Here is a 72,089-nt window from a genome sequence, read left to right as displayed (position 1 = left end):
TCGGAAAACGACGTCGGTAGTCCTTCTATAAACTGAATGTATGGAAATTTCACAAGCAACTCGTCGTATAGAGGTTGCCAGCAGCTGTAACACCAGACTATGTTTTCGGGTTTACGAGTCATAACGGTATCACCGCTCTCCAAGAGCTGTTTTATAAAATAACTTTTACCGCAATTCGAGGGTCCGGACAAAATACATGAAAAAGGGTGTTTTAACCTGACATCCATCGTGTTAATATCCGTAGGGCAACGATGTCAAATTTTCTTGCAGCACCCGCTTGTCGTACACCACCTTCTGGGTTTTCTTTAAGGTCCGGGTCTCAATGCGCCAATCCTTTTTAACACGCACGATCATCGGCTGTTGAATAGAAATGTGTTTAAATTCCCGGCACTCTGCATAAGGGTTAACGCCATAGTCAAAAACCAAGTCCCGCAGACTCTCAAAGTTAACTTTTTCACAATTGTTCACATTGAGCGTAATGCCTTTTACCTTGAAACAGGCTTTCCCTCCAGACAGTTTGTACCCGTACGACTTGGGTCCTGTTGATACAAACTCGGTGAAGTGTTGACCAGCAGCGATTTCGCTGGTCAGCTCACCCAAGTAGTCACCCAGTTCCGGATTCCACTCACCCTCCCGGCTCACAAAGATAATGGAATCTGTGTTGTGGTACAGACAGCGGCCTTGCAAAGCACTTAGCAGATTGTATAACTCCAAGCGGGCATAGGCGGTTGTAAAGCTAGCGATGAAAATGTTAGTGTTTGAATGGCCCGTATAGTGGTGTTTAGTGTGTTTCCACGTAACACAGGCTGTGTTTTCATCGATAAACTCGCAGGCTGACACCTCATGATATGGCGTAAATAAGTACCTGAACAATTCATCGGGGTTTCTCACAATGGTGGTCTGTGATAAATTGTCTCTTTGTCCATACTTGCCCCACAAACTGTTCAAGGCAATTTTTGAAAGCTGTCTTTTGACCGGATTCTTTTTAATGTTGCCGGGGTCCAGCCGGACACCCTCTTTTTCATAATATTCGCTGATATATCTTTGTTGTTTCGCGACTTCTGTACACCACTCTGGAAACCCCGAAGCTTCCTGTTTCCCTTTCAGATGCAGTTTGATGTAGCCGGTAAAAAGATCGTGTGAGGCCTTTTCGAAATGCCAAATTTCATAAATTTTACACACTCTATACCCCAGATCTAAGGCCATCTGTAATTCAGGGGTGCACCAGACACCAGTCAAGGCGCGATCTTCATCACCGTGCTCACAGGGGGTGGTCTGTTTTGTTTCAGCACACGTACGACACAGTGTGAAAAACAGTTTTTTGTCAATTTTGGCTGGAAGAACTGGAAAGTACAAACGTCTGGGTGGGTAAACTTTCACCTTCGCTAAACTGAAATACCGTTTTAAATCTCCAAAGTTGTTATATATGATTCGGGGGTGCCCCAGTGGGTATTTTTTAGTTTTGTTCACAAACGGATACAGACTGGTGAAATCATAGTAATGAATTTTTTCACCGGGCTGCGCTGTGTAATGCAAACAAATCGCATTTGTTCTCCCCCCAAAAAGCGACTCGCGCGGTTGCAGAGGCTCTGGAAACTGCGCGGCTGTTAGAAATTTACCCAAGCCCCCATTTTCAACAAGGATGTCTCTGAACTCGTGCTCCCACAAAACACGCACGTTAAAACCTCTCATTTTGAGAAAATTAATTTTAACCATCGTCTTTCTGTACAACCAGCCAAAAGTAGTGTTTGTCAGCGGATTAAAATCGTTTTCACAATAACAAACGCTACAACCGTGAAAAAAGCAACCGTTGAACTCAAAGGCTGTTGGCACTCCGTCAATTACAGCATAACCATCCAGAAAATATGGGCCAACCTTGAACTCACCGGCCGTGGTTAACGCATGTTGGATTTTAACGCGCTCTGTGTGTTCGATGTACATAAGCCATTGAATGCTGGGTGTAGAAAATCGTTTTTGCTGGCGGTGGTAATTGTCATGGGGTAGCAACGCAATCGTCTCTTCCTGTAAAAACATAAGTCTGAACATGGCCATGCAGACACTAGCGATGGTCACAAACTGAAAGGGGTCGATGCACACAACGCAGGCGGCCCCTGACTCAGTCACGCGTGTCTGTCTGGTCATATTCATGACCTCGTCCCGAAACCTGATACAGCCTTCTCTTAGAATTGCCACATCCAACTGGCAGTAACGTTTCAACTCTCTCTGTAAGTTAAACACACTTCCCCTGCATTCTTCATACCAAACCAAAAACTCGGCTTTCTCACTCGGCAGCATGTAGTTAACGCCGTAAAGTTCTGGCGGAGGCATCGGTCCGACATAATTTTGGTTTTCTGAAGTGTTCATCAAGTGTGGAAAATGACCCTTACACCCGGGGAACCCCATGGCGGCCGGCAGTTTGCTTAATTTCATAGGCAGAAAGTTTAAAGAATCGATAAATCTGATGTTCAGAGCTTTTACGGTCATGCACATTATCTTACCACCCTGATTAATTAGTTCAACGTCCATCTTTTCAGCTAACAACTGTCTGATCACTAGGTAATTGTCATATCCCTTGCCATTGTGCGATATGAACGTATGGTTTTTGAAACGTCTATCGATAAATTTACACACAAAATCCTTTAGACAAGTTTCACCATAAAATTCCCAGCTTCGTTTATTGTCAATATGAAGGGCGTGGACGTAATTTGGTATGTGTGTCCCCGTTTCTTGCATGCATTCAAAGTCGAAAAAAATGTACTTGTTTGAAATTTTGGGGTTGTCCAAAGGCGGTATGTAGCACAAATGTGTGTCAGGGGTGTCGATCACGTTGTTACAACGCGAGCACAGTTTCTCTTTACATTTGTGACTTGCGAGGTTATAAACCCCACATTTCTCACAAAAGACCCTGCGCTCACACTTACTAACACCCGTCGCCGCATTCCGCAAGTGTCTCGCCAAACACTGAGAGCTACGACAAAAGACCTTACAGGCCGGGCAATTCTGAATTTCAGCATCAATTTCGCAACACTGGGGATCTAAACAGGTTTTACAAGCTTTAACACAGGCGTGTGCATTCTTGTGGCTATACACCGCATGGCAGTTAGTGCAAAAATACGCCGCCCCCACAAAAGCTTTAATATTTAAAACCCCATAAAAATGCTCTTCATGCAGTAGAACAAAAAGTATTTTAGAATTTGGTGGTGTGGGCCCCGTTGTAAAATATTTCCAATCACCCTGGTCGTGGTACAAAATTTTAATGACCACCTTTAAATGTTTTTCAAAAGCGATAATGTCTGACAAACTAATTTTCCGATTCTCTGGAAAACCCAACTCTTTGTGCATTCGTTTAGCGCCCTGTAACATTTCCCCATCGGTACAACCTTCATTCAACAAACCGTACACACTCCCGGCGAAACACAGATTACCCCCCGTGTAATGTAAGTCGATAAGGTGCGCTTTTTTCTGAGCAATTACCCGGCTGTACAGAACGGATTAAATCTTCGGCGGGCACCCCCCTGCATATTCCTAACTATCGTCACCACTAATCGGAGGCTGTCATCGGTGAGAACCTCTGTGTGGCTCTGTAAGAGGTCTGAGATGTGGCTTAAAAATCGGCAGCATTTAATTCTCGGGGGTGTCTCCTGCGTGAGAACAAGGGTTTGTTAAAACCACCCGCAGTCAAACGCAGCTGTACAAAATCATTCGCCCCAATGTTTGGAGAAAGTTCATCCAATATTCTCTGGACTGCACCATGCACAGCGTCTATAGCCTGTACATACGAGGTTATTCTGTCGAGATTAACAAAACGAAATTCTCTGTGGTGCTCTGTTGCTCTAAAATTATTATAAGACCTGTTATAACTACGTATACGCTCCAGGAAAACTAAGGGGTCTCTATTCGCCCCTGCACCGCCACCAACCTGATTCAGATCGTTCAGTACAACCGGTTCTCGGTTACCGCCATCCTGTTCTGCTACAACACCCTCGGGCCTTAAGTTATTTTCTACCACTGCATTCTCATTGCGTGGTTCGGGCGACCCTTGGGAAATCTGATGCCTCTCTCTGAATCTTTGACGACGCAACAAACATGCTTTTGCCAGTTTAATTCCATTTATGTACAAACGCTTGATGGTGGCAAGCGGTCGGTCTTTTAAGCACTTTTTAGACCGCATGTTTAGTCATTTATCCCGGTGGGTCTTCACCAATGCTCCCTGAAATAGCATTACGAGGTAGTGAAATCCAGAGGTTAGATCGACATCCTCTTTAGAAAAAACGTCTAAGAGGCTAGCAGCGTAAACCTGGATCGTTTTTGGAAACACTGCATGTGCACTTGCTAAAGCGGCTCTTAGATTCTCTAAATACCGCTTTTTATCCACCTCATTAGTGCCCACCTTTGATACTAAGTCTGCAATATGCCACACTGAGTATCCCAAATCACCAAGCACCAAGTCTTTAGGCGCGTTATTATTTCGCTCCGAAGGCTTGACACGTCTGGCTTTGGTCAGCGTCTTAACAGCCGTCTTCGATGCAGTCACCACCTTAGGGTCCGACGTTTCCGCCACATTTGTTTCGCCGCGCGTCGATACAGCTGCTGTGTGAAAAAATAAGACTTTTTATTACCACGCCAATGCTCCACATCTCAAAATCTGAAAACTAGACTGTGATAAAAATAAAAGACTTTTCAACACAACAATCAATGAAATCTAAACTGTCAAAGTCAGAAAACTACGATAACTATGATAAAAACGCCACACATGTGGCGCATCCTCACACAAAGGGCTGCGGGTGAATGGAACAAGTTACCCGGACATGTTGTTACACCGTTTTCCTTGACGGCTGTGGTGGCGCTACTGGGTCAAGCGGCGTGGTTAACGGCCTGTAGACCCTCGCACAGACCAGTCGCTTTAAACTTTAAAAGCTAAGCAGTTTTAAAATAAGGTTTTTTAACACTCCCAAACAGAAAACTACGCGAAGTAGGATCTTTCAGCGAATTAACATCCTAACAAAAGAAGTAACGTTTACCGTAAGTGGATCATAGCACATCTTGACCACACTTAAATTATATTAACCTTTGCTTGTTGATTTCAGACGTTTTGAGCTCGTTGCCCCAGTTAACTTGTTGGCTCGTCGCAGTTTATTTTTTAAGGTCCGGGGTCTGCACGGAGTGGGAAAATACCATTAGTGAAAAAATAGAAAAACGGTGGGGATTTTTATTATAGACACGTTTAAATGGCCATGCTAAAAGAATGTTTTATATAATACCGACCTCTTCTCTCAGGCGATCTGATAATATCCCCCGCACCGTCTGGTATGACGTGAACATCTGCATGTGTCTCCACAAGGTTTTGGGTTGGTAATGCAAACCCCAAACAAGGTTTTTTAAATGTGTAGCGACTTGTCCCTTCGCCCGCGTCTGCGGAATAGACACATACGAGTTTTGGTGTGGAGTATATACCCCTGTGTCTTTAAGACTCACATGGTCGTAAAGCGTTATTCAAAACATTGTCGTAATTACTCACCAGTGTTGTGCTGCGCCGTAACTGGTCTTTTTACAGCTGTGGTTTTCGGGGCTAATGGAAATGAATGGATACACACAGTCACGACCACATTACGGCACAACTCCCCGGTAATTCCATTATAATCATTCAATATTGCCTAGTATACAAATATTATACAACGTTTTGTAACTATAGCTAACACGAGACATGCACCGTGACGTTGTAATTGTCTCACAATAAGCCAGATATACATACCGCTGAAATTCGTGGAATCCTCGTCTTCGTCTATCAAGTCGAACAGTGTTAAGTCTGTAAATAGACTATCTTCAGACTGCTGTAATTGATCGGCGTGATCCATTCTGACGAGTTAGGCGATAACGTGAGACTGTAGGAATTGGAATCCAGCCAAAACTTCGCCTGTTAAACTGCTGGTACTTATACTCAATCCGATAAACATTCTCTTCTAAGAAACACACATGGCCCCCCCATAAAACCATTAATCTTAGGTATCGTTGGGGGTGCACGTACTGGTCTGTAGAAATTATTTTAAGAAACATTTTAGAAAACGTTTTAGACTGTTATAATGTTAAAATCTATATTATTTTAAGGCATACAACGGTGTCTAAATTTCATAGCTGTTAAAACGTGGCGAAAATGTGCCACGGTGTCTTTGTTTGATTCACCAACAGACCGCTAAGAATATTATCAAGCAAAATGTTTTTTATTAACGCTATAAGAAAATGTATCTGTTCTTTATAGGGACGTGTTCACAAACCAAGCTTGACGTTTTGAGGTTTTATTTTTTCGCGCTGCGCTGTTAAGAACATTTTTGCGTGAAATACATGTGGTGCTTGTAAATTAGAAAACTTTACATGAATTTAAAATGTTTGTAAACTTTCCCTGGGTCAATTTTAGCCCCCCTCCCCCACTGTGCATTCCAGAGCCTTTAACTAATCCCCCACACACACCGCCCGTCTCCAATAACATCACAAATTATCTCTACTGGGAAACAATTTTAAAACTTTAGGACCAATCCGTTAAAGTATGAAGAACAACACCCCATCATTTGTTGCCTGTTAATACCTTAAAGACTTTTATGCTTGCGCTGTGTGGAAATTTATCTCAAACTTTCGAAAAAGCTGTCGCGAATGTGTTATTAAAAATAAACTGTGTCTTATTACGTTATTTTAAAAACTTTAAGACCAACCCCACGTGTTTAAAATTTATTTTATGGGCAAACACATCATTTGTGTTTGCGTTGTGTGTTAATACTTTAAAACTTATAAACTGATATGTGAATACTTTTCACTCTCGATAAATCAGGGGGTCATCACAACCAATTGAAAAATGTCTTGTGTTATGTAGGCATGTTACACCATTCTTAAATGCTCCGGCCTGACAGGGTCGCAGTGCGTGCTTGGAGCTGTCAGACACCGTGGAGCTGCTGAGATGGCTTCTTTGTGTGGAGAAACAACGGGGTCCGCTACTCTACAAAGTGAAGAGGTAGGCGGCTAAAATATTTTTTTCTGATCGTGGAATTGTTGTATCGGTGCTTAGCGTATGTCATTTTAATACTTGGTCTTCTTTTTAGCAAAACCCGACCCAACCCTCTGCGCCCTGTGACAGCGGCGGGGGTGTGAGTTCAGCTGGGGTACCAGATGTTGAAGAACAGCCGGGTGCTAGCGATGATACCACGCTACAAATGGTAAATATTAACGAAAAACCTTAGCTCAAAAGTGCGTTAAATGCTCGATATTTTAGGTACAAAGCATGTCTATTTTGTTAAGCCTTCCTTTTCTTTTTCCTTTAATAGAATAAAGAGGATGTGGACGGGTCAATCTTCAGCCTACCGGCACAAGTGAATGTCTCGTGTCTATGCTTGTGTGTTCGCCCAAATGTTAATAAAGCTGATGCCCATGTCCCTAATGAGCCCGATGTTATGCCCCAGATTGTGAAAGCAGTAGTTTATTGCATCTTCAAACACTGTTTAAAGGGGGTCCTGGTTGATGACTGCCCGGCCTGTTTGATTGACCATCCCGGGCAGCGGGGTCACACATGCCTGTCTGGCGGCTACGCAGATGGGTGTGAAGACGTGACATTTGCTGCTTTAGAAATTTATAAGTCTCTCAGTTGAGACCGAATTTTATCAGCTGTTCTGTACACCGCCCGGTGTCTGGGTTCGTACACCATTACAAATGACACTGAGCGGTGCATAAAACAGTTGCTAAAAAATATAATTGAGGACCGCTCCCCATTCGAGCATGTACACGCCACCCTTGAACAGCTGGATGAAAAATTAGTAGACGTGACTTTTGATTAGTTGCAAAAGAAACACTATTCTTATTTTTACAGACGCAAAAAAAAAGATCTATGTAAAATGTGAATACAGATTTCACTCTGTTTTACAGACCCGGGTGTGCCATCGTCCGAAGAATGAAGAATTTCGAATGTATACGTCTGAATTCTTACTAAGAGTGCTTTACACGCTTCTCTCTACAAAGCTTGATATGCAAAACAAAGAGTCGAATGCTAATGTCCTTAAATTTGTTAAAGAGATAGATGTGTATGTCGAGAACTTGAGTGAAATTATTGCAGATCTGATGTTTTCATATCAGAAAAGGAAGCCTGGGGGGTTCTACAGTGTGTATTCCAAAATACAGCATGTTTTGCACAGAACCTGTGGTAACACCATCCCGCTGATTACGCAGGCAAATTGTTTTGCCCTGCTAGATCGGATCGCCCAGTGTGGTTCGCATGGCTTTAGACACGGGGAGCGGAAGGGGGTTATGAATGCTTTTTCAGATGCCGCAAAGTTTCTCAGCAATGTGGGGGTGGTGGTTACGCGTACCGAACTAATTTTCCGCACCAACATTTAATTGTTGAATGCAAACAGGAGCCGGTAACGCATGTGTGCTGCGTTGTTTCAGTGTTTGAAAACCCCTGTTGAAATAAAGCGGTTCACATTTCACATACTTGCAAACTGGAGTCTGTAACTTTTGTGAAAAGTGCTGCTGCGCTGTTTCTGTGTTTGAAAACCCACTGTTGAAATAAAGCGGTTCACATTTCACTTGGTGTTTGTCCTGCGAATTCTTTCCGCGAGACTTTACGCAGTCAGTGTGTGTGTGTGTGTGCTTACACCCCTGCTGCTTTTGAGACACGGCTTGTGCAGCGTATAAGCAGCCTGGCCGGACAACCACTCGACCACCCGGCCGCAGCTGGCGCCGCTCACACCCCGGGACCTCGCGGCCCGCACCAGGCTCCCCGCGCCGCCGTAACTACCTGATTTCCGAGGGTTATAATAGAGTGCACTCAACCCCGCAGCAGACATGGTCCCCTTCCAAACCAATACACACTTTCACACACCTAAAGCGAGGGATGCGCCGCCTTGGGGCTTTGGGAGGGAGTTCCGACCCACACCATTGGCTCCTGAGGGGGCGGGACATGCACAAATAACAACACGACATTGGCTGGCAAGGGGGCGGGACAGCCAACCACCGCGGACGACCATTGGCTGCAAAAAGGGGGCGTGGTACCTGTCAAAAGTTTGATGAAAGGTGTCGCTTTATACTACTAGCGGTGTATCACCTCAAACTGTGCCCTGTCGAACCAACTTGGCTGACTGAAGTGCTGAGTTAGAGGGTGAGCTCATCTGTAAAGATTTACTTCTGCCGAGGTCTAGCTTGCAGCAGGACCTCAGGGCTACTAAGCTACCACCGTGCTCCTGATTGATCACCAGAGTAATATGGTTGGACTTTCATCGACACACCCAAATTTAGCATTACTCAGCAGTAACTGCTATGCTGGGAACAAACCGAGTTTTTCCTCTTTATGTGTGACTCGCCATGACTGAGCAGTCACCAGTCTGTGCACAAAGTTTGTCTCATTTCAGCTTAATGTTATCTGGACAAACCATTTGAGAGAATCAATTGTCAGCACACGGCTACAGCAACATCTCTCACTCTCCCCGAAATCTCATGCTGCCTAAGGACTGGAGTAGCACCAAGCCTGCAAAGCTCAGATTAAACAGCGCTGTGATGGACCTAGTCAGCTGCTTCCACATCCTTGTGCATGGGAGGTACGAGTCCATAGTTGTGGATGAGTATCAATCAATATATTTACCCTGTCAAGAATAAAGTTGTTATATTGACATGTTAATATCAATTTAATTATTTTAAACAGCATTAGTTACTTATGAGATCACTTTATTAGCCATATACAATTCTTGCATTAGGAATTTGTCTTTTCACATACCCCAGCTTGCTCTCCATGAGACACGCCAGCACACAGACCGTTAGAGAGAAGCTTTGGGGTCAGAGCGCAGGGTCAGCCATTTATATGGCACCCTTGGAGTAGCTGGGGTTAAGGGCCTTGCTCAGGGGCCCAATAGAGTAGGATTCCTCTGCCGGCCGCAGGATATGAACCAATAACCTTCAAGCCACAGGCACAGATCCTTAGCCACAGAGCCACCACAGCGCCCAGCTTGACTGATTGACCCACTGCATCCCATTAGATTGTCCAAATGGAAAGGGGCTTCCTGTACAGGTTGAGACTCAACATTCATAGGATCAATAGGAACCGAGACAATTATCATCTTCATCAGCATTATTATAAAGCGGCAGTGCAAACAGACCCTCAGAATGCCTCAATGCTCTAACTGCAGCTACTATCAAACTCCAATCTCTCCAGTCACAAGCATCATCCCAGTCATTACACAACAATGCATCCTGTGGTTTCTTAACTCCAACAGCACTAGCAATTTTGTCCTTGGCTTCCTTCACTAGCCTAATTGCTTCACTTATTTTCTGTTCATATCCCTTTTCATCTAATAAAAATCCTTCCATTTTAAATAATCACCAGCAACACAACACTGTAGCATATTTTCCCTTACTATGTTCCTTTTGTCCTGCCCACCATTCTATCTGCGCTTTAATGGTAGTTTCAGGAAGCCATCCCTTTGTTCTAATTTTTTCTCCTCCTTTTCCATCTCCTTCATCACTGCCCGTGTAATTTCTACTGATCCTAGTAATTGATTTTCCATGGCGACAACTGTTCCTGTTCAAATGCCTCTCAGACCAGACCCCAACCACAGACAATTTAAAATCAACAATAAAAACTCCTTTTAAACTTTTCTTCTTGTTCTCCTGACTTTTTTACCTTTTTTTACCAAATTTAATAATTTGTTCTCCTGGTAGGGCAAAGTACCTCTTAACTTTCTTCAATGTACACAATTGAACATCTCGTTTGCAGTCCCATTAACAGAAATCCCTGTCTCGTCCCTTGTACCCGAGCCTGAACAGTGAACTCTCACACTGTCCCCGGTAACTATACTGACCACCTTCAGTTTCAACTACCGAAGAGCCACCACTCCCGAGGGCCGGTCCAGTCCCCCCTCCCCCGAAACCAAAAAACCTGGCCTCTGCCAGAAACCGCAGCTTCCTTATACTGCCTGGGGCACTTTTTTTAGCTTAAAAAGATTTCTCCTGCAACAGGATGAAACAAAGACAAACAACAAATCCAAAATACTTACCCTAATTTAGTATCCTGTTCATGAACTCTTTCCCCATTTCCCCTTAAAAGACAGTCAGGAGTCCATCTCAAAGGTTAAAAAAAGGTTCGCAGCATGCATTCCTATATAACAGTATAGAATTACATAGTAGCCCTTGTGTCCAGCATTTTTCCAATCCAGTTCAAACCAGTTCTGAATGTCCACCTTATAAAATATTGCATCTTCCGCAGGAAAAGTGTGTACAACGTTCATAGAGACCCTCTCAACATGAGCATCCTGTAGATTATTTCATTAGTAAACCTATTTACTATTTGACATACTGTGATATATCAAAATATCAGAAATGTGAAAAACATTTGTATATCCGGCTGACCAAAAAAAAACAACAATTTGGTTTATCTGGGAATCAAACATTGGACCTTCTGATTAGCAGGCATGCAGTTAACCACTGTACCAAAGTGCCAATTAGGTTGAAACTTTCAATGTCCTTTGAATTACCTGGTTATTAAAAATAATTCAATGAGAAACAGATTAGAACCATCTTTGTTTTTTTTTTTAAAAGACACAGCTATGAAATACTATGACAGTTGCTAGTTACAGCTATTTCAAAAAATGAAATTGTTTGCTAATGTTGCCTTTTTAAGGTTGAAATGCCAACTCTTGTTGTTTTTTAAGAACATTTTATTTTACTGTAGGCACAAATGCACAGAAAACTTACTAAAGTTATCCAGTTAGATAATCTCACTTTGTCCCCTGGTCCTCATTGAATCTTTACACCCTCGGTGAAAACAAAATACCCGCTGGGCACACCGTGATCTTACATGCAAGTGTGGAATACAGTATGGTTAATAACTTGTTTTAGATAAATAAAAGCCCGCCTAGAAAGAAGGTTTTGAGTCTAGATTTGAAATACCGGGGAAGGTAGGGATACCTATTTCTCAAACAGGTCCAGGATGGAACGGTGGCTCTTTGGCTAAGGATCTGCACCTGTGGCTGGAAAGTTGCTGGTTCAAATCCTGCACGTGGCAGAAGTATCCTACTCTGTTGGGCTCTTGAGTAATGTCCCTAACCCCAACTAGTCCAGGGGGCAGTGTACAATGGCTGACCCTGTGGTCTGACCCCAGGCTTCTCTCTCCTTATCTGTGTGTCTCATGGAGAGCAAGCTGGGGTATGCGAAAACACAAATTTCTAATGTAAGAAATTGTATATGGCCAATAAAGTGATCTTATCCAAAGTTGGGCACGGAGTAAAATTCTCTTCTCTGAATGCCATGACAGGCACACCACCAATTACCCCTATACAGCACCTGTAATACGAAGAGCCACTAAAAACTAAAACAAACCCAAGTGCACACACACCAAGAAAAATAAATTCTAGCTCCACAAAACTGATCAAAGAGCCCAGACCAGCCTCCAGACATGTTACGACCCCACTATAGTTACGTCTAGGGGACATGCAAAGTGTATTAGCAAGCATAGTAATTAGAAAAGTTAAAAACATCCTTCCAAGATAAAGATCACAGTAATACACTGTTATATTAAAACTAACACTCTATGGGCACTATACGGGGGGTACTGCATAATAACTCTCTTTCCTGAAAAACAATGTGGTACAATGCAGGGAGTGTCTGGTGTGGGGTGCGGAGCCCTGGATTAAGGAAGACGCGTTGCCATGGAAACCACACCTGACTTTATTAAGTGAATGAATGGCAGGTGTAGAAGTGGTTTAAAGGGGGAAAGATCAAGCTGGACCTCGATCTTGCTGTGGCTGCAGTGGTGAGAGAACAAATGCGGAGGCTCTGCTGTAAGAGAGCCAGGCTGAAACATGACAGTAGCGGGTGTGAGACGGTACTAGTCAGGGCAATGTTAGAAGGGAGTGCCGCCATGTATAGTGTGAGTGAACAAAGACTTAGCAAAGATTAGCCGCTGTAGTAACCCCACGAGGGGGTGGAGAAGAACAACAATTCCGGAGGGGATTGTGAGAGGAGTAGCCTGCGAAGAAAAGAGTGAAAACATCAGTCTGCAAGGAGACTGACAAGAAACGGAGCTTTATGAGACTGTCTAAAGATTTAAAGGGACAGTATCCTACTGGGGTGTGAGAGCAGGACTGTCGTATCCGCTGTATGAGTGAGTTGTGAGTTAGTGTGTGTGGACCAGAGTGGGTTGTGTGGTAGAGGGACTCTCCCCCTGGCAATACATTGGTATCGGGGAACCGAGTGGAGTCTATCTAGCTGCACCCTCTGGGAAAGAGTGCAGTGGTGGCTGGGCACAGTGAGGTGCACTGGCAGCTGTGAGTTCACAACCTAAGGGTGTGAGAGTGAGGTGCCAGAGAGGTTGTGAGTGTGTGTTAGAGAGGGACAGTGTGTTGGGTCTTGGCATGGTGTGTAGTGCCGAACAGACTCAGTGATGTAGGTAGTGTGTGTTTGTGTAACCCAACTTGGTGGCGTCAGGAGAGGACGTCGGGGCTGGAGGCGGACTTGGGAGTCTGAGGCACTGGTAGAGTATGAAACAGTGACCTAGTAGAGTAGGAGCAGGAGGCTCCATGTTGGGGTCTGGGAGCAGGAGGTTCCTAGCAGTGAGGACAACAGGATGAAATTGGTGAACTTGAGACACCGAAGTTTAAGGGCCCAGAGTAACAGAATGTGGAGCCATGTGTGCTGTTACCCCGATGAGGGGGTCAGTGTGATCACCACACTTGGAGGAGAGTGCATGTAAGCAAGTAAAGGAACCCAAAAGAGTTTATAAAGGGGCATGACAGGGGAGACTGTGAGCCTGTTCATGCCCAATGTGGTGTCAACTACCCCCATGGCACCACAACAACAACAATGGTGATGCCAAATCAAAAGTCTTCCCTGCAACTAAATGACTACACTGAAAAAAAATCTCATTTGTATCCTTTGTTGTAATATGCCATCAGTTACACTATGTTCTTGAACCTGAATAAATCTGACAATCATTCATTGATATAGTCTGTATTTAAATCCACTATGCATAAATGTGACATTTTTCATGAGTATGTGAATGGTGAAAGCCAGCTGATAAATATAGATCTTTAAGTGGGACATATATATATCTCACTTATCCAGCATCAAAGTATCACCACTTAAGCACATTGTGAGAGGTGTTGATGGGGTCTGTTAAGTTAGCCTCAAACAAAATTTACATTAAGATGCCATAAAGCTGACTTGCTTTAGCAGCCCCAGTGGCTTAACACTACATAATAAAAGACAGGAACGACACCCACAAACAGGACAAAGCAGACCAATGTCTGCTGCATATCAAAGGACAGAACCTAGAGCAAGACAGAGTAGGACAAGAAGTAATTACATATCAAAGAACAGTACAAGCACTCAGATTGTGAAACAAACTTTCTCTTGACTGTATATAAGACCTGGGAAACCCTTGCAGTTTGTCTGTTCTGTGGGGCAGACCCAGGGCGCGCTGTCAGACTTATTGAGCTCAATAGAACAGAATCTGCACAAGACTGTGTCCTGCTCCTCTGATGAAGAATTTCCCACAACAGTTGGCGTAGTCAGCAAGGATTCTCCAGGTCTCCGGTGTAGCGGCAATGCTTGTTAATAAGACAGAATTAAGCGTTGGTATGCTGTCCTAAAGGAGGCCCCATCTCACCCTCCATCTCTGTGGTGCAGCCACAGAGAAAGTATTCATGCAGGCTGATTTAAGATGTTTTCTTTTGATAAGGAACAAGCTCCCAGACGGGGATGCACTTAGCTAAGCCTGGCTATCATGATCAATGGTCATCCATTGGCGCCTATCAGTCTAGGGAGTGCCGAATGGACATCTTACTGCATTCCTAAGTGTCAAGAGTAAGTGACTTATATCTCATCTTGACCAACCAATCAGGGACTGGCAGGGCGTGGTAATACCACGTGGGTCTCCAATGCCCGCCAAACTCTCAACCAATCAGCACACATCTGGGTCTTGGTCAAAAAGGGAGCGCAAGCTCAGATCGGGGCTCTCCTTGGCCATTTTTGCGCATCCTCAGAGACAATCACGTGACAACTGCTGTTGTCTGCAAAAGGACTTGGACTTTGTTCTAAGCGCGAGGCCGAGGATCCCGTACGTACTCAGAATTCTACCAACGTGAATGCTCCGCTTGATCAACGGCAGCCTACAGTTGGACCCTCGTCGACAACCTGAATAGCTTATTCAGAAGCAGCGCTGGACCGGGAACGAACCAGCTTCTTCCCAGGCAAAAGAGTGACTTGTGAGGACTCGCGGTCACACTCTGTGCATAGAGACTTTCTACTAGCCAGCCGGACTGCTGGTAGATCCCCTCGGAGCAACGACTGCCCTGCGCGCCGCAGTCAGATTCCTCCGCCCGTCCTACTCCGAGCTGCACCTTGACTGGTTGGCCGGTAGCCAGAGGACGCCGACACAACGCCCATTGGACAACCGCTGCAACAGAGGCTGCAACAGAGCCTGTCAGCTGGTTTGGTGTTCGTGCCGGGAGATTCCAAATCCATACACAGTGGATAAGTAAACCCCATGTTCTACATTGCGTCTCGAGAATTCAATTGTACCTCAACACAAGTTGTTATCAATTTAATTCATGAGTAATGTATTTACTTCCGAGTTTAGAGTAACAGTGGGTAATAACACTGATTAGCGATTTGGTAACCGAACGATATATATTGACATATATTCTCTGTTGTGTATCTCTTTGTGTTTGCATCTCTTCGAGATTATATGCCTTGTATATTGATAACCCTCACAGTAAGGTCTGCCGCTCGTATCCAGGCAGACTAGTATATCTTTGGTGCACAATTTATATTAATAAATGTATCTCGTGTATTGAACCCGTGTGTGTGCGTTGTTAGTTGTTCTGACGATTGATTTTCTAAAAGCTATAACGAACAGCCTCGTGATTACTGTTACAATTAATAATTGTCTCAGTAAACCCATCAAACCACTACATTAAATGGCGTCCCTGGGTGGGCTAGTTTAGAATGAAATGAGAATCAATCGCACAGAATAACTGATGTTGCTGTGAGTTCAAGTTCAGCACAGCACCGCGGCTTCTATACGCGAATACCGGGTGTGCTGATAACTGCGTAAAGAAATCCCCCTGTTTTCTAGCGGTTAGTGTAACATGTGCTGATTGGAAATCCATCTGCTCGGGTGTTTAGATTCCATACTGTATTTTGGTAAAAAGAAAAAAAAAGTAATACTCTTAAAGTTTCTCTGACGTAATGACAATGGCTGCTAAAATGTCTGAAGTGGAGTCGCTTATAAGTACTATTTCTAGCGACGACAATCCTGGTTACTGGAGCGGTATCGAAAAGTTGAACTTTGATGATATTGAGAAGCTGCAAGTAGATTTAGTAGCTAAGGTAGCGAACCAGCTTAACACAGGAGGGTCTGTGAACACAGTTCAGGTCCTATCTAGTTTCGCCTTAAATCTAGCTAAACAGCTGGAACTGTCTTTGTCCGAGCTGACAAAGTTTAAAAAGCTTCAGGGAAAGCTAGAAAGATATAAGGCGGAGCGAGTTGAGTTGTTGGATATAATCAGAGAAAAGAGAGTGAAAAATGAGGAAAGTGAAGACAGACTCAGGGAAGTTTTAGGTAAATTAGATGACCTGTCTGCTAGAGAAACTGCGGCTGAGGTAGCTAGGAGAAACCTGGAAGCGAGCTTGAAAGAAAAAGAAAAAGAAATTGAGCGTTTAAATGAGCTCAGCCAGGAAAGGCAAAAGGAGTTAGATGCTGCCGTACTGGAAGCAAAACAGGCTAGATCCCACTTGCATGCCAGCCCACCTAGCAGCCCGGAGCGCTCACCCAGCGCGCCGGGAGGAGGTTTCTCCCGGCCAGGGTCTGTGGTCGGATCGGCATGGGGGAGATCGCCAAGTCCTGCGCGAGACGCAAGGGCGATTCAATTCAGGCATAGACCCCCTGCTCCTGATCACGGCCGTCCTCCTGCCCGCGGAGAAACCGTAAAAATTAACCTCCACTCCCTGAGGCAGTTAGCCAAAGATGTAGAAAGGTTTGACCCGTCAGTGTCAGGGAATAATGTGGAAACCTACATCGATGAGCTGAGATATACTTTGCAGTTTATGCCCGAAGCGTCCGAACAGGAAAAGGCTATGTTAGTAAGGAAAACTACCAGCCGAGCGGTCCACGAGTGGATGTCTAGACAAGGACCGGAGGTCTGTAATAGCTTTGAGGAGCTGTGTCAGGCAATGATCGGAGAATTTTCGGCTTTTATCGATCCCTGCCGTGGCCGCTGCGCACCATATTAAGCACGAAAAAGCTGAAGCCCCTCGCGACTACTATGAGAGGCTTAGGCGCACTTATTTTGCAGGGCGGAATGAAGAGGGTTGCGAAGAGAACGTGAATTTCAAAGGTTTATTCATTGCTAATCTGCATCCCTCAGTCAGGAAAATGATTGTGATGCACACTGATGCAAAAGCGATGAAAATGGCTGATATTAGAAGGTTGGCTCAAAAAGCCTGGGGAGCTGAAGTCTCTGCTTCCTCAGAGCGAAAACCTGCTAAAACGGCCATGTTCGCCACTAAAGCCAGCAGGGTTGACGACTCGCCTCAGCTCGAGGGAGCTGAGGTTCCTGAGCCCGCTAAGCCCCGGCGCAAAATAGGCAGGCAGGACCGCACTAAGGGTCAGAGCCGCTGTGAGCGCTACGGGGAAGGCAAGGGCTCAGGCAGAGCCTATCATAAGGCTGGACAAAGGGAGTCGACTGCAGCCCGCCTGGCCAGGCTTGAACAAGCCCTGCTAGAGAGATCAGGACAGGGTAAACCTTCCGCACCGAATGCCGGAAGCATGAATGAGCTGAGGGGGACCACGCCCCTTCCCACTGGAGGAGGCGAGGATCCGTCCCAAGCCCCTCCCTCAGTCTATCTGATTGGGTGGGAGGGTTCCTGCCTGGAAGAAGGCTGTGACTCTGAGTTGGGAGCTGACCCCGCCCCTGAAGTCAAAGAAAAGGCAGGCTTCCAACAATTCTTAGGGAATCTCAGCCAGAAAGGAAAAGCAAGGCGTATTTATATCAAGGTTTCTCTTGAAAACGTCTTAGATAGAGAAGCACTGATTGACACTGGGGCTGAAATTAGTTTGATGTCAGCCGATCTACTCAGCGAACTCAAACGAGTAGCGAAAGGAAAAGGCATCAGACTTAAGGTAGAACCGTGTAAGATAGATATCTCCAGCTATACCCAGGATCATGCCAGGATCACACACCGAGTGTGGGTGGCACTTAGGTTCGGGCCAATGAACGTGGTGCATCCTGTTTATATCTCTAGGTTTAAAACAGAGCCACTACTCATTGGCCAAGACCTGCTTGACAGGCTGGAGCCTCTGGTGGACTGCCAGCGTGGAAAATTGTGGGCTCAGGTCAAAATCCCAAAGCCTGTCGCACAGCAAAAAGGGGGGTTCAGTGGTTATGCTGTGATCACACAGTGCCCACTGAACACTATAGCTGAGTTGGAGGTTCCTCCTGGTTCCTCTGGACGAGAAATAAATGTCTCCTCTTTCTTTCCAAAACTACAGGGAAGCCGTGCCCTGGCCAAGGTCCAAACAGCCTCCATGCCACAGGAGTGGTGCTCCGAGCAGCCTCCTGATCCACAAGGTAAAGCACACACCTTTCACATCCCTAAAGAGGAGCGGATCTCCCCACTTGGTGATGAAAAGGAGCTTTCCCTGTGCACCCTGGCACCCAAGAGGGGTCAGGACCACCACCCCGCAGGGGTGGAAGGGATCCAGATGGCAAGAGAGCAGGTTGGTGATGTAGCCCTCACCCTTAGCCCTGAGAGGTCCTCTATTAGTGAGGATCTGCTTGAGCAGCTGTCACAGGGCCACCGCCAGGTGCCCCTGGTGCAACATTCACAGGTTAGACAGGAGGTCCAGCTGGACACTGGGACTACTGCGCTGTGGACACACCTGATCCCAGATGCCGATTCCCTCTGCTGTGACCCAGGGAACCTGCAGTCAGGTAACATTATTTCTCACAACTACCAGGTAGTGAGAGAGACTGATCTGATTGTTCCTGCCTCAACGGCAGGGTTTCCAACACACCCAGTCCCCAAGAAGGGACAGGGAATGAAAGCTGAGCCGGTTTTCTTACAGCCACCAGCTCAGTCTGTCAGTCTGAGTCTGACCAACAGTGGTTCAGCCATACTGGAGCTGGATGGTCAAGCCACCCGCCTGCCAGTGCAGGACATCGCAAAGAGGGGTGTCAGAATCCCCGCCTGCACTGACATGGGCCTGGTGGGTGATAGCGAGTTCAAAGACAGTGAACTAGCTACCCCAGTGCTGGGGCAGCTCCCTGAACCCCTAGCGAGGGAAGGGGGGAGCGAGCAGGTGTCCTACACCCACACCCAGCGAACGATTGTAAACATGCCGATAGAGGGATTCCTCAATCAGGAGGGGTGCAGGGTGGACCTGAACAGTGAGAATGGGGTAACAATCCCAGATCACTCAGGTGCTCCAGATGACCACTCAGCCGAGGGTCAGGCATGCTCCACCGCTGCACCGCCCCCTGCAGGGTTCCTAGAGCACAGGCATGAACAAATCAAAAAAGCAGATGCCCTGGAAATGGAGGAGCAGCATCAGCAGCTGCGTCAGATCTCCCCAGATTTCCAGGACGTTGGTGCCCAGGATGCCACATGGCATACTGAGAAAGACACCATGTACACGCTGCGCCAGCTTAGAAAGGCGACAGTCACTCAGAAGGAGATGACTGGGTAAGCCACCCTAAAAAACTTTTGGGAGGACTGATTGCTGCCACCACTGTTGTGCATTTGCTCTTTTTGGTAGGTTTGTTTGTTACCGGCACTCTCACCCTGACTGCCCCAAGAAGGCAGGTGTCAGAAATGCCAGAGGGTAGTGACAGACTGTATCAACAGCAGCAGCGGCTGGAAAGCCTAGGGAAAACCTTACAGGGCACAATATTAGCAGTAAACCTTCATGCAGCAGTGTTAAATAACACCCTCCACACCGTGGGCAGGATTGTCGACGTGTTACAGTGGGATTATGCTTATGTGCAACAGGTCAGAATGCTGATGCAGGATCTGCTTAGGGAGCTTAGTGCCACGGTAACTAGCCTAGCCATGGGACAGATTCCAACCTACTTGGTTCCACTGTCCTTAGTAGAAGAAGTACTGAGGACCACCACTTCCGAGATGGTGCAGCCATTGCAAGTACATCTTGCATACAGTCTAGGCAGTGCCATTCCCATACATGTCAACCCCGAAGCCAAGGAAATAGGTTTCCTGTTGAACCTTCCCATCGTGAGTAGCAAGGATATCTATAGACTCAAGTCTATATCGAACGTTGGCTTCTGGAGGGGGGACATGCATGTGAAGTTGACCACCCCACAGCTCGTAGCTTACCAGGAGGATGATCCAAATTTGTACCTTGTTCCAAACCTGGAACTGTGTATGTCAACCAAGGATATCCACTGGGTATGCCCAAGTAAGCCATTCCTTAGGGACACAACTCAGAGGTTGTGTGGTATCAGAAAGGGGGCTGCCACTGAAAAGTGTAAAGCCACAGTGACGAGCAAAAGTGAGGTTAACGAACCCCAGGTTGAGCAGGTGGGAAAGAAATGGCTGGTCAGCACACCACAGTTAACTGTTACAATAACCTATGACAGACATGATACAGCTACCGAAGTGCAGCTACCCAACCAAACAGTTTTTCTACAAGTTCCTGAAGGAGCTATAGTGCATCTCAACGATTTAGCACTATATCATCTGGAGTCAGAACTGTATGAAACGGAACTCGAGATTGTGGACGCTTTCAGAGGACACAGCGTTGACTTGGATGAGAGAATCCAAGAGACAGTAAGCCTTGAGGGTGTACAGTTAGTCGAATTTGTTCTCAACGACAAACTTAAAAACTACGCTGGTAGGTCCCAAGCACAGTCGTTGTGGATCCTCTGGGGCGCTGGGAACAGTAAACGTGGTCATCTTGACACTGCTGCTGCGTAGCTGGATCATGGCTGGGGTAATGTGTTGGATGCTGTTCTCTTGTATCAAAGCCTTGCGGGGTAGTTTGAATGAGACAAAGGGAGCAATGGTGTATCACCGAAATCAGGTAACCACTCCCAAACGTCTGCCTGCTGCAGAGCTATCCGATACTGATAGTGAACTGCCGGAAGTTTAAGGTCTAGGGCTAATGATGATGCCCGATGCCTCATTTCTATGTACCTTATAACTGAGAGCAGGTATACGCAATGTTCTTTCCAACACTATTTCCTGTACAAATTCTCGAGAGGTAATGTGAATATTGGGTGGTAGAATCCACCGTGGTACAACAGACATCACTTAACTCTGTTTTTAATTTGAAGGCAACAACGCCTCAGGACCTCGTGACCTTCAAAAAGGGGGGATATGTAGCGGCAATGCTTGTTAATAAGACAGAATTAAGCGTTGGTATGCTGTCCTAAAGGAGGCCCCATCTCACCCTCCATCTCTGTGGTGCAGCCACAGAGAAAGTATTCATGCAGGCTGATTTAAGATGTTTTCTTTTGATAAGGAACAAGCTCCCAGACGGGGATGCACTTAGCTAAGCCTGGCTATCATGATCAATGGTCATCCATTGGCGCCTATCAGTCTAGGGAGTGCCGAATGGACATCTGGACTGCATTCCTAAGTGTCAAGAGTAAGTGACTTATATCTCATCTTGACCAACCAATCAGGGACTGGCAGGGCGTGGTAATACCACGTGGGTCTCCAATGCCCGCCAAACTCTCAACCAATCAGCACACATCTGGGTCTTGGTCAAAAAGGGAGCGCAAGCTCAGATCGGGGCTCTCCTTGGCCATTTTCGCGCATCCTCAGAGACAATCACGTGACAACTGCTGTTGTCTGCAAAAGGACTTGGACTTTGTTCTAAGCGCGAGGCCGAGGATCCCGTACGTACTCAGAATTCTACCAACGTGAATGCTCCGCTTGATCAACGGCAGCCTACAGTTGGACCCTCGTCGACAACCTGAATAGCTTATTCAGAAGCAGCGCTGGACCGGGAACGAACCAGCTTCTTCCCAGGCAAAAGAGTGATTTGTGAGGACTCGCGGTCACACTCTGTGCATAGAGACTTTCTACTAGCCAGCCGGACTGCTGGTAGATCCCCTCGGAGCAACGACTGCCCTGCGTGCCGCAGTCAGATTCCTCCGCCCGTCCTACTCCGAGCTGCACCTTGACTGGTTGGCCGGTAGCCAGAGGACGCCGACACAACGCCCATTGGACAACCGCTGCAACAGAGGCTGCAACAGAGCCTGTCAGCTGGTTTGGTGTTCGTGCCGGGAGATTCCAAATCCATACACAGTGGATAAGTAAACCCCATGTTCTACATTGCGTCTCGAGAATTCAATTGTACCTCAACACAAGTTGTTATCAATTTAATTCATGAGTAATGTATTTACTTCCGAGTTTAGAGTAACAGTGGGTAATAACACTGATTAGCGATTTGGTAACCGAACGATATATATTGACATATATTCTCTGTTGTGTATCTCTTTGTGTTTGCATCTCTTCGAGATTATATGCCTTGTATACTGATAACCCTCACAGTAAGGTCTGCCGCTCGTATCCAGGCAGACTAGTATATCTTTGGTGCACAATTTATATTAATAAATGTATCTCGTGTATTGAACCCGTGTGTGTGCGTTGTTAGTTGTTCTGACGATTGATTTTCTAAAAGCTATAACGAACAGCCTCGTGATTACTGTTACAATTAATAATTGTCTCAGTCAACCCATCAAACCACTACACCGGTAATGTCACGAACAGTTCTTTCCGGGCCCTATGCAGACGACGCGATCCAGAATTGTGAAGATACACTAGGGAGAAACTCATGCAGGAAAGGGTCTGGATACAGGGGGGCGTGTCCGAGGTGAGCAGGTGTCCTGGGGAAGTGAGTCCGGGCGAACAAACAAAGCCAAAGTAAACGGGGAATCCAAACGGAAGAGTAGAGTCCAAGGCCAGGAGATCCATCCAAGGGTTAAAAGCATGAGCCGGGTCAGAACCGGCGGGGCAGGGAATCAGGAACAAAAGGTTAAAACCATAACGGAGCCAGACGCAGCAGGACCCCGGGCTCTCATGAAACGTGATTCAATGAGGAACCAGGAGTGAAGTCCGCGTCTGGCTTTTAAGGGGGAGCGGGAATGGGGAACAGGTGCAGACAATGGGAGAAAACAAGGAAGAGCTGGAGTGCCCTTAAGAGGACGGGTTAGCGATCGTGACAGGTAATTCCCAGACGGCACACAGGGTGAGTATAATTTTTATGTTACCACCCAATTAGGTTGCCGTGAGGGAAGGACCAGAAAAGGAGAATATAAATAATCGTTTATAGGGAAAAGAGTAAGGACACGTCTCTGTGAGATTCAGGGCAAAATCCCTAACAAGACACGATTCCTCGGAGCTTGGTTTCGTAACCAAGACAAGACGTGGTTCCTCTGAGCTCGGGTCAGGTCTCTAATCCAGGGCGCTTTCCCCCTGGGGAGTGGAAAGTCCCTAAACGGAACAAGGTGAGCTGAGCGACGGTATTGTGCCAGCACGATTCCCTCTGTCCGGGCGGGCACCCCTAAGGAAGCTAAAGTTCATATTATATTAATCATATGACTATAGACCAGTTGTGCTAGCAGTTTAATCACCAGAGACTGCTGAGCTGAGTGTTAAGCGAGGAGTTGGCCCCGTATGCTAACACCAGACTCATATTCACTGATTGACTGCTTCACAAGGGTACTTGTAAGTGTGCCGGCAGCTCTGCTGGCAGCACTGATAGACCTGGAGATGGTAGTCCAGATAAAACAAGGTCGGTTCTAGACCACTTAAGGAGGAGTATTATAAGAACTAAAGAAAAGATGGTAAAGGGAACATGGAAAAATAAGTTGTGTATTAAGATTGAAATAAAACAGAATGGCAATAGTAGTGCTGTTAAATTATGAGAATATGGAAAGGGAATTCATAAGAATGTTGTTTAGCTTTGCTAAGTCAAGAAAAGAAGTCAAACATCTTAAAAAAGCAAAGTTAAAAGAAGGGGTTGTGCCACTAACAAAAAGGGTAAAAAACAGGTAGTGACGGGCTGCGAGAGGTAGCGATGATGGAGAAGAATGTGGGGTGTGAAGAGGACAGAAGTAGAAGTTTGGATGGGTGACAAGAAAGAACTGGAGTATAAATGTGAAGAATAACCTTCTGCCTTCCACTGCATAACCCTGGTGAGGCAAGAAAGAATAATACAGCACACAATAGCACAGAACATACTCAAAAGTACGATAAGTTAAAAAAAATGGATTGCAACCTGATTGGAAGTAACAAACATTGCTTGTTGAAAAAAAAACTAAATGGAATTTGTGATGCTGTGTTTATTAAAAGTTACACAGCTGTTAAAATAGATACATGTAAAAGTAAAATGTATACTGCGTTTACTCTAAAACTATAAAAATTATAACTAAAATGTTCATGAAATACAACACATGATCCAACAATTTCCAAATGTAATGCAAAAACACTATAGATGTGTATGTGTGTTTTTATTAATTTGTTTGCCGGCCTATGTATGTGTGCATACAAATACTAACAGAGTACATGTAGACCTAAATCACTCAGATATATAAATGAGCCAGATAATATTTGTATAAAATTAGCTATATAAATTTAGTTGAAACAAAGTTGAAATATATGAGGAGAGCACTATCTCACAGTAATTAGCATTTGTGCCTCATACTGCTAGCCTTGGGTTCAATTAATGGGGTGCTGTGTGCACTGAGTCTGTATCTTCTCCCCGTATTTGTGTGGGTTCTGTGCCTATGCTACGGATTCCTCCCACAGTCCAAAGACATGCTGGTGGGTCAAAGTTTGACCTTGGTGTGAGTGTGTACAGAGCCCTGTGTCTGTGTCTGCCTTGTGGTGGACTGGTGCCTCATTCAGGGTGTTGGACAGGGATGAGCTCCAGATCCCCTGCAAAGCTGAGATAGATAAAGCAGTAAAAAGGAACAGATGAAAAAATAAGATTAGGACCCCTGGTCTTCACTTTAGAAGTAAGACCTCTCAAAGAGTTTATAGTTCTCAGATTGACAGGGAGTGAGCTTCAGAGCTGTGGAACAAGGTGGCTAAAATCACATCCTGAAAATACTAAAGAAACTATTAAAAGATGTGCCTTAGCAGAGAGTTAGGCCCTGCTTATTTCACAGTTAGTAATTAAAATGTAAAGCATTGCAGGGTTCAGAGTATAAGGCAGCAGAGAGTAAAAGTTAAAAATCTTAAGTCAATGTGCTGAATAATGGAGAGCCAGTGCAGAGATGCCACAGTTGGGGCGACGTGATCACAGAGTCTTAAATGTGTTAGGAGTCACACAGTGGAGTGTTAACCATATGGTCATAGCAGGTGAATAGAGAGAACCATTGTAAACTTATTACAGTAATCTAGTTGAGGTGTGATGGAGGCATGAGTAAGGGTGTTTGCAGCACTGTGTAAAGGGTGGTCTTGGCAGTTATGACTCTTTTGGTCTTCCTCACTTTATGTTTGACTTAAATGTCTGAAAGCTGTGGTCATCTATGTCTAGGAGAATGACAATGACGGAGTCACAGCAAATTTAACAATGTGTTCTCAAAAGGGATTCTACAGTTGATTGTATGCAGATTGTATAGGGTGTGGGACAACACAGAGCCCTAAGGCAATCCAGTGGGAGAACAAGGCTCTGATATGACACCTTAAGATCTCACTCTTTGTGATCTGTTGGTCAAAAGGTGATGAAAAAAAAAATAAATAAAGTCTGGAATGTGGCTTGTTTCCTTCTATATGTAAATATGAGAGATTTAGTAATGTGAAAGTATAACACATGCTTGCAGTACTTGCTCACTGATGCTAGGTTCAGGCCCTTACAGAAAAGAAAATGCAAATACCTAAGACCTCCAAAGATGAGCCTCCTTTTGAGATGAGGCAGAATGGAAACAGCAGGGTGCGATAGCAGGTGAGAAGGGAATCCAGAGGTATTCTCAGCAGAGAAATACAGGAACTCTGAGGTACTGATAAGAGTCACAAGAGTCTGGCCTGTTAAGCAATGAAATTTGATTACATGTAATTGGGCATTACAGTCAGTTCTGTGACCTCACTGAAGGAGCACAAACCAGTAGGCCCTGGCTGATCAGAGCTGAGAGGTAACATGTGACTGATCATACAGATGCAGCCATTCAAAGTGCGCGTTACAGACACGTACCGCAGGTGACGTCGCGCATTGTGACGCAAGATGACGCGCGGCACCGCAGTACGTGATTGGTTGACCGACAGGGGCACTCGTGGTCCGTTGGTCTGTCGTAGAAAGACTTACAGTAAACATCTTTGCTGTGCCCGTTGTAGATATTGAATTTTACCACTGAAGGGAAATCTTAGTAGCTGAGCATAAAAAGAATAGGAGCATACTGTAACGCGTGTGAAGGCCATAAACGATATTAATTTTGGAACATAAACATACAGTATATGGTTGGTCTTGGTACTTTAAAGAAAAAATACACACCAGTATTCCCTTTCTCCCTAAACATTTTAAGCATCGAAGTCTTGAACTAAAGAGATACTGGAGTCAACAAGCATACTTTTAGAATTTGATTAAAAGGGAATATAATATGGAATCGCGTATCTAAAGAATTTAATAACGATATGATTATATTCGTGTACTGCGACAGGGCTGTGTAGGGCTGTTTCGCCTCTCTCTTCATGTGACTTCCCTTGTAGCCTACTGGTCTCCGTGCCCGATTACCAACTCACGGGTTGTGTGTTCAAGTCCAGCTGGTGCTGGACTTTTCTTTTAACAAACATTTCTTCGAAAAAATAGAATAGCGATATTATGGACAATCAATTGACTTTTATATTTCAAAATATCACAACATGATAGATTCTAAGTCATTTTTGATAACAATGAATAGTCACCTTCTTCCCTTCTGACAACGGTCCCTGCTTCTGCTTCCTGCTTCTATTGTGTGTGTGTGGGGGGGGGGGATCCCTTCAGATCTCCCTTCAGACTTAAAAGGTTATTAATCATATCTTCGGTGTCGCATCTTACCAGTGCAGCTGATCTTTTGCTGCCTGGGTGGGTCAGCTATCACAAAGCTTTAGAGAACCTAACATTTCTATTATCAACAAATTGTAAATTTGTAATAGAGTACATTTTTATAGAGAAATGGAGGCTGGACAGTATGCGTTACAATATAAACATTTATATTGATTTAAATCGTGTTTTGATTTAAATCGCAAACACGTGTTTAATTATATGTGTTTTTTTTAATCATATCAGACTAATGCAACATAAATTGATACCGTATCTTTGTCTTCTAAGTATCTTAATAAACTTTCAGCATAGCTTTCTACTCGTTTAGATTTATTTTTCTTGGGATTTTGGGATCAAACGTGGAAGGATTAGATTATAATCGTTTTTATTTTTCAAATACGTTTTAGAAAAGTGTAATCTATACCTGCCCAGACTGTACGCCTTCCTAAACCCCGCCCTGACCACTTTCACTCCTGTCCTGCTCTTCCCCGCGCACTCCAGCCGGGCGCTCTTCGGCCTCTGCCTGGGATGAATGTATATTTAGATATTTACACCCGGCGCGGCACCGAGGGAGCGTCTGCATTTATAACTTAGTTTTTAAAATTAGTCAAGCAATATGAAGCATCTCCTTTTACTTTTAAGTCCCTTAAATACATTGAGCACAGCTTTCTCACCACTTAGATTACTTTTTGATACCATCCTCACACAAAGCAGAAACTTCCTGTATTTTCCGATGACATACAGTACAAGTGGAAAGATTACAGATTTTAATTGTCTTTAATTTTGTTATTGTTACGTTATACGTTTTAGGAACGTTTCATCTATACAAACACCACAAAACTATTCTCGATTGTATTTCTGAATGTCATGTTACACCTACAGTAGTTCACTGCTTTAAATACATCGAATTAAGAAAGTTAGGTGTAGCACTTTAGATCTTTTTTTCTGAACCGGGGAAAATCTGATCATGTTTCTCTATAACAATAATAAAAGACATTATTTTACATATCACCTTTAAAAGTGGCATCTCAAAGCAATAAAGAAGATGGAAAAACAGTTAAAAGGGACCAAAGTAAATACCAGACAAACGCAAACGCGTTTTTAATAAAATGCTTTTATTCATTCAGCAGAGAGTGAGAGGGACATCCAGCAGAGAGAGACACACACACCGGTTTCCATTAACAAAAGTAATTGTTTTTTTACATTCCTTTTGTCTAACAGGAACGTTTTGTTTGTGGACAGACTGTTAGACTAGAGGAAAAGAGCACCTCCTTCTACGAAGCATTTCATTGATCCGATCACGAATTATTTTCCAGTCGCACGAAGTAAGGGTTGAGAATCTCTGATTCACCATGCTACTAATGGTTTCCCGGAGATTGCAAGGCAAGGCACTTTTGCCTCTGGACCCATCAAAATTTACAGACGTGGTCCACCCCCAGTAAATTTCAAAAGTCACAAGGTTTCGAAACACGAGGGCGGTGTAGCGGTCAGCTCTTGCTTTCCCATCTATACTGATGCACTGCAAGTACAACCCCCCCTCCATCTCTTGAGTGATGGGTAACAGTTGGAAATCTGGGAGAATTATTCGTCCCACTGGCGTCTGTGAATTCCGCTCTGTAAACGGTGCTTCCTGGGGGGAGATAGACGGCGGGGACAGCATCAACAAATTCCTGCGCGGTGGTGAGCGGAGAGGCCGGGATGGAGTGTCCTGAGGCGGTGTGTGCTCTGCGGGGGGCAGAGCTTCCGCCAGGCATTGCAACCTGCGCGGCGCGGCGCAACCAGCTGCGGGAGACAGCTGCTCAACTGTTTGACTGCTGGAACATACTGTCTCCTTCCTCTGCATTTTCAGGAGTGTCTCTAGCCTCCCAATCCTCCCCAGTAATGGGTCGTACTGCTCCCGCTGCTGCCGAAAAGTCTCCACACAGGTGGTGCTTCTACAGGTTGGCACCCTGGCCAGTGGCCGAGAGCAGAGACCCATGGCCTGTGGCAAAATAACATAATTCATGTAAGAAATAAAGTCACACAGTAGTATTCATCAGTCGTGGAACAGACGTCAAAATAAACTTATCTTTTTTTCCGTCTTACCGCTTTCTTTTTTACTGTCTTGGTGGTAGATTTCGAAGATCATTTCTCCCGTGCGGTGTTTTCTTGAAGAACAGGCTACGAAGAAATAATTATAATTGAATTTAAAATTCAAAATGGCAATAATACCTTGTAATATGCGCTGTAATCACGTATTTCAGATGAAGTCTGCTATATTTGCTTACCCTTCGCTCTTTGGAAGCTGGGGCGGCAGAAGCACCCCGTCTCTTCCCGACGGGGTGCGTCGACGCATTTGGCAAAACTCAAAGTATTGCCCTGGTCCACATTCTTTTTTTCATTGACCGTCTTTGTAAAAGTAACACCACAGCATTTCGCAATCACGCATTTGTTTCCAATCATGCAAAGTACAGTAATTTTTGAGAATCGATTCACCATGCCTTTCACATGCTCATAAAAGAGATTGATTTAGGAACATAAACATATTACCATATGCAAACTGTACTGTATACAGTATTTATATGTATATTTAATGTCTTAACTGTGCCCGTTTAAGTATTGAATATTTATATGGAATTTTACCACTGAAGGGAAATCTTAGTGCCTGAGCATAAAAAGAATAGGAGCATACTGCAACGCGTGTGAAGGCCATAAACGCTATTAATTTTGGAACTTAAACATACAGTATATGGCTGGTCTCGGTACTTTAAAGAAAACATACACACCAGTATTCCATTTCTCCCTAAACATTTTAAGCATCGAAGTCTTTAACTAACGTGATACCTGAGTCAACAAGCATACTTTTAGAATTTGATTAAAAGGGAATATAATATGGAATCGCGTATCTAAAGAAATTAATAACGATATAATTATATTCATGTGTCGCAACACAAGAATAGTACACGCTGTACATTGTCTGTTGATAATGTTTCTGTAGTGCTTTTTCAGCACTCTGCACGTGACCTTGCCAGTGGCGCTGTGGGTTAGGTTCCTGATTCCCACCTCACACGGTCTGTGATCGAATCCCACTGAAGCAATGAATTTTTTTAACAAACATTTCTTTGAAAAAATGAAACGTTTCCTGAGTCAGAGATTAATTAAAACATCACTCGCACCAAACAAATTAATATTTCTAAATATCACAACATGATCGAATTTAAGTCATTTTAATAACAATGAATAGTCACCTAGGCGTTACAATATAAACATTTATATTGATTTAAATCACGTTTAAATCGCCTTTATTTAAAACCCATAAATAAAGCTGATACTGTTTAGACTTTTAATTATTTAAAACTGTATTACAGCAGCACAATGCACAATGCAACGTAAATCGCTATCTTTGTCTTCTGTGTAATAATGTTCACCTCTCTGTCCAGCAAATTAACAATAGTAATAATAATGAACTTTATTGTATATGGCGCCTTTAAAGGTGGCTCCTCAAAGCGCTTTACAGGTTAAAAACAATAACAACAATACTGTTAGGCTGGGCAAACGATTTTTTTTTTAAGAAATACAAAATGAGATATAATGATGTGTTCCGGCTTAGACATTAACGAAGAGCATAACACGTGGGCGGCGTAGAGGTCGGCTCAGGCTTTCCCATCTACTGTATACACTGCAAGTACAACCCCCCTCTCTGCGGGAGTGCTGGCTGTGACGAATTAAACCGGTTTCACAGGTATTTTCAAAGTAGGAAGTACAGTACTTACTAGTTAAGAAAGCTAGGCTCCTCAATGAAATCGCTTTAACATGCTAATGCGTTGGTGTAACAGTCCGGGCGTGGCAAGCTTCTAATGTCAACCCGACTACGGCGAAAGGAACCCTTCTTTCATTGGAAGACAATGAACATATTTTTAGCCCTGAATGAATTAATAGCAAACATGGTTTACATAAAATACATTTTTCCAAGAAAGTTTAGCCTTTGTCACTAATGAAACCACTAAATAAAGACATAAATATAGAAATCTTAAGATTTTTAAAATACATGACTTTGCTAAAATTTATTTGAAAATAAAAACGATTACAAACGCCAGGGGAGAGAGAGAACAGGGGAGGGATGTTGGTTTTGCATAAGGGGCGGGGCTATGGAAATGATGTCTGTTTGGGAACGTGGAGTTACATGTTCTGGCTGTTTGTGAATTATTGTTGTTGAGTATGGAGTGTTGAGGTATTGATTTTGTGTAATGCTTTATGTTGAAAATTGAGGTGGATTTTGTTTATGATAAAGAGGATAAACTGGGATGGGAGGAGGGTTTGGTTTTGCATAAGGGGCGGGATTATGATAATTGGATGAATTTGCGAAAGTATAATGGTTTGATATATTTGATTTTGTATTGTGGTTGTTATCTATGTTTTTGGTTGGTATTATGTTTATATGGTTGTTTTTGTTGGTTGGTTGTTATTATGGTTATTAATAATACGATCTATAGTTGAAATCTGAGCCTAAATAAAAAGAAAAAGCATTTTCAGAGAGCAATTACGCTGTGTTTATGTAGAATAAGTGATTAGGTTTATGAGCAATCTAATTACTTATTCGTTTAAAACGCTATATAAAATAAAGTTTATTATTAATTTGCTGGACAGAGCGGTGAACATTATTATGCATAAGACAAAGATAACGATCCTGATCAGTTTAGAAATCTGTGTATGCTGTAAGGTTTTTACTTCTTAAACTTTTAAAATACATGTTTCGAATAGAAAGAAATCCTCTTCCTAGTACAGTACTGTATGTATAGCAAACCAGCACGTCTTTTTTCTCGAATCAGAGGGGTGTCAGATGGTGTCAGCCAATCACCATTCTGCAGCCCTACCATAATCTCTGGTATGGGGAGACCCCAGAATTCTGTCCCATAGTTTAGACAGATGATAGATACTTTTATTGATCCCGTGAGGGAAATAAAATAAATCATTTTCATTTTAGGAAATTATTAAACTCTCGGTTAAGACAAAGGAGATTGTTTGTTATAGTGGACATAAAAACAAGAGTTCGCTGGCATTATATCCTAGAAGACACAGACCGGGAGAATGCCTGCAGCGTAAAAGAAAATGCCTGATGAACTAGGGATTGGACAGTTTCCAAGTGCTTGTACAATCGATGGAAATGTTCAAATAAATGTACAAAAGAAATAAACAAAATAATCATTTACTTCTTTATCATATTGGCTAGCTAATGTCCTCTCTTTGCTAGTTAGTGGCTGTGTTTCTGCGTTGGGTAGCAATGGGTGACTGTTCTCAGGCGGAAGATGTAAACAGCTTAATTTTCGTGTTAAATAATTTTTTTAAATTAAAATTCATTCTATACAGCAATCGCATATTTCGGTACTGTTTCATAAAACTTTCATGCTTAAAATGTTTAAGGAGAAATGGAAGACTGGTGTGTATTTTTTCTTTAAACTATCAAGACCAGCCATACACAGTACAGTTTATGTACATACAGTAATGTTTATGTTCCTAAATTAATATCGTTTATGACCTTCAGATGCGTTATGCTCCTCTTCTTTTTATGCTCAGCTACTAAAATTTCCCTTTAGTGGTAAAATTCCATATAAATATTCAAAACTAAGCGGATTAAAATGTGCACAGTAAAGACATTAAATGATTAAATCTTTTCACTACCAACCAATGCACCACGAGTGCCCCTGTCGGTCATTTTGGCCAGCCAATCACTTACCGCGGTGCCCTCCGGTGCCCTGCGGTGGCTTGTGGGTAGGTTACCGTACCGCGGGTTTTTACCGCGCATTTTGAATGGCTGCATCTGTACATATCAAAGAACAGGACAAGCACTCAGACTGTGAAACAAACTTTCTTCTGACTGTATATAAGACCTGGGAAACCCTTGCAGTTTGTCTGTTCTGTGGGGCAGACCCAGGGTGCATTGTTGGACTTATTGAGCTCAATAAAACAACTGAATCCACGCAAGACTGTGTCTTGCTCCTTTGATGAAGGATTTCCCACAACAGATCTAATATTGTTCTCCCTCTACTATTTATCTCCCTCATTACTGTATGCATTGTTAGTCTGCACAAAATAAACATGCAAACCAAATCAATCTGTTTAGTCTCCTTTCAGACCAATATTATTCTCCTTTCAGACCAATAATAATATAATGGTGAACAGTCCAGTTTATTTCAAGACTCAAAAATAATTACATTATAATTATGCAAGTAGTTTTGAAAGCAGTAAACTGTCTTTTACATATTTTATATATTCTTATCACAATAAAATACTATTATTTCCAGGGTACAGCTTCTAGTTTATTATGGCTTTCAATTAAGTTAGTAGTCTTTTAGAAACATTTATAAAAAATATTAAATGGATAAAGGATAAGGATAGAACAACTGTTCTGTTCCATTGGTATTGCAAATGTAAACTGTAAAACTGTATATATGTAAAACTGTTTTTATATCAAAACACAAAATATTTTCTCACAATATTTGCCTTCCAAATGTTTTCAACAATATTTATAGTGGCTACCCCTTCTTTTTATTTTAAAAAATAAAAATGTCATGTTACAATTTATTTTTTGGAATAAATCAAAGATGTATTAAACTGTCACTGGGAATTGAGGTCAAATAGCAGAGTCACTCAGCTATTATTAGATGCAATGCTGCTCTTGTCACCATGATTTTGTAAAACAAAGAGAAAGGACAATATGATGAATATAGCAGTAATCCAAACCAACTCAAAAAGAAAATATGTATAGCTTTCATTGTGACTAAAATAATTTAAATAACACACTAGGATTAAAATATTCACACATTTATGTGTGTTTTTAATAAAGATGTCTGCAATAATTGTGATATCTGCACTTTTATGGAGACTTAAGTATAGGATATTTGGCTTTTGTCTTTTGCAGACAAGTCAAATTATGTACTTAAATATCAAATGTCTGTGCTCAGCTAAATTAAATGAGCATGTTTTGAAATAATTTTAGGAAACAGTAATTGTGGAACAAAAATTAATGAGGTAAACATTAATATGGAATGATTTATGTGATGGCAGCTTTTGACTTTTGACCATCTTTTAATTGGAAGCGGGAAAAAAATTCTCCAACAATATGGAATGATAATGAAGTGCAATTTGTAAAGAATCAATTTCTTATTTCAAGTCAGACATGAATACCACATGCCACACCACATACAGCTGACATCCAATTCTCAAACGTCTAATTTTCCTGTTTTCAAATTTTTGTATTCTGAAGACGCCAGTTTGTATTGGAGATCTCCAACAGTTTTCTCTGGATTTACACTAGCCTCCAGAACCAATTGTCTCACAGTCTGTGGTAACGTGTATCCTCTAACGGGCAGATATAGTACTATATCAGTAGCCTTTAAATTCTTTATAAAGGAAGCTACTGTATGCAGCTGGCACAACAGCCACTTTTGTGACTTTGTTGGAGCAAGCCAGCTAGTAGTGACATCAGTCCTTCAACTAGTACTAACATTAACTAACTTCTTTCAGATGCTTTATAGCTTGCATGATCTTAAAAGATTAATGGATGTTGATTGTTATATTCTCTCTCAAGTAGGTGTGAGCATTGCATAACCGAGTTTTAATTTAGGGATTCCAGATTTAGAGTAAAAAAGGACATGAGAAACTATTTAGCTCAACCCTACCTTTGAGTATACAATCAAACTATTTGCAAAAACTAGAGAACTCCATTGTTATTGAGATCTCTGCCATGTGTTTATATTAAAAAGCTTGACTACAATCATACATTTATACAGTATGTATAAAAATATAATGTGACACATACTATATTTGCATATTGTCTGAAAGAAAATACTGTAGATGTAACAGATTAGAAAGGCTTAATTAATATATAAATTAAAATTACTACTATCCATTGGGAATTAATTATGCATATGTGAATAAGTAGGGCAGTTCACCAGTTTTTAAAAATAAGTTTATATTTTAATATTCTGAAGCACTAATGAAGCCATAATTTAGAAAGTAAATCCATTCTGTTTAAATAATAAATTGTTATCTTAGCAAGTGGGCTTTAGGCAGTAGCTGTGCCTCTGATCCAGGACCTTATATATATATATCAGTCTCCACTGTGCATGGCTGGCTGACATATTCCACTCTGATTTAACATCTTAATATGGCCATAAATTACTTATACTTATTTTCTGTAAGGCTCATATTCAGTTAGTCAGAAAGGAACAATGTGAACTAGAAACTTCAGACTTAATAAGTTGTTGTTTCATTTTCCGGTGCCTGGGAAAGGTCACATTCTGGATGAGTCAGCTTTTTTATGATAATAAATATTATAATACAAATTATAGGAGATGTCTATATGAACATTATCTCAGTAGATATGATGAGTTATATTCTTTACAAATACATGTCACAAAGTAATGGAATAGTTTTGTGTGTTTTATATTTTTAAGCAGTTTTCATGCAGTTCTGCAAAAATCAACTGAATCTTAGCCTTTTTACATAGAAAGCTTTTACCTGGCAACAAAATAACATTTCTCCATCTTGTTGCTTAAATGCTCTGGAGGATACAGTTTTACACGGCTATAGGTTGCGGTGCTTTTATCTAAAACTTTATTACAGGCATCAGAGGGAATATTTCCAATACATAGTATATCTACTGTATGGGTACATATGTGTTGGTAATTGTTCTCTGTGGCTCAGCTGCAAACTTGCATGGAATGAGTAATTGCTGGATACAATTGACTGCTACTACTAATTTAAAACTAAAAGGTCAAGCATGTACTTTTAATCTTACATAGGAATTATATTTGGTGATAGAAAAGAACCCTTTTCTTTCCTGCATCTACAAAATTTTCTAAGACTGATCAGCTTTCAAATGTATAGGCGTGTTGAATTCTGTAAGTGCCCAATTCAGAGTAATTACACCCTTTACTGACTTGAGCTGAAGGACAGATTTTCTGTTCTTTTGCAATTTTAGTAAGGTACAAAATAGTGTCTTTTTTTGTTGCTGTTCATTTCATAGATCATTACATGCTTTGTTTTCCCAACACACTAAAACCTATGTATATTTTGCTATTAAGAATTACCTATACCTAACAGCAAGCCAAAATTTATTCAATATTAAAAAGGGGCAGTAATATAATGAGAGAAATGCCAGAGGTATGTGCTGATAATGACAGACAAATCTATAAAGTGCTACTGTCTTTGGACTTTTTAATGAAAAAACAAATGTAACAAGACAGCCAGAAATGAAGATGCCTTAGACCTCTTAAAAGTTAAAAATTAATTGTGCTTTAAAAATCTAGTCATGAGGGGTCTACATTCACCTGAAAGACAGAATACAAACATTACATTACATGGCACTTACCTTTTTAGCACACCAAGGCATCCATCTGCCCACCAATTCATCAAGGACCCAGACAGAAACATAGATATAGATTTTTCCGCACACACTTTTGTATATAGTTTGGATTTATATATAACTTTTCACTGTGGGTTTATGGCATGTTGGTGATGTGTGATTATGTGTGTGGTTTGGGGAGGTTGAGGGATAAAATGGCTGCCATAATAAGTGAGCAATCTTTTATTTCTTTAATAAATTGTTGAAGAAATTTGCTTTTTGTTTGCTGGGAATCTTCTGTCGAGAGTCTTTTCAATTGCCAAAGAAAGCCTAACTCACATTAGGCATCTCTATAGAGATGCAGCCATTTAAAACAAGTGGGCGATACCGCATTATTTTGCGGTGCGCTTCTCACGGTGTAACGCAAGTTACCTTATATTCACGCATAGTACCGCATGATACCGCATGTTACCACAAATAAAATGATAGTATCCGGAATTTCCGCAAGGTGGAGCTAATAAAGCTCAACCTCTCATGTCTGAGTTGTCGCCATCAAATTCTTTAACTAAGATATTACTAATAGTATTTATAATGAATGACCTTGGACAAGCTGAAAACTCAAAGTATTGCCCTGGTCCATATTCTTTTTTTCATTGACAGTCTTTGTAAAAGTAACACCACAGCATTTCGTTGATCCAATCACGCATTTGTTTCCAATCATGCAAAGTAAAGTAATTTTTGAGAATCTCCGATTCACCATGCCTTTCACATGCTCAGAAAAGATATTGATTTAGGAACAAAAACATATTACTGTATGCAAAACTGTACTGTATACAGTATGTATATGTATATTTAATGTCTTTACTGTGCCCGTTTAGGTATTGAATATTTATATGGAATTTTACCACTGAAGGGAAATCTTAGTAGCTGAGCATAAAAAGAATAGGAGCATAACGCGTGTAAAGACCATAAACGATATTAATTTTGGAACATAAACATACAGTATTACAGTATGTTAACTGTATATGGCTGGTCTCGGTACTTTAAAGAAAAAATAAACACCAGTATTCCATTTCTCCCTAAACATTTTAAGCATCGAAGTCTTTAACTAACATGTGAAATAACGTGTGTATAAAAAGTGGTAGTTTTAAGCTTTTCTGCGAATACGCTCGATACCGGAGCAAACAAGCATACTTTTAAAATTTGATTAATAGGGAATATAATATGGAATCACGTATCTAAAGAAATTGATAACGATATAATTATATTCATGTACTACAACACAATAGTACACGCTGTAAAATGTCTCTTGACACAGTATGTGTAGGGCTGTTTCACCACTCCTCATGTGACCTTGTGAGTAGCGCTGTGGTCTAGATGCCGGACTTGTAAGTGAGAAATTGGCAGTTGAAATCCAACCAACGCCATGACTTTTCTTTTAACAAATATTTCTTAAAAAAAATCATTTCTCCCTAAACATAATTCTCTTTGTTATATTTGAGGAAAAAATTAATTTATTCAGTTGGAATTAGCAAACTAATTCCAACAAAGCAAGCTCTCATAATGAGAATAAAAAGCCATCTGAGGATAGTAAATTAAATGCATGTATGATATACAGTAAAAACCTATGTAATCTATCGACTTCCTTTTCTTGATACAATGGAATATTTCCACTCTTTAGTAATGGATAAGAGCTGTTAAAATTGCTGTTAAAAGCTACACTTTCATGCATATTGTGAGCAGAATATCTTTCCCTGAATTGATAATAGCGTTGATTGATGTGGTATTGATGGATATCTATAAGTATTGAGAACAAGTGACCATGCCAATTTCACCAAGCAAAGCGAAATATGCTGTAGTATAAACTGAGTTGCTTTCTGTTTAGGATAGCGACCAGAGTCCCTTATCATAAAATGGGATTTCTAACCATTACCAATTCTGAATACTATAAGTTTTTACTAGAACCTATTAGTCGTACTGTACCAATATAGAAAAGCACATATTAAATTTGGGAAATTTGGTTTCAAAAGTCCTCATATCAACGATGCCTATAGTGTTTTCCTCTACAGTGTGCTAATCTATTGTAGCGCATTCGCCCCGGACAGCGGCCGAAGAGCACCCGGCTGGGGAACGCGGTGAGGGGAAGGACAGGGGTAGAAGTGGTCAGGGCCGGGTATAGGAACGCCGCTGACCAGTGCAGCTGTCCCACAGTGAAACGGGGGTACAGTCTGGGGAGATCGCCTGTTTTCCATGTAAATAGTTCCCTGGTTCTACACCCCTGGGTGTTTCTCTCTCTCTCGCTCGCTCGCCTTCTCTCTCTATCGCCATCACTCGCCCTCTCTCAATTTCAATTCAATTCAAGGTGCTTTATTAGCATGACCGATTGGTACAATCAGTGTTGCCAAAGCAAATAAAATAATGGACAGCTGAATGCGCTACAATACTAAAACTAAGATACACTCTGCAGACATTCACAACAGCGACTGTCAGAAGATAGGACACAGCGACTCAGACACCCGTTGAATGGAAAGGGACACTTTAATGTTCTTTACGGCTGGTACAGCACCGCACCGCGCCCGCGCGCCAGCAGGGAGAGAGAGACACACACACTGGTTTTCATTCTCAAAAAGTATTGTTTTTTTACTTTTGTACAATTTTTTTACATTCCTCTTGTTTAACAGAAATGTTTTGTTTCTGGACAGACTGTTAAACTAGAGGAAAAGAGTGCCTCCTTCTTCGAAGCATTTCGTTGATCCGATCACAAATTCTTTTCCAGTTGCACAAAGTAAGTGTTGAGAATCTCTGATTCACCATGCTACTAATGGTTTCTCAGAGATTGCAAGGCAAGGCACTTTTGCCTCTGGACCCATCGAAATTTACCGATGTGGTCCACCCCCAGTAAATTTCAAAAGTCACAAGATTTCGAAACACGAGGGCAGCGTAGCGGTCGGCACTCGCTTTCCCATCTATACCGATGCACTGCAAGTACAACCCCCCCTCTTTCTCTTGAGTGATGGGCAACAGTTGTGTAGTATCCTCTCACGAGGCACCAGTAATGTAGGAGTTTGGGCATTTACTGGGACAATTATTAACTGTGGCAGTAAGTCACAAAATAATTCTTTTAATGGCATTGGAATCCAGCCTTGCGGGATAACACAAACAACGCACACACACAGGTACTAATACACGAGGATACATTTATTAATACATAAAATGTGCATATAAACACAACAGATCTTATAGTGAGGGTTAGCAGAATACAAAAGGTATGTGTCATTCAGTCACGAAGAGTTACACATACCGAGAGGACATACATTCAGTATATCATTCATTTAGACCGTTCCGTAAATGAACTTCTACACTAGATACTCAAAACAAGTACATAACTCTTAGGAATTAAATTGATATCAACTGGTTGAGATAACAATTGAATTCTCGAGCAGTAATGTAGAATGTTGAATACTGATCCAATCTCTGGGGATTCAGATCTCCTGCAGACACAAAGAAGGAAAGACAGGCTTGTTGCTGTCAAATCTGCGCTCTCTGGCTCGGTGCCAAGCAGTGCTCAGTGTGGCTTGCGACGTGGTGGAGATTCCTGTGGCACTGCTGATGCTCTCTGAAAACCAGCTAGTTAGTGTTGGCTGAAACTAGCAAGAGTTTGTGCACAGGAGAATAGTGACTGTGGGTCTCAGCAGGTCAGGAAGAGGACCGGTTCATTCCTGATGAAGAGCTAGCTCTGAATACTGATTCAGCTTTCCACAGTTCCGACCTGTTCACGAGGCTTGCTGCTGGTGCTAACCTTGGGTGGATCCTTTGGTTACGTGCTGGAAACCTCCGCTCTCGACTCTTAGAACAAAGGAAAGTTTAGGCACTCGGACACACTGGCCGTTACATGGTGGTCCGGGCTGAGTCTGGGGATGTTTAGGAGGAGCCCTGAGGCTGAGTGTCCAGCAAGCGCGCTGCGAGAATGTCCTGCTCCTGGGAACTGTGTTCCCTTGGGAACTGTTCTGCCCTTTCGGAACTGTCCTGCCCTGGAATTGTTCCACAGGCTCTCTGTGTTGCCTGTTTTTACCTGGAGGAACTGCAGGTCCTTCATTGGTTGAAAGTTTCATGGGCATCAGAGACTCACGTGGGGTTAACCTGCCCTACCAGCTCCTGATTGGCTGGTGATGAATAACCATGCACTCTGACCTTAGAGTCATAAACCAACTTTGACCTTGGAATCTCAGACTTTTAGGCGCCAGAATTGAGATTATTAAGGTTGCTGGAGAATCTCAGGAATTGGGGAGCTGTTCCTTATCCTGACACTCTATCAGCTAGAAAAGCACCTTAATTGTGAACTGTATCAGGCACCACTGAGATGAAAGAGAGAGGGACTGGCAAAGGAGCAGAAAACTTAATTCCTGTATTTTAATAAGCCTCACACTACAGTTGGATATCTGGGAGAATTGTTCGTCCCACTGGCGTCTGTGAATTCCACTCTGTAAACGGTGCTTCCTGAGGGGAGATAGATGGCGGGGACAGCATCAGCCAATTCCTGGGCAGTGGTGAGCAGAGAAGTCGGGATGGAGTGTCCTGTGGCAGTGTGTGCTCTGTGGGGGGCAGAGCTTCCGCCAGGCATTGCAACCTGCACGGCGGGGAGAGGCACGTATCGGGAGACAGCTGCTCTAGCGTTTGACTACCGGAACATACTGTCTCCGGCTTCTGCATCTTCAGGAGTGTCTCTAACCTCCCAATCCTCCCCAGTAATGCGTCATACTGCTCCCGCCGCTGCTGAAAAGTCTCCATACAGGTGCTGCTTCTACAGGTTGGCACCCTGGCCAGTGGCCAAGAGCAGAGAGCCACAGCCTGTGGCAAAATAACATAATTCATGTAAGAAATATGTCACACAGTAGTATTCATCAGTTGCGGAACAGATGTCAAAATAAACTGTTCTTTTCATCCATCTTGCCGCTTTCTTTTTTACTGTCCTGGTAGCTTTCGAAGATAGTTTCGCCCGTGTGGTGTTTTCCTGAAGAACAAGCCGCGAAGAAATATTTATAATTGAATGTATAATTCAATACGGCAATAATACCTTGTAATATGCGCTATAATCACGTATTTCAGATGAAGCCTGCTGTATTTGCTTAACCTTCGTTCTTTGCAAGCTGGGGCGGCAAAAGCACCTCGTCTCTTCCCATAAAAGGTCTTGGTCTCCATACTGTACTATGGTCGCTGTAGTGCAGGCTCGCAGATTTTTTTTGTGATGGGAACTCAACACAATCCCTTGGTGTATTTATGATATATTCTCATGTATGGTTAGAATGTGTTCATTGTCTTTCAACGAAAGACAGGTTCCTTTCGCCGAAGTCGGGAGACATTAGAAGCTTGCCACACCCAGACTGTTACACCAACGCATTAGCAAGTTAAAGCTATTCCACTGAGGAGCCGGGTGCAATAATTGTTTTGTTCCTTGATTCTCTGATCTGCAAGGCCATTTGGCTGCAGCGAATGTGAATTCTGTCTGGCATTGCCAGATTGTGAAAAAATAAAAGTATTTAAATCAAGATGGGGGGTAAGGGAGTCGTCTCTATGACATTCTCCCTTATAAAATTAACGTGAAACAAAACAAAAACTAAAAATAAGATACAATCTACAGACATTCACAACATGTAGACATATCTTAAAACATTTACATATATGTTAAATTAGTACTTAAAATATATACTTTAAGTTACTGAAACAGCCAGTTAATAAAATCGTTGCAATTTTGTTCTCGTTTGGAGGTGGGGATATTCTGACAACAATTGATTTAAAGACAATCTGTCAAAGTGCAATGAAATACAATATTATGCTGGGTAAACGTTCCAAGGTCAAATTCGTCCACGACGGGGGTACCTTTAAAGGTCTAAGCCTGAACACATCATTATATCTCATTTTTGATTCTCTTCCAAACGAGAACAAAATTGCTACAATTTTATTAACGGGCTGTTTCAGTAACTCAAAGTATTTATTTAATTTAATAATTTAACAATAAATGTAAATGTTTTATGATATGTCGCTGTTGTGAATGTTTGCAGAGTGTATCTTATTTTTAGTTTTGGTTTCAGTTTTGTAGCCAAATGCTACATTATCATTCTCAAAAGGAAGATTAATAAATATAGACATAAACATAACCTCATGGCTAAATAGTCAAGTATAGCCAAAAGAGAAAACATAAACTTTATTTAAACTCCAACGAAAGTATTGATGCTTTTTAATTACCGTACTTTTATGGAACATGACTTTGCCAAAATGTATTTAAAAATAAAAATGATTAAGATTGGCATGCCTGTAGCTTTTTCGCACACCTGAGAATGCCCATTATCTTTTCACTGACAAACTTGTGTTAACAGAAACGACAGTATGCTTAAGTATGCTTAAGAGTTGTCAGACCGGTTTTTATTTATTTTTCGGCACAGGTCAGGTCTGTTTTTTTCTGGAAAACCATAACTCTGATCTTGTCCAGATTGACTGTCAGCGCCCAGGTCTGACAGTGCTGCTCCAGCAGTGCCAGGTTCTGCTGCTGCCCCTGTTCTGTGGGAGACAGCAGGACCAGGTCATCTGCATAGAGCAGGAACTTAATTTCTGTTAGATTAAAAAAAAATCACATTGCCCGACGTTAGAAAGCATCTTGCATTACATTGCTTGAAAAATAATTTTATTTTGAGAGACTGGATAAGTAATTCAAGTGTTTTTTAACTTCCTGAAAAACAAGCCAAGCTATGAGTCATCTTTACAAGGCAGGTTAAGAGAAGAAGTCCTGTTTTTGGATGTTGATGTAATGTGATTGTAAAGACAACAAATGAGGTAAAAAATATGTCTTTTTCACATTATCTGGCGAGCCTTGTTTTGTCAAAGAACTAGAGATCCTCTCGTTTTCAAAGGACAGCACAGGCTTTCAAAAGGCTGCAAAGATACTAGCAAGGGTTAATTGCACTATGAACCGCACAAAGAAATGTAACATAGTCTTCTTTAGGTGTGAGAGCAGGAGTGAAACGCAGCAGGCATACACAGCAAATAACAGGAAAACAAAGAGCAGAGCAGGTGAGACGAGTATCCAAACAGTGAGTGATCAGAAAAAGGAAACAATTGTTACGCTCGGCTTTTCGATGCAATTTTTTTTTTAACTTGCTAATGCGTCAGACACATTTCCTGGCGTATTTCAAGCTTCACATTCAATCTGCACCACTGTATCGCTTTGGTAAGGAGATGGACTATGGCCAAAATCACGAAGACTCTCTCACACCAAATAATGAAGATGTAAAGAAATGGGAAGTCAACACGAGACATTGTACAGCATTTGGCTTCCATGGACATCTTCGTTTGTGAAAGCACAGTGAGACGACATTATAAAGGGGAGAGGAGGCAAAGAGAATCTAAACCGAGGACGAATCAAAGCTAAATAACTTTCTAAAAATACTTTTCTTGCATGTAAATACAACTACACACATTATTATTATAACTAACTAACTGTTGATCTCTTTTTTTTCCAAGTCCTATTGTGCGAGCCATCGACAGACTAATGGATGAAAATGATGAGCTATCAGCGATGCAAGTTCAAAGACGGCTATGGGCTGACCTCGGTGCAAGCGTGTGTCCGACATCGATAAGAAGAGTGCGCAGAAGGCTTGGATGGAGATATAAAAAAAACAACACATGCCCCATGATAAGGGTAAAAAACAAAGAGGAAAGACTCAAACAAGTGCTACAATGAATTGAACAGGGAGAGGCATTTCATGATGTACTTTTCACGGATGAAATAACAGTGGCTCTGGAACAGTTTTCAACCATGTCATTTTGCAAAAGGGGAGATATGTGGACAAGCCAAAGCCCAAACATCCACTGAAGGTTCACGTCTGGGGGGTATATCTAGAAGAGGCCAGAGACCACTTCTTATTCTCGAAGGAATTAGGGATCATGAATTCTTTGAGGAAGTCGTGGTCAAACAGCATGCTGCCCCATATTTTGGATCAAGGCACCATCTCTTTCAAGACAACGATCCGAAACACACAGCAGCAAGGGTGAGGCTTATAGCAGAAGGAGTGAACTGGGTGAAAACTCCAGCCGAATCCCCCAATTTAAATCCAATAGAGATGGTATAGCATTCGCTGAAAGACTATGTTCGGAAAACTGCTAAACCCAGCACAAAGCAAGAAGTTATCACTGCGATCTACAAGTTTTAGGAGGAAGAACTGACCGAACAAAATTGCAACAATTTTATTAACAGGCTGTTTCGTGTTCTTCCTAGGATTGTTGAGCAGGGTGGGGGGCATTCGGGAATGTGAGTTACGTGAGTCAGATTAAGAATGAATAAAAGCATTTTATTAAAAACGCATTTGCGTTTGTCTGGGTGCTGACATAGTAAAACGTATTATTAGTAAAACAAGGTATTATTGCCGTATTGAATTATACATTCAACTATAAATATTTCTTTGCAGCTTGTTCTTCAGGAAAACACCACACAGGCGGAACGATCTTCGAAAGCTACCAGGACAGTAAAAAAGAAAGCGGCAAGATGGATGAAAAGAACAGTTTATTTTGACATCTGTTCCGCAACTGATGAATACTACTGTGTGACTTTATTTCTTACATGAATTATGTTATTTTGCCACAGGCTGTGGCTCTCTGCTCATGGCCACTGGCCAGGGTGCCAACCTGTAGAAGCAGCACCTGTATGGAGACTTTTCGGCAGCAGTGGGAGCAGTATGACGCATTACTGGGGAGGATTGGGAGGTTAGAGACACTCCTGAAGATGCAGAAGCCAGAGACAGTATGTTCCGGTAGTCAAACGCTAGAGCAGCTGTCTCCCGATAAGTGCCTCTCCCCGCTGTGCAGGTTGCAATGCCTGGCGGAAGCTCTGCCCCCACCACAGAGCACACACTGCCACAGGACACTCCATCCCGACTTTTCTGCTCACCACCACCCAGGAATTGGCTGATGCTGTCCCCACCATCTATCTCCCCTCAGGAAGCACCGTTTACAGATCAGAATTCACAGACGCCAGTGGGAGGAACAATTCTCCCAGATATCCAACTGTAGCCTGAGGCTTATTAAAATACAGGAATTAAGTTTTCTGCTCCCTTGCCAGTCCCTCTCTCTTTCATCTCAGTGGTGCCTGATACAGTTCACAATTAAGGTGTTTTTCTAGCCGATATAGTGTCAGGATAAGGAACAGCTCCCCAATTCCTGAGATTCTCCAGCAACCTTAATAATCTCAATTCTGGCGCCTAAAAGTCTGAGATTCCAAGGTCAAAGTTGGTTTATGACTCTAAGGTCAGAGTGCATGGTTATTCATCACCAGCCAATCAGGAGCTGGTAGGGCAGGTTAACCCCACGTGGGTCTCTGATGCCCATGAAACTTTCAACCAGTGAAGGACCTGCAGTTCCTCCAGGTAAAAACAGGCAACACAGAGAGCCTGTGGAACAATTCCAGGGCAGGACGGTTCCGAAGGGCAGAACAGTTCCCAAGGGAACACAGTTCCCAGGAGCAGGACATTCTTGCAGCGTGCTTGCTGGACACTCCTAAACATCCCCAGACTCAGCCCGGACCACCACGGAACAGCCAGTGTGTCCGAGTGCCTAAACTTTCCTTTGTTCTAAGAGTCGAGAGCGGAGGTTTCCAGCACGTAACCAAAGGATCCACCCGAGGTTAGCGCCAGCAGCAAGCCTCGTGAACAGGTCGGAACTGTGGAAAGCTGAATCAGTATTCAGAGCTAGCTCTTCATCAGGAATGAACCGGTCCTCTTCCTGACCTGCTGAGACCCACAGTCACTATTCTCCTGTGCACAAACTCTTGCTAGTTTCAGCCAACACTAACTAGCTGGTTTTCAGAGAGCATCAGCAGTACCACAGGAATCTCCACCACGTCGCAAGCCACACTGAGCACTGCTTGGCACCGAGCCAGAGAGTGCGGATTGGACAGCAACAAGCCTGTCTTTCCTTCTTTGTGTCTGCAGGAGATCTGAATCCCCAGAGATTGGATCAGTATTCAACATTCTACATTACTGCTCGAGAATTCAATTGTTATCTCAACCAGTTGATATCAATTTAATTCCTAAGAGTTATGTACTTGTTTTGAGTATCTAGTGTAGAAGTTCATTTACGGAACGGTCTAAAAGAATGATATACTGAATGTATGTCCTCTCGGTACGTGTAACTCTTCATGATTGAATGAATATATACCTTTTGTATTCTGCTAAGCCTCACTATAAGATCTGTTGTGCTTATATGCACATTTTATGTGTTAATAAATGTATCCTCATGTATTAATACCTGTGTGTGTGCGTTGTTTGAGTTATCCCTCAAGGCTGGATTCTAATGCCAATAAAAGAATCATTTTGTGATTTACTGCCACAGTTAATAATTGTCCCAGTAAATGCCCAAACCCCTACATTACTGGTGCCTCGTGAGAGGATACTACACAACTGTTGCCCATCACTCAAGAGAAAGAGGGGGGGTTGTACTTGCAGTGCATCGGTATAGATGGGAAAGCAAGAGCCGACCGCTACGCCGCCCTCGTGTTTCGAAATCTTGTGACTTTTGAAATTTACTGGGGGTGGACCACATCGGTAAATTTCGATGGGTCCAGAGGCAAAAGTGCCTTGCCTTGCAATCTCTGAGAAACCATTAATAGCATGGTGAATCGGAGATTCTCAACACTTACTTTGTGCGACTGGAAAAGAATTTGTGATCGGATCAACGAAATGCTTCGAAGAAGGAGGCGCTCTTTTCCTCTAGTTTAACAGTCTTTCCAGAAACAAAACATTTCTGTTAAACAAGAGGAATGTAAAAAAAATTGTAAAAGTAAAGTAAAAAACCAATACTTTTTGACAATGACAACCAGTGTGTGTGTGTCACTCTCTCTGCTGGCGTGCGGGCGCGGTGCGGTGCTGTACCAGCCGTACAGAACATTAAAGTGTCCCTTTCCATTCAACGGGTGTCTGAGTCGCTGTGTCCTATCTTCTGACAGTCGCTGTTGTGAATGTCTGCAGAGTGTATCTTATTTTTAGTATTGTAGCGCATTCGCCCCGAGGGGGCGGCTGAAGAGCGCCCGGCTGGGGTGCGTGGTGAGGGGCAGGACAGGAGTGGTTAGGGAGGGGTTTAGGAAGGCCGCTGACTATTGCAGCTGTCACACAGTGAAAGCGGTGTACAGGCTGGGGAGATCACCCATTTTCCATATAAAAAGTTCCCCGGTTCCACACCCCTCTCCCTCTCCCTCTCCAGACACAGCTGAATGAGCTTCACCACTCAGGACAGGAGGCTCAATTGTACAAAGAGAGGGGAGGGAGGGGGGAATAAGCTGCCCAACAGTGTGGTTGAAGCTGATACCCTGGATTCTCTCCAGACACAGCTGTTTGAGCTCCACCAATCAGGACAGGAGGCTCTACTGTACACAGAGAGGGACGGGAGGGGAGAACAAGCTGCCCAGCCGTGTGGAATGCTACAGAACCCTAAACAGACAATACGCACTAGCCGAATATTTGACCAAGATAAGAAACAACAAAAAGAAACAGACCCTGACAAAGTACAGGCTCAGTGACCACAGCCTGGCCATAGAAACTGGGTAACACAGGCAAACGTGGCTGCCCAGAGAGGACAGGCTGTGCTCCCACTGCCAGCAGGGAGAAATAGAGACAGAGGTGCACTTCCTACTGCACTGTGACAGATACTCTGAGATTAGAGAAACATTCTTCCCTAAATTCAGAAATCTAATCCCAGAGTTCCCACACCTGCCAGAATCACAACGGTTCCCAATCCTACTGGGAGAGGGAGGAGGGAACTCAGTGGAACTGGCAGCCCAGTATGTGATCTCCTGTCACAGCCTGAGGAACAGTGAGCCTGTCTCCCAATAATGCTACTTCTGTCTACAGTATATGTCAGTATTTTATAATATGTCTTTGTTGTAAATGTCTGTAATACAGTATGTCTGTAGATTTGATATTACTTTATTTTTTGTTTTGTTTCATGTGAATCTCATTATTTTATCTGCTTTGGCAACACTGATTGTACCCATCAGTCATGCTAATAAAGCACCTTGAATTGAATTGAAATTGAGAGAGGTCGAGCGAGAGAGAGAGAGGGCGAGCGAGCGAGATAGAGAGAGAGAATCACCCAGGGGTGTAGAACCAGGGAACTATTTACATGGAAAACAGGCGATCTCCCCAGACTGTACCCCCATTTCACAGTGGGACAGCTACACTGGTCAGCAGCCTTCCTATACGTTGCCCTGACCACTTCCACTCCTGTCTTTCCCCTCACCACGTTCCCCAGCAGGGTGCTCTTCGGCCGCTGTCCGGGGCAAATACGCTATAATAGATTAGCATACTGTAGAGGAAAACAGTATAGGCATCGTTGATATGAGGACTTTTGAAACCAAATTTCCCACTTTTAATATGTGCTTTTCTATATTGGTACAGTAGGACTAATAGGTTCTAGTAAAAAATTATAGTATTCAGAATTGGTAATGGTTAGAAATCCCATTTTATGATAAGGGACTCTGGTCGCTGTCCTACACAGAAAGCAACTAGTTTATACTACAGTATATTTCGCTTTGCTTGGTAAAATTGGCATGGTCACTTGTTCTCAATACTTATAGATATCCATCAATACCACATCAATCAACGCTATTATCAATTCAGGGAAAGATATTCTGCTCACAATATGCATGAAGGTGTGGCTTTTAACAGCAATTGTAACAGCTCTTATCCGTTACTAAAGGGTGGAAATATTCCATTGTAACAAGAAAAGGAAGTCGATAGATTACATAGATTTTTACTGTATATAATACATGCATTTAATTTACTATCCTCAGATGGCTGTTTATTCTCATTATGAGTGCTTGCTTTGTTGGAATTAGCTTGCAAGTCCAGCACCTAGACCACAGCGCTACTCGCAAGATCACATGAGGAGTGGTGAAACAGCCCTTCACATACTGTGTCAAGAGACATTGTACAGCGTGTACTATTGTGTTGTAGTACATGAATATAATTATATCGTTATTAATTTCTTTAGATACGTGATTCCATATTATATTCCCTATTAATCAAATTCTAAAAGTATGCTTGTTTGCTCCGGTATCGAGCGTATTCGCAGAAAAGCTTAAAACTACCACTTTTTATACACATGTTATTTCACATGTTAGTTAAAGACTTCGATGCTTAAAATGTTTACGGAGAAATGGAATACTGGTGTGTATTTTTTCTTTAAAGTACCGAGACCAGCCATATACAGTTTACATACTGTAATACTGTATGTTTATGTTTCAAAATTAATATCGTTTATGGTCTTTACACGCGTTATGCTCCTATTCTTTTTATGCTCAGCTACTAAGATTTCCCTTCAGTAGTAAAATTCCATATAAATATTCAATACTTAAACGGGCACAGTAAAGACATTAAATATACATATACATTCTATATATAGTACAGTTTTGCATACAGTAATATGTTTATGTTCCTAAATCGATATCTTTTCTGAGCATGTGAAAGGCATGGTGAATCGGAGATTCTCAAAAATTACTGTACTTTGCATGATTGGAAACAAATGCGTGATTGGATCAACGAAATGCTGTGGTGTAACTTTTACAAAGATGGTCAATGAAAAAAAGAAAGTGGACCAGGGCAATACTTTGAGTTTACAGCTTGTCCAGGGTCATTCATTATAAATACTATTAGTAATATCTTCAGCAAAGACTTTGATGGCGACAGCTCAAACGTGAGAGGTTGAGCTTTATTAGCTCCACCTTGCGGAAATTCCGGATACTATCATTTTACTTGCAGTAAAGACATTTAAATCTTTCTACGACCGACCAATGCACCACTAGTGCCCCTGTCGGTCAACCAATCACAAACCGCGGTATGACGCGTGATGACATAGACAAATGCCCGCGGTACGTGTTTGTGCCGCGCAGTTTGAATGGCTGCATCTGTACAAGGATTTAGGAAAATACATTGCACAGGGAATTACAACAACATACAAAACTCCTGTGTGGGGTAGGAACCTCCTCCATTATGCATTATATTTAAGTAATTAATGGCTCAACTCATAAAAACTCATGCATATTAAATAATTCCGTGTGATTCCCATAGACAGTATACAGTATATGCAGTAAACAACATATAGTGTAAGTAACAGGGCTCAGTACACCAAGCACAGTACAGAAGTGATGATACTTCATTGAATCTTAGTGCAGAATTGACTTATGATATGGTCGCATACTATAAGTTGCTTTGGAACTGATATCGCACAAACCTGCACTATGTAAATGTTTTTATCTGTTTATAACTTTCAAAACAACAATCCTGCAATAATTACAAAAAAGTCTTTGATTTATAATGCACTTTCTTTGAGTGTGTTTCTTAGTAATTCTGTGTAAACATAAACTCAAGAGTTTTTATTCATTTTGTTTCATTTTAAAACATGTCCCCTTGGTTTCACATTCTCAGTAAGCAGTTATCACATCCGCCTGTCACGAATCTTACTCCCGTGTGCACCTCCCGGCGTGCACACCTGCGCCGCTTTTAGCAATCAGTCCATGACTCCCCGCTTTCTCGTATATACCTCTTCACTCTGTTTACTCCTCGCTCACTGTTGAGATAGCCTTCCACTTTCTCTTGTGCGCTGTATTTCATCTCTGTTTACTGGATACCAACCCTGCTTGCCATTGACCATCATCTCTACTCGCGATATTTGGATTTGGACACCTCGCTGCCTCGATTTCTGGATACCTGACCTATCTCTGCCTCCGACCTCGACAACGTCTCTGCCTTACGTCTCCCGGATTTGGTTACCCTGCTGCCTGACCTCTAGTTTACTGACCTCGCCTGGCTACCCCGACCTCGTGTCTTGTACCACGACATTTGGAAGTCTGACATTACTTCTATTAACTCCACATAGGGTTCGTTATTTTCCATCGGTTCATACATTTGAGTCTGATATAACAGTGAGCCACAAAATGTCCCGCGGGCTCTTATTTTCCTTCGGCACTGCTGGCGCAGCAGTCTCGGGCACTGGATCAGCTCAGCGCCACCATTCAACAATTGGTTAATTTCGTCTCGGGCTCCGCTCCTCAGCCTCTCGTGTCCCATCCTCCCCAGCACCCCATACCGCCGCCGGTTTCTGCTACCTCCTACAGTCCTCTGCCTCCACCCACCCCGGACCGTTTTGATGGCAACCCACAATTGTGCCAAGCTTTCTTGACGCAGTGCTGGATGGCTTTCAATCTCCGACCCAACTGTTTCCCCATGGACCGGGAACGGATCACCTTCCTGGTCGCCCATCTCTCTGGCCGGGCCCTGGAGTGGGCTGCCAGACTCCTTGCCAGGAATGCCCCGGAAGCCTCCAACCTCACTCAATTCCAAGCACTGCTGACAGCCACGTTCGGACAATCTCAATCCTCTTATTTTGCAGCCTCTCGCCTGTCTGTCCTGTCTCAGGGTACTAGATCCCTCCAGGAATAAGTTACAGACTTTCGTGTTCTGGCCTCTCAGCTTGACTGGAACCAGGAAGCTCTCATCCATCAATTCTGTAGAGGTCTGTCTGAACAATTGAAAGACCACCTGGCGCATCTCCTCTTCCACACGCCTATGCTGGAGAGCTTTGTCTCGCTGGTGGTAGAAGTAGACGTCCGCCTACAACAACGGAGAGCCAAACGTCTTCTGTTCCACCCTACTTCTAACCGAAACCCTCCCATCCCCTCATCCCCTTCTCCTTCTGGCCGCACATCGCCGTGGACTTCATTACTGACCTTCCCCCAAGTCAAGGCAAGTCTATCATTATGGCCACCGTCGATTGATTCTCCAAAGCCGCCCCATTTGTGCCCCTTACCTCGTTACCCACTGCTCAGGAAATGGCTGACATCTTTGACCTTCAGGTCTTCATACTTCACGGCATACCGTCTGATATTGTCTCCGACAGAGCCCCCCAGTTTACGTCTCGCTTTTGGAAGGCCTTCTGCAAGGCTCTAGGGACTTCTGCTCCCTCACTACTGGCTACCATCCCGAAGCCAATGGCCAAACTGAGCGTCTGAAACAGGACCTATTGACCTACCTATTGACGACCTTTGGAAGTCTGACATTACTTCTATTAACTCCACATAGGGTTCGTTATTTTCCACCGGTTCATACATTTGAGTCTGACAACGCCATTTTAATTGTGTGTTGTTTATACAGTAGATACAGTATACTTTATATATGATATATAATATTTGCAGTGTAATGGAAAATTAAAAGGCTGTAGTTTTTAATTTAGGTTGCTCAAACAGGTTGACTCTTTAATTCAGTGGTAGTATTCTTGCCTGCCACGCTAGCAACTTACCCAATGCACAAACTGTGTTTTCTTTTATAATTAAATTCTTTCTCTAATTATAAAATGCCATACTGACATTTTTATTAATTTTATATCATAGTATGTTAAATATTAAAAAATATTAATAAAAAATAGAATGACATGGATAAACTGATATAAACATGTTTAGGCATCCTCTCATGAGGCACCAATAAATGTAAGGGTTTTTTGCTTAACTGGGACAATTATTAACTGCAGCCACAAAATGATTCTTTGATGGCTATTAGAATCAACCTTGTGGGATAACTCAAACAATGCACACACACGGATACTAATACACGAGAATACATTTCTTAATACATAAAATGTGCATATAAACATAGCAGATCTTATCGTGAGGGTTAGCAGAATACAAAAGGTATATACTCAATCACGAAGAGTTACAAGTACCAAGAGGGACATACATTCAGTATATCATTCATTTAGACCGTTTTGTAAATTAACTTGGATTACAACCTCTACACTAGATACTCAAAAGCAAGTACATCACTCATAGGAATTAAATTGATATCAACTCAGGTTGAGGTAACAATTGAATTCTCGAGCTGTAATGCAGAATGTTGAATACTCATCCAATCTGTGTGGATTCAGATCTCCCGCGGGCACAAAGAAGCAGTGGCAGGCTGTTGCTGTGATCAATCGGCGCTCTCTGGCTCGGTGCCAGGCAGTGCTGTTGCGGCTTGCAACGTGGTGGGAGAGATTCCTGCTGCAATGCGCTGATGAAGACCTGCTACTTAGTGTTGGCTGAAACTAGCAAAGTTTGTGCACAGGAGAAAAGTGACTGCAGGTCCAAGCAGGTCACACTCCTTAGACAGGAGGAAGACCAGTTCGTTCCTGATAAAGCGCTAGTCCTGAATACTGGGACTCAGCTGTCCACAGTTCCGACCGTAATTCACTTGTTGATCAGGTGAGCGTTTGCTCAGCTTGCTGCTAGGCTAAATTCGGGTGGATCCTTTGCTTACGCGCTGGTGACCTCCGTTCTAAACTCTTAGAACAAAGGAAAGTCCTGCTACTCGGACACACTGGCCATTCCATGGTGGTACGATTTGAGTCTGAGGATGTCCAGGAGGAGCTCTGAGTCTGAGAAAGTCCAGGAGGCACGCCTGTTTTACCTGGAGGAACTACGATCGTTCATTGGTTGAAAGTTTCATGGGCATTCAAGTCCCATGTGGGGTTAACCTGCCCTACCAGTTCCTGATTGGCTGATGATGAGTAACAATGCACTCTGACCTTAGGGCTGTAAACAAACTTGTTTAAAATGATCAGTTTATACAGTATGTAGTAAATTTAGAAAGGAAGGCTCTGGTAAACTATTCTGAGTTAATTTGCTGCTACAGGCTGTTTCACTTGTTTTTTTGTTCTTTTTTACCAAATTAGAATATCAGGGAAGAATCCTGGTGTTATCTTATATCTCATATCTTATATCTCAGTTTTGTAAAATAAACCATTAAAATTAGAGGTTTTGTGTGTGTGGACTGGACATCTGTTTATCGATGATCCTGTGTTTTTTTCTTTTAAAACAATGATGTTTAAAATACTGCTATTTGTGATTTTTTTTCTCAAATGATATTTCCATACGGTAATATATATGACATAACTGCAAATTTAGAAAGCTTAACTTTTTGTCTTTGCACAATTATCAGTTCATAGTGCCAGAATCACTGTTCAGCAGTGACTCAGCCCCCCTACAAGGGTGAAGGTGAACTGAAACACTTTAAGTTGTTTGTGCTGTGTTTGTGCCAATGGGTGCCATTGAAAGTAGCTTTCCAGCTGTTTTCATTCCTGTGATATTTTTTGGGGTATGAATGCACTAAGCCCTCTTACAAGAGAGCAGGAGAACCAAGCTGGTCTCATTTGTGTGTTTGTTCCATTTTGTGCTTTTGAAAGTATCTTTTTATATAACGCCTTTCACAACAAGGTTGCCCCAAGGCACTTAAAGCTGTTTGACAAGACATGATGTTACAATACAGAAAGAGAAAAAAACAGAAGACAACAGAGGAGAGGAACCAAAAACTGCTCAGTAAGGAGAAAAAAAAACCTCTAGGGATCCAAGGTCAACTGGCTGCCCGACCTCTCTAGGCATGCTAACATTATACAATTCAAAAAGTACTAAGTGTGGAGTATTTAGCCTTCCATCATTTCCTTCTGTGTGCCAGTACTCCATACAGATCTCTGTAGACCAGAAAATCCTTCTAAATGATAGCTGTATTTGTGGTGTCCCTCTTGGATCCAAGGCAGTGATGCAGCATCCGGCTCAGATGATGCCCAGCACGGGCACCATCTGGACATGTGGGGATTAGAATAGAATAGGATAGTTTGGTCAGAACAGATGTATATACCTGTCAGGCCAACACAGAGACACACAATGGCATGTACAGCAGCACCAGCAGCCATAGTTGCAACGGGCTATGATGTAAGGTGTGAGTAGGTTAGGCTAAAGTAAGAGGTCTTCAGTCTGGATTTAAATCCTGAGATCTCAGCATCCCGTACGTAGGCTGGCAGACTGTTGGGTGTGGCCATGTAACTTAAGGTTTTACCGTCAACTGTTTTTTTATTAATATGCGGAATAAAAAGAAGACCTGGGTTCTGTAATCTAAGTGGGCGACTTGGGTTGTATACATTAATCAGCTCCATTATGTAGACAGGTACCTGACCTCTGAGAGCCTTATAAATAATTCAAGAAATATAACGCCTCTTGTTTACAGTTACTAATAGATCATGCACTTTTAATTACTTGTTGTGAGGAAGTAATTAAGAGAGTTTTGTCATTGTATATGTTTTAAATAGGCAATTCAAAGACCCTTTAAAGATCTGACCTATCTTTCAAGCCACATGAAGGTAAGAATGAGCAACTTCCTAAATTAAAAGACCATTGTTTATGCAAAGAAAATACATAAACATTGAACACATACAAGGAAATTGGAAAGGAAACAATATGTTTTGGTGGGAACTATGTACTAAGTTGAATTTAATAACAAGTCTGCAAAACAAAATTGGGAATGCTACCGTATGACACACGCAGACTTTAGTAAAATTTGAAAATATTTTTATTTAACTAATGTTAACTAACTGATGATCTATTTGAAGAAAACATCTTCCATATTGTATTTGAATTGAGACATTTTTACAATTATACATCCACTTATTCATTTTCTTACCACTTTATCCAGTACATGTTTATAAGAGAGGTGAAGCCTATCCCTGCAAGTAAGAGTCGCAAGTCGGACTACACTTTGGAAAGAATGGTAGTATTTCGCAAGAAAGACACACACCAATTCTCCCAGAAGCCAATTAACAGTTTTATTTTTTTTCCTCGTGGCACCAGGACACTGTTGTTCAGAGCTACAAACGTGTTTAAGGTGAAGCATGTTTATGTTGCTAAAGTGAAAAGCACTGCTCTTCAAGTTTAACACTATCGACTCCATTGTAGGCCTCTCCGACGACGAGTGTCAATTCACTTCTAACGCTACACTTTCCATCACTAAATACAACATTTTTAAAATAATTTCTCAAAATATCAAAAATGCAAGTGTTCTCCATTTTCCTTTTAACACAATTATATTTTTTACAACAGAGAAGCTATTTCGAAATAAACAAAGCATAATGCCGACAACAGCACTTCAGACAGAAACTGCACAATGGGGGTATTATAAACATTTTGACCAGAAAAATCAAAGCACAACACTACGAACCGTAGATGACAACAAACAGGACAACCTAATCTTTTCAGCAGTGTTTCGTATCCAGATACAAAAGCATAAAGCAAATAGTTTCTGAGGTATATCTAGCGTTTCAATCCAGCAAAATGCAATCGCAAAAGCAAAAAATCACCAAAAGACATGAGATCCCTTACCTTTGAAAAAGTGAACTTTGTAGAGTAAAACTTTCCCATGTAAATCCATGTGGAACATATAGTAAACAAAAAAGAAATGGCTGCCAAAGGCTCCCTTAAGTTTTCAAACTGAACGGGCTACCAAAAAAGCTGATGTAATAGAAAGAAACAGCTGTCATTCACCGAATTCTGACTATTTAGAAACGTTTTAGGGAGGGCTTTAGCAAAGAGAGTTCTTAGCTGTCCTTGCATTGCCTGTCTTTTTTAGTTTTTATTCTATTAAGTAATTGAAGATCGATCACATACTGTAGAATTTTGTCAATCTAAATACACACCAGAAGTGTTAAAAAATGTGCAAAAACATTTTTTTATCCAAAAACATTAGATGTGGGCTATCTACGACAGCCAAAAGTCAATACAACACAATGAAAAAAAATAGACTTTGCATTGATTTCTGCTATTTATTTCACATGTCCAAGAAGCAGAAAAAAATAAATCCAGGACCAGCCATCATAACAATCCATGCCAATTTTTCATTGTTTGTTGAATCACTCTCAACTTTTTATACAAGTTAGAGAAGAGCTGGAAAGAGAAATTTTCATCTTAGGTGTTCCACAACTTGAGATATTGCCTTTTGAAGGAGGACAATAAAATGTGTTTGCTATTTTTTTCTGTTTTTGTTTTTTATATTTATTTGTAGTGTGTGTACTGAGTAAGACATACTCAAAGTACAGTATGATCTCCAGGGTGTTCTCTTTATTTCAAGACCCTATCCAAGTCTGTGCTGTTTATGCTTTCCAAGATAATTCAAAATATTAAAGAGTACATCTATTCCAGGAAGTCATTGACCTTGACCTCCATTTTGGAGGCGGGGTTCAAATGTCTATTCATGCTCACATATAGTGCTCACCCAGATTCTCTCACATCTTCAACCAGCCTGTATCATTTTATGTTACAAACACCGCTTAATTAAGCCTCACTCCCACCGAGTTTCCCTAAAGACTCCACAGGTTCTCTAAACCCTGTTCTTGGATCTCGGCATGTTATTCAACATGGCCCTTTTAACACAAAGACCACAGTGTAACACTCCTATGTACAAATTAGGAGAATAGGTTTTAGTTTGACTTTTTTCTCATGGCACTGGGACTCGCTGCTGCCATAGTTCATACCTTTGCATTATCTTGCAAATGCGCTCATCTCTGTGACACTGCACCCTTTGTAATGACTGGAAAATACATTTATGCATAGTTAATGCCTGGAAATTGGTGTCTCAGTCTGTGTGAGGGTTGGAGGATGGGGACTGAAGTTACCCTTTCCTGGCCCTCTTCCTCGGTTTAATATTCTCAGTTTTTTATCTGAAACATCCCCAGTACAAATGGATGCAATAGTTTGAAACTTTTCCATGTGCTGGACACCCACTATGGACTTAAGAGATTGGAAATGTAAAATTAGTATTTAACATACTGTTTCACATAAAATTAATACAAATGTTAACATAGTATAAATGTTGTTTATTATATTTAATTATTAGACAGAGACAATTTGTTAAAAATACAGCTTGCATATTGGCTGGTATTAAACCTGGATTATATTGAGTGAAAGTCTAGAATTTTATTAGTGTGCAATGAATGCGTCACTCTGATAACTCTGATTTCATTTTTTATAACAACAACTATACTTACAACAAGCACATCAAAACTTTGCATTTTTCATGTTTTAATTGTTTATAAATTAATACTGTTAATGACATTTAGAGATGTTGTACTTAATTTATTTTAGCTACCAAAATTTCACTACAGTTACAAAAGTCTGAATTAATGTTCCATATTTATGTGGATTTTAAGAATTACAGTAGTAAAACAGCTTAAATGAAGCAATCATTTCACTTACATCTAATGCACCACAAGTGACACCTATTGATTTCTTCGACAAGTGAAATTAAATTTCAATGTGCTGAATGATATTGCAGTATGCTGCAGTGAGATTGCCGCAGGAAAGACTTTTGCGTACATCCTGAGTGGCATTAATAAAATGCTGAAAAGCATAAAGAAAAGAAAAGGGCTTTAGGAGGTAAGAGCGAGGAAAGCCATCGATGTAAAGTTTCCTTTAATCATTCTCCTTTGCAAGAAAAGCTGATCAAGGCAAAAGTTCTATTTTCTAATTTTATTGTGCAACACAACATTTTACTTGTCACTGCTGATCTAATTAGAGCATTAGTCAGGGCTGCCTTCCCTGACAGTGAGACAGTGAGAAAACCCAGAAATCTATGCTGTCAGATGTCCTTTTAATATTGTACACAGTGATGACATGATGGGTGGCACAGTGTTTAGTGTGTTGGGTAGAGGATCCCATTATATATTATATATTATATATATTATATATTATGTATTATATATTATACTGTTAAAAATGGGGGGTTACGAACATGGTGAAAATTAGGATTTGACTGAGTGATTAAGTAAAATAATTATTCATAACCCCCAACTTTTAAATCATCTCTAGCAATATACCCGAGTGACTGGTATAATTAGAGGCATGTGAATTCATTATTCCAACCCTTTGGCTACAGCATCATGTGACCCTGAATAATATCCCAGCGGGCGGTGCCTACTTCCATGCTCCAGCGTCAGCGTAGCTACCCAGAACCCATTTTCCTCTTTTACATACAAATAGAATGGTTGATCCATCTGAGGGAACCCCAAGGCCGGCGGCTGCGAAAGAGCTTTTTTCAAATCATTAAAGACAGCTTCTGCTGTCCAAGCCAAGGCAATCTTTTCCTTGTACTGCACATCCCCCTTAAGCAGATTTGTTAGAGGTTGTGCTCACTCTGAAAAAGACTTCATCCAGGCCCTGTTAAAATTACAATCCTAGAAACATTTGGGCCTTATCATAACTAGTTTTATGTCTCTTTTTAGCTAGAAACTATAAAACCTGAAGCAGCTCAGACTTGTGGGTTTCCTCGTCAGGGGAAACAATCATTGACATACTGAATGATCACAGAGGTCAGCTGAGATAGTTCACATAAGTGCTGTCTTAGATCCATGTGATACACTGTCCTGTAGAGTCAAAGTAATTCCTTCTAAATGCCACAAGGTGTCCCAATTAACATCTTTGATTTCCAAAAGTATAACTCGCTGTCCCCCCTACTCCAGTGGCCTCCTGCCGTATACTCTACACCACACTGTTGAGCAGTGAAATGAGACAAGCATGACAGTTGTGCTCCCGTATCCCATAACAGAGACGTAGATACCCCATTAGTAGTGTAAATTTTAACTCATTTTGCTCAATGGACTGGGACAGACTTAAAGGGACTACAGGGGAGCACTCTAGATTAACAGATCTCTCAAAGACCATTTATCCTTCTCAGACAAATCTCTTAGCTGGAAGATAAAATTTTCCTGTCCTTCCATGTCAACTGAGCCACAGGGCAGGTTCCTGCTTTCTTCATCTTGCATGCACTTTCTGCAGTCTCTCTTAAAATGACCTGGTTTTTTTATAATAATTGCACACCTGAGATCTTCCCCAGTCACCCTATCTAGTTTCTGAGATATATCCAATTTCTGTGGAATTCACTCCATTTGAACTGCTCACACCTTAGCATTTCTCTGAATTTCTCTCAGTTTGTTGGCAGTGTTAGCCAGTTCAGAATATTTCATAGTGGTTTTATCCACCAGGTCATGATTCTGAATCTACAGCATTTTAGTAATATCTGGTGTAAGATGACCAGGGGAAGGGTCATTCATAACTGGTATTTTTGGAATGACCTACTTAAAATACTAGATATGGACCTAAGCAAAATGGCTACCAAGAAGAATCAGCTGACCCGTATATGGAAAGGGTCTACTCTGAGAAACAATAAGACACACCTGAGCCTCATCAGGAACCGAAATATAAGTACCCCGGAGGCAGTGAAGCCGAGTGAAGCCAGAGGCAGGGCAGAAGCCGATAAGGTGAATGCGGTTTGGAGGAAGAGAGAGGAAAGAGGATTGTGCTAAAGATCGGACTAAAGAATAACGGACTACTGAAAGGAGAAATGGTTTATGGTTTTTGGATTGCGGATTGTGGATAGAGATACATCGCGGATTGGCTTTATTACGGACTTTTGAAACTCGGATCGGATCAGGATTAAGAGAAATTATTACGGACTGGATTTGGAAGATAATTGGACGGAAGAAATGCCATGAAACACAGGAAAGAAAAGTGTGGTGTGAGTACTTCTCTCATTTACATAAACTTTCCCCCGGAGACACCACAATTGGTGGAGGATTTGGGCAACATCGCTTGGGATTGAGAATTGTGGAAAGTAAGTTTTTTTTTGTGGGTTTTGTTTCCGTGTGTGCTCTCTCTTGAAAACAAACAATGGAAAAGTTACTACATCAATTAACCCAAGCCACCCTCACCCAGTTTCAGGCTTTAAAAGGACAGCAAGAAGCTATCCAAGCACAACAGGAGGAAAATAAGATTCAAACTGAAACTAATCAACGAATTATAGAGGAACAAAAGTTGGTGAGGGAAGAAATACAAAGATTAGAGGAAAAAATCAGGCAGACTTCAGTAACAGGGAGAGACACCTACACGGCTGAACCAATTGGGCTCCAAAAGATGACTGAACTTGATGATGTGGAATCTTATTTAACCACATTTGAAAGAACTGCAACTAGAAATGCATGGCCCAGAGAGCAATGGGCAGGGAGAATAGGGCCTTACTTAATTGGAGAAGCCCAAAAGGTCTGTTATGATTTAAAAGTAGAGGATGCTGAGAACTATGCAACTCTAAAAAAGGAGATCTTGGCAAGATTAGGGGTAACCATGGTGATAGGAGCAGTCCGGTTCCATAACTGAAAATATCAAATGGACAAGCCCCCTAGATCTCAAATGTTTGACCTGTTACATCTGGCAAAGAAATTGCTTCAGCCTAAAGAACTAAATTCAGAACAAGTGATAGAAAAAGTGGTGTTGGATCACTTTGTAAGGAGTCTGCCTGTACACCTGAAAAGGGAAGTGAGTGGTGGGGATCCCCAGACACTGGACCAGGCAATTGACTTAGTGGACAGACACCATGCCACTGCGGCCTTGATGGGGGAAGAAAATGGGGAAGTTCAAAATGAGGAGAGAAGAAGCCCCAAGAGTTCGGAAACTGAAATGAAGTATTGGTTACTAAAGTACAGTAATTATCAGGGCCCACCACAATTTAAGAAATCCCTTCAAGAAAGGTCAGAACCGAGGCCACGGCAAGGGAGAGCAACCTGTCGATTCTATAATTATCATGAAGAGGGGCATTTAGCCAGCCATTGTCCTAGCCGGTCTGAACCCAGGCAAGAGGACACCAGAGATGAAGCAAGGTGTGACTACCTCACGGCAAACATTACAACCTGTGAGGAACTCCACGTTACTAAAATTAAGATAGGGGAACGACCTGTCGAGGCCTTGCTAGACTCAAGAAGTATGGTGACCCTGGTGACCCCTACAGTGCTACCTGTAGAAACGGAAATCAGGGGAATGGAGGGGATCCCTATTACTTGCATTCATGGGGACACAAAGATATATCCATCGGCAGAAATTAACATCACTACAGAAATGGGAACATAAATCAACGGTCAGGGTGGTGGACCAATTACCTTACCCGGTGGTGTTGGGAAGAGACTGTCCCTACTTTCTCCAAATTTGGAGTATTGTTCAGTCAGCTAGGCAAAGTCCCCTCCCGTGTACTGGAGACCCTGTCAACAATACTGTAGACACTACTGGAGAAGCCGACCCACAAGAAGAAGGCCCAGGACTAGGAGATGAATTCCTGGATATGGATATACCGGAGTGGGAGACACCAGAACATCGAGGTAGGTTCGGGACAGCCCAGTTGGAAGATGGAAATTTGAGACATGCATGGGGACATTTGAGGAAAATCGAGGGGAAGCTGTGTAATAACAATGGTGCCCTTAGTTACCCATATTTCATGGTGAAAAACAACCTCCTATATCAGGTGCAGAAGAGAGATCAAGAAGAAGTAGAACAACTTCTGATTCCACGGGCCTACCAGTCGAAACTCCTCAACTTGGCCCATAGCCACCTCCTGGGAGGACACCTGGGGGTGAAAAAGACAACCGAGAGACTGCTCACTCGTTTCTTTTGGCCAGGTATATATAAGGCCATCGAGAAATATTGTCGGGAATGCCCAGAATGTCAGAAAACTGCCCTGCAACCTTATTATAGGAATCCTTTGATTCCTCTCCCCATTACTGAAACTCTGAATGGATTGGGATGGATTTGGTGGGACCCCTGATCAGAACCACCAAAGGACATCAGTATATACTGGTAATAGTGAACTACGCCACAAGGTACCCCGAAGCCATTCCCTTGAGAGCCGCCACTGCCAAAAATATAGCTAGGGAGCTAGTACAGGTTTTTTCTAGGGTGGGAATCCCTAAGGAGATCTTAACAGATCAGGGAACTCCTTTTATGTCCAAAGTCATGCTAGACTTAAGTAAACTATTGGGAATTCATCAAATCAGAACCTCAGTATATCACCCACAAACAGACGGACTGGTGGAGCGTTTTAATAAGACCCTCAAAGGCATGCTGAGGAAGGCCATGCAGAAAGACGGTAAAAATTGGGATCAGCTGCTCCCTTATCTAATGTTTGCGATTCGAGAAGTATCGCAGGCCTCGACCGGGTTTTCTCCCTTTGAGTTACTATACGCTCAGAGACCACGAGGTCTATTAGATCTGGTTAAAGAATCTTGGGAGCATCAGCCTTCACCTTTCCAGACTGTCATCGAACATGTCGAACAAATGAGAGAAAGAATCAACATTGTTGTGCCCATTGTGAAAGAAAACCTGGAAAAAGCCCAGACCCAACAAAAGCAGATTTACAATAGGGGAGCTATTGTACGAGAATTTCAGCCTGGGGACAAAGTTTTAGTATTGGTTCCAACCCTGGAATATAAATTCCTGGCCTCATGGCAGGGACCTTATGAGGTGGTTGAAAAGGTGGGTCCGGTCAAGTACAAAGTCAAGCAACATGACAAACGGCGTCAGCACCAGATCTACCACGTCAATTTATTAAAAAAATGGCATGGGGCAGAAGTTCTGCTCACCCACTTCTCCCCTGACCCTTTGGAAGAAGAAACAGGTGCGGTAACCGTGGGGGACCTGGCTCCACCTCAGAAGTAGGAATTACAAGAATTCCTAGCGCAGAACAAAGATGTTTTTTCCAGGACACCGGGTCGAACTCACCTCATCCACCATAAGATTATTACAGAACCAGGGAAAGGGGTAAGATTGCCTCCCTATCGAATACCGGAAGCCAAAAGGAAATTAATTAAAGAACAGGTAGAAAAAATGTTAAGTATGGGAATAATAGAGGAATCCCATAGCGAGTGGGCTAGTCCTATAGTTTTGATACCCAAGCTGGACGGAACTATTAGATTCTGTAATAATTTCAAAAGGTTAAACGAGATCTCGCTGTTTGATGCATACCCTATGCCTCGTATCGATGAGTTAATCGAGCTATTAGGTAATGCCCGATATATCAGTGCTCTGGATCTTACGAAGGGGTATTGGCAGGTGCCACTGGCTGAAGAAGCTAAAGCCAAGACCGCTTTTGCCACACCAGAGGGGCTGTACAAGTATCGGGTCATACCGTTTGGTTTACACGGAGCCCCAGCTACTTTTCAACGATTAATGGACCAAATACTTAGACCATACCGTGATTTTGCGACCGCTACTTAGATGATCTTGTAATCCATAGTACAACCTGGGAACAACACCTACAACACCTGGAAGCAGTAAAGGGAGCTTTACGAAAAGCAGGATTAACGGCCAATCCCAATAAATGTTGCCTGGGGGCCTGGGAAGCCAATTATCTCGGCTATACGATTGGGAGAGGAATGATTATGTCTCAAGATAGAAAGGTACAGTTAATCAAAAACTGGCCTAAGCCGTCTACGAAAAAGCAGATACGAACATTTTTTGGGACTTGTGAGTTATTATCGCCGCTTCATTCCAGGATTTGCCTCCATATCCGCCCCTCTGCATGACTTGACAAAAACAAGCTGTCCTGAAAAGATAAAATGGACAGAAATGGAAGAGGGGGCCTTTCAGGACTTAAAAGCAACGTTATCTTCTCAACCGGTCTTACAGGTGCCGGACTTTAACAAGACATTCATGGTACAAACGGATGCTTCCGATACTGGGGTTGAAGCCATAATGTCACAAGAAATTGATGGACTGGAGCACCCTATTTTATATATTAGCCGTAAGTTAAACCCTGCGGAAAAACATTATTCGACAATAGAAAATGAATGTCTAGCAATAAAATGGGCCCTTGACTATTTAAGATACTATTTGTTGGGAAGACAGTTTGTACTGTATACAGATCATGCACCATTAACCTGGATGTTGAAAAATATGGACAAAAACGATTGAATCACACGGTAGGGCCTTGGTCTTCAAAGCTTTCAGTTCCGGACAGTTTATAGACCTGGGAAAAAACAAGGTAATGTAGATGCCCTCTCCCGAATGCATTGTTTTTTTTTTTTTTAGACAGCCCGAGGACGGGGCTGATCTCAGGGGGAGGGTATGTAAGATGACCAGGGGAAGGGTCATTCATAACAGGTATTTTCGGAACGACCTACTTAAAATACAAGATATGGACCTAAGCAAAATGGCTGCCAAGAAGAATCAGCTGACCCGTATATGGAAAAGGTCTACCCTGAGAAACAATGAGACACAGCTGAGCCTCATCAGGAAACAAAATATAAGTACCCAGGAGGCAGTGAACAGAGCAGAAGCCGATAAGGTGAATGCAGTTTGGAGGAAGAGAGAGGAAAGAGGATTGTGCTAAAGATCGGAATAAAGAATAATGGACTTCTAAAAGGAGAAACGGTTTATGGTTTTCGGATTGCGGATTGTGGATAAGGATACAGATGCAGCCATTCAAAATGCGTGGAGTATTTCGCGGTACACCGCGGTGGGCGTGTCGCATCAAAACGCAGTATCACGCGGTGTAACGCGTCATTTGACTTCATACCGGAAAGTATCCAGAATTACCTTGTAAAACCGCCAGGAGGAGCAAATAAAGCTTAACCTCTCATGTACAGCATTTGAGCTTTTAAATTTAAACTGTGTATTACAGCATGTTAATCATCAGTCATTAAAAGTTGGTATATTTTATGAAAGCTCAGTTGGACAAAAGTACACAACCTACCTTTTCATAAATATTTTAATTATGCAGAAATATTTTATGCATCAAAGCCTTTACCGAAGATATTACTAATAGTATTAATAATGAATGACTTTGGACAAGCTGTAAACTCAAAGTATTACGCTGGTCCACATTCTTTCTAACCGTCATTTTAAACGAAAACACTTTTATTTTTTTCTTCGACAAACACCACAGCATTTCGTTGATCTAACTAACAAGGACAGGACATTAGCTAGCCAATATGATAAAGGAATAAATGACTTTCTTTGCTCATTTCTTTAGCACATTTGTACAAGCACTTGGAATCTGTCCAAGCACTACTTTGTCAGGCATTTTCTTTTACTATAACGGACATAAAAACTCCCTTGCTTTTAACAGAGTGTTTCATAATTTCTAACAACGAAAATTATTTAAACTGCAACACTTATCATTCAACCACAGCTCAAAATATCACAAGGATCCCCAAGAGCACAACAAAGACTATTAAAAGATACTTGTATCAGATACATGAGAATCCAATCATTTTTACCTACTCTTTCTTTTCCGTATACCAGAGATTATGTTACCACTTCAGAAGGGTGTCGGCCAGTCAGATTCCAGGACCGGAATTATCTGTTTTATAATCGAGAATATATGAAATCACGTATCTAAAGAAATTAATAATGATATTAATTTAAGGATCTAAATATCTAAATCTATGTATCTATATAGCTGGTAGTATTACTGTATTTCACTTTCTTTGTAAACATGTGTTGTTAACACCTGAATCGCAGGTGGATTCTGTTTTTTGGTCTGTTATGGTCTGTAGCTCAAATCCTGCTTAACTAAAAATTAGACACAAGAAGAGCATTATTGGACAATGTTGTGAGGCTCTGGTGGAATTTCTCTGTAAACTGAAGAGTTATAGAGGAGACAGGTTGTGTATCGCTTCTTTTGACACTTGTAAAAAAAACATTCCAATGTTAATGCGACACGGAAGATAATGTGGTGTATTGGTCGTTAGTGAAAAGATTTAATCATTTAATCTCTTTACTGTGCACATTTTAATCCGCTTAGTAGTGAATATTTATATGGAATTTTACCACTAAAATTCCACTAAAGGGAAATTTTAGTAGCTAAGCATAAAACGCAGAGGAGCATAAAGAAGGTCATAAAGACCATAAACGATATTAATTTAGGAACATAAACATATTATGTAAACTGTATGTTGCTGTTATTGGTATTTTAAAGAAAAAAATACACACCAATACTCAATTTCTCCTACAGTATATTGACATTTTTTATATTTCAAAATAACACGTTCGTACTGTACTGTATGTACAGTACACAGTGGTACCGCAGGTTGAACTGTAGGGCACAAATCTACCCAAACCCAAAAGCCCAACATATTAATGTGCATTCGCCTGGCACTGTGCGGTTTTCATCACTCTCTGCAGGAGTGCTGGCTGTGACGAATTAAACCTGTTTCACAGGTATTTTCAAAGTAGAAGGTGGCGAGTCTTCCAGCGATAGACACCTCTGCTTACACTAGTAGTTCTTAAGTACAGTACAGTAAGTACAGTAAGTACTTACTGTACAGTACTTATGGTAGTACTTCTCGTGTTAAGAAAGCTAGGTGTTAGCATAAACTATTAGTAATCAATAATATTAAATTTAGCACTGTAATAAATTGTGCTAATAATAAATTCTATTCTACTCTGAGAATGTAGGGGGGAGGAAGAATGCCCGTGGTCTTTTCACTGATAAACTTGTGTCAAGCTGTCAACAAAAACCAGCTGTCAAAAAATAGTTTTTTTTTAAAAAAAGTCAATTGTGTGTCCATAATATTGCTATTTTGATATTGCTAATTGCTATTGCTACTGAGTCTCTGTGTAATGTAAATACATTTTGTCTCCAAATCCACCACCACTTGTATGAATCATAGCCCTGCCAAATGATGCAAATTCTGCTGCAATGGTTGTTTGCAGGAATTATTCAGTATGGCATCTCCATGTTCAAGTAAACACTGCTCTGTGTGCAAATGCAAATGCATTTAAAAAAAGTTTTTTTTTAAAAAAACCACCTTTAAAGGCGCTATATAAAAAAAAGTTTTTTATTATTATTATTATTAATATTGATGATATTCTTCCTCCCAGGACTTGTAAAATTGTTTTTATCCCGTAAAGCACTTTGAGAAGCATACTGTCCAGCATATTGTATTTCATTGCACTTTGACAGATCGTCTTATAATCACTTGTTGTTAGAATATCCCCCAAGAGGATATACCCCCAAGAGTATATAGAGGATATCCCCCAAGAGGTATCCAGGTAACAGTGAAACGGGCGTACAGTCTGGGGAGATCGCCCGTTTTCCACGTAAATAGTTCTCTGGTTCCGCACCCCTTGGTGCCTCTCTCTGTCTCTCTCTCTCTGTCTGTCTCTCTCTGTCTCTCTCGGGCCCGCGCTCTTGGCGGGCTTGTCTTGTGTCTCTCTCTCGTCTGGGTGCGGGAGTGCTGCTGGCGGGTGGTGACGGAGAAGAAATAAAGCGCAGTTTTTAACTCCACAAGTCTGAGTCTCTGTGTTCGTCCTCAACGAATCCAAATTCATTACATTGGTGTCAGAAGCGGGAGGATGGACAGTGAACGGCCGATTATGTCGGACTCAGAGAACTGCCGGTTCCCCCAGCCCCAGGGACTCCGGAGGCCGTCGGGAAACGGGAACGGGGCAGCCTAAGGGGGGAAGGCCACCCTTGAGCGACACTATCCCCGCTCCAGAAAGCCAGAAAGAGTGCTTCACCCCGCCTGCTGTGGGAAGGGTTGGCCACAGCCGGGGCTTATTTCTTCCCTGCCTCACCGAGGGCAGACCCTGCCAGGCCCTTGTCGACACAAGTTCGACCATCACCCTGCTGTGACCTGGTGTCCTGCCAGGCACCGAGTCAGCCAGACCCCCAGGGCGCTCACCGTGCACTTTGGGGCTGCGAGGGTGAAATACCCCTTCTACCTTGCCCCAGTCTGCGAGGACTGTATCCTGGGGTTGGACTGGTTGCAGCAAGTGGGTGGCTGCCTTGACTTGGGCGTGAGGGACGGGGTGCTGCGCCGGGGGTGGCAGGTGCCCTCCAGCGGCGAGGACAGGTGGCAGTTTGTGGTGTCGTGGTCGCTCCATGGGGCAGTTCTCCAAGCAGTGCACGGCCAGCCGGAGGCCGCCAAGCAGTGACCTAGCCGCTGGAGGGCACCTGCCACCCCCGGCGCAGCACCCCGTCCCTCACCTCCAAGGCCTCCCACAGTGCACAGAGTGCCTTACAGACTTCGGGTAGGGGCAAGCTTATCTCACCGTCCTGGGAGTCAGCTCTGGCACGCTCGCCCAGACACCCACGGCTCCAACATGCCCAGGTGACGCCCGCCGCTGCCACCTCCGCTTCCCGCTCCGGTCAACTCACACACCCTGGACACCTCCCGCCCCGCCCACCGCGAGATTGATTCCTTCCCCCTGCCCCACCAACTCTCGCCGGTCCAAGTCAAGGCAACCACCCACCTGCTGCAACCAGTCCAACCCCAGGATACAGCTGTACCGCTGGTCCCCGGGTACATTCAGCAACGCCTGGCAGGCCTTCCCCTCCAGGACGGCGGCAAGGTGGCCCACCATCTCCACCTGAGACCAGCCGATTGCCCAGGCCGCCATCTGGAACTGGGCCTCAAACGTCTGCCATGGGATCTTCCCATTATAACGGCTCGGTCTCACCGGCGCAGGCTGGAGCAGGGGTGGTGGTCTGGCATCTCCTTCCTGCCACACGGCCTGAGGCAACCCGGGAAAGGGCCCCCCTTCCGCTGAGTAGGTCACCGTGGGGTAGCCCTGATAAGGGCTGTGGCCACTGGCGGTGCTGATGGGTCGTCCCGGCCCCTGGCGGCTGCTGCTCGCCCCCAAAAGGCACTTTAGGGGGTCACTCGGCTGCTGGGGGAACCGGCGCTTCTCTGAGTCCGACATCGTCGGCCGTTCACTGTCCATCCTCCCGCTGACACCAATGTAATGAATTTGAGTTCGTTGAGGACGAACACAGAGACTCAAACTTGTGGAGTTAAAAACTGCGCTTTATTTCTTCTCCATCACCACCCGCCAGCAGCACTCCCGCACCCAGATGAGAGAGAGACACAAGACAAGCCCGCCAAGAGCGTGGGCACGAGAGAGAGAGACAGAGAGAGAGACACCAAGGGGTGCGGAACCAGGGAACTATTTACATGGAAAACGGGCGATCTCCCCAGACTGTACGCCCATTTCACTATTACCTGGATACCTCTTGGGGGATATCCTCTGTATCCTCTTGGGGGGAATATCCTCTTGGGGGATATTCTAACAACAAGTGATTATAAGACAATCTGTCAAAGTACAATGAAATACAATATGCTGGATAGTATGCTTCTCAAAGTGCTTTACGGGATAACAACAATAACAACAACAATTTTACAAGTCCTGGGAGGAAGAATATCATCAATATTAATAATAATAAACTTTATTTTATATAGCGCCTTTAAAGGTGGCTTTTTAAAAAAAATTTAAATGCATTTGCATTTGCACACAGAGCAGTGTTTTACTTGAACATGGAGATGCCATACTGAATAATTCCTGCACACAACCATTGCAGCGGAATTTGCATCGTTTGGCAGGGCTATGATTCATAGTGGTGGTGGATTCGGAGACAAAATGTATTTACATTGGGTTGCTGTAAGTGGAGCACTAATAAGCCCAAAGCTCTACTTATTATTTTACAAGAGAATGCACCTGACAAGCTGGACAGTATGCTTCTCAAAGCGCTTTACAGGATAACAACCGATGAAACAGTGGCTGGGGGTTGAAAATACCTGTGAAACTGGTTTGTTTACAATGCACTGTAGACACAGAGTGTTACACCAATGCATTAGCATGTTAAAGCGATTCCATTGAGGAGCCAGGCGCGATAATTGTTTTGTTCCTTGATATCTGATCTGCAAGGCCATTTGGCTGCAGCGAATGTGAATTCTGTCTGAAAAAATAAAAGTATTTTAATCAAGATTCCCTCAAAAATTAACGTGAAACAAAACAAAAACTAAAAATAAGATACAATCTACAGACATTCACAACATAAACATATCTTAAAACATTTACATATATTGTTAAATTATTACTTTAAATATATAAGTAGTATAAAGCGACACCTTTCATAAAAGTTTTGACAGGTACCATGCCCCCTTTTCCAGCCAATGGGAGTCAGCGGTGGTTGGCAGTCCCGCCCCCTTGCCAGCTAATGGCGTGTTGTTATTTGTGCATGTCCCGCCCCCTCAGGAGCCAATGGTGTGTCGTTAAGGGTCGGAACTCCCGCCTTCCCCCCCGGCCAGTCGGTCCGGAGCCTCAGGGTCCCAAAGCCCCAAGGCGGCGCATCCCTCGCTTTAGGTGTGTGAAAGTGTGTACTGGTTTGGAAGGGGACCATGTCTGCAGCGGGGTTGAGTGCGCTCTATTATAACCCTAGGAAATCGGGTAGTTACGGCGGCGCGGGGAGTCTGGTGCGGGCCGCGAGATCCCGGGGTGTGAGCGGCGCCAGCCGCGGCCGGGTGGCCGAGTGGTTGTCCGGCCAGGCTGCTTATACACTGCACAAGCTGGCGCACGTACGTTTTAAGAGAAACAGGATGCTGGTGTCCGAAATGGACTGGCAGTGGAAGGCCGACTTGGTGGACGTGAGAGAACACTGCGTGTTCAAGACGGTTTCTGTTACATCTTAATGTGTATAGACATGCTGTCTAAATACGCTTGGGCCGTGCCGCTGAAAACCAAGACTGGAGGGGCCGTGACAGGCACCTTCCGAAATATACTGCAAGAGGGTCGTGCTCCTAAAAAGCTACAAACGGACGAGAGTAAAGAATTTCTTAACAGTACCTTCCAAAATTTTCTCAAACGTGAGAATATTGAACATTTCGTTACGGCCAGTGATGTGAAGGCTAGCATGGTCGAGAGGTTTAACGGAACTATTAAAACAAAAATCTGGAGGTACCTGACACACAAACACACCTTTCGATATATCAACATCCTTTCAGATCTTATTTACGCTTATAACCATAGTTACCACACGACTATTAAACGAACCCCGCCTTCTGTTACGTCCGACAACTCCCTTGAGGTGTGGAGAACGGTCTATGACGACCACTTTAAGAGAAAACCGTCAAAGTTTTCATTTGTGATCATGTGGGTGATCACGTGCGGGTGTCCAAAATAAAGGGAGTGTTTGAGAAGGGATATGAACAGACCTTCACAGATGAAATTTTCATTGTCAAAGAGCAGACCTCGGCTCTGAGACCCTATTACAAACTGCAGGACTACGCAGGTGACGACATTAAGGGCTCCTTCTATGCCAA

At 42.6% G+C, this 72,089-nt stretch overlaps 1 protein-coding gene and 1 pseudogene across 1 annotated transcript; one reads left to right on the top strand and one right to left on the bottom strand.

Moving 5' to 3' along the window:
- The first annotated feature begins 5,582 nt into the window (after positions 1-5,582).
- Positions 5,583-8,477, top strand: LOC148840789 (uncharacterized). The gene is made up of 4 exons (XM_088924281.1): positions 5,583-5,625; positions 6,900-7,000; positions 7,089-7,202; positions 7,906-8,477. The coding sequence occupies exons 1-4, from the start codon at positions 5,583-5,585 to the stop codon at positions 8,371-8,373; spliced, it is 726 nt and encodes a 241-aa protein (XP_088780407.1). The 3' UTR covers positions 8,374-8,477.
- Positions 8,478-28,259: 19,782 nt separating this feature from the next.
- LOC148840788 (uncharacterized) lies at positions 28,260-41,537 on the bottom strand (annotated as a pseudogene).
- Positions 41,538-72,089: the final 30,552 nt, after the last annotated feature.

Source organism: Atractosteus spatula, chromosome 1 (genome assembly GCF_055471065.1).
Source record: "Atractosteus spatula isolate fAtrSpa1 chromosome 1, fAtrSpa1.hap1, whole genome shotgun sequence".
Taxonomy (NCBI): Eukaryota; Metazoa; Chordata; class Actinopteri; order Semionotiformes; family Lepisosteidae; genus Atractosteus; species Atractosteus spatula.
The sequence above is the reverse complement of the archived record's forward strand: the minus strand, read 5'-3'. Positions and strand labels throughout refer to the sequence as shown.

Coding starts and splice junctions, on each gene's coding strand:
- LOC148840789 (XM_088924281.1), top strand. CDS start 5,583: ATGGATACACACAGTCACGACCACATTACGGCACAACTCCCCG. Junction 5,626..6,899: donor CATTACGGCACAACTCCCCG/GTAATTCCATTA, acceptor CCGGCCTGACAG/GGTCGCAGTGCGTGCTTGGA. Junction 7,203..7,905: donor ATGATACCACGCTACAAATG/GTAAATATTAAC, acceptor TCTGTTTTACAG/ACCCGGGTGTGCCATCGTCC.